We start from the raw sequence: 72089 nt of genomic DNA on the forward strand, positions 1-72089 counted from the left end.
GTTGTACGTGGCCCCCCATCCCGTGGCAGAGGCATCTGTGGAGACCACAGCGTGCCTGGACACTTGTTCGAGGGGTACTCCGGCCCGCAGGAACGAAGGGTCCGACCACCGGACAAGGGTGCGACGGCAGCTCGGTGTCACGGGACACGGAGCGTGCCGCACTGCCACGCCCATCTCGGGACCCGGCCGCGGAGCCAGTGTTGAAGCGGTCTCATATGAGGAGCCTCTGAAAATCTTTCAGTGGTACCGCTGTCCTGCGCTTGAGCGAACTCAGGCAGTTCAACACCGACTGGACGCGCGCCTCAGTGAGACGCGCAGTCCGTGCAACCGAGTCTAGCTCGAGACCGAGATAAGAGATCCTCTGCCCGGGGGCGAGTTTGCTCTTGTCCCAGTTGACCCGAAGACCCAACCGGCTGAGGTGAGCTAAAACCATGTCCCTGTGTCCGCACAACTGCTCTCGCGAGCTGGCCAGGATCAGCCAGTCGTCGAGATAGTTGAGAATACGAACGCCCTGTTCCTTGAGGGGAACAATGGCCGCCTCCGCAACCTTCGTAAAGACGCGGGGTGACAGGGCCAGCCCGAAGGGTAGGACTTTGTACTGATATGCCCGACCCTCGAACGCAAACCGGAGGAAGGGTCTGTGTCGGAGACACGGGGGAATCCAGGAACCGATGTTTGTCGGTCTCCCTCATGTCTGCCAAGGTCAGCCAGAGGTGGCGTTGCTGGACTACCAGAGTAGACATCGCCTGGCCAACAGAACGCGCTGTCACCTTCGTTGCCCGGAGGGCAAGGTCAGTGGCAGCGCGCAGCTCCCCAAGCAGCTGTTGGTCAGGACCTTCCTGGGGCATCTGCGACAGCGCTTTTGCCTGATAAACCTGCAAAAGGGCCATCGCGTGCAGGGCAGAGGCAGCCTGCCCACAGGCACTGTAAGCTTTCTCAGTCAGACCGGCTGAGAATTCACAGGCCTGGGACGGGAGACGCGGCTCACCGCGCCCGCCAGCGGCCGTTGGACACAACTGCATCGCAACAGACCGCTCGACTGGCGGGAGCTTCGCGTACCCCCTGGCTTCCCCGCCGTCCAGGGAGGTGAAGGCGGACGAGGGACCAGGCCCTGTACGAGCCCCATACGGAGCTTGCCAAGACCTGGTCACCTCATCGTGTACTTCCGGGAAGAAAGGCATTGGGGCGGGACGCTGGATTTGACCAGCGCGACCCCCCCCAAGTACCAATCGTCCAACCGAGATGGGCCGGGACAGGGTGGAGGGTTCCACTCAAGCCCGACGCACAAGGCGGCCCGGGAGAGCACAGCCGTGAGCTCGGGATCCGACTCGGGCCACGCTACCGTCCCGGGCGGCAGCGCGTCCGGATCTTCCTCCCCGAGGACTCAGGCTCACCTTCCGATGCAGCGGTCGACATCCGATCCGCCGCCGGCACACCAAAGGTAACGGCTGGACAGTCCGTAGAGGGCCCAGCGGAAACCAACGGTGGCACGATGGGTTGCGGTGCTGATGAGGCGGCATGGGCCCGAGGAGCGTTTCCGCTCGGCGGGGAAGCCCTGACCGTAAGCCTCAGGTCACCCTTCCTATACACCGCCGAACCGTCATCCCGGCCCGGGCCGGAAAAAACGGTCGAACGGGGCACAGGGGAGGGGGCCCCCGCTTCCTGAGACTTCAGGAAGTAGAGTCTCGACCTCAGCACCGCGATAGTCATGTTCCCGCAATGGGAACATGAACCATTCACAAAAGCTGCTTCAGCGTGCTGAATGCCCAAACACGAGATGCAACGATTGTGCCCATCAGCAGGGACCAGGGAACGACCGCACCCATTAACGCACAGACGAAATGACATACTGTCAGGGTTCGTCTGTAAAGCTCTTTTAGAAGGGGAAAACAGTCAACTCGCTCGTGCCGAAGCACACAGGGAGTGACGCGATGTGCCAGGTACACCACTCCCTGGACACACCGAGGAACCGGCCCAAATCGCAACACACACACTTTCACTCTAGGCGTGTGCTGTGAAAACAGCAGTTGAGAGCTATAGCTCGGATCCTCGGGAGCTCGCGACCTCGCTGTAGCACCGTTACACCGGCACACACGGCTTGCTGTGAATCCTCTTCGAGGCAGTTTAGTTCACACAAACAGTCTTCTTAAACAGGACACCACTGAATGGCTCCGAAGCGAAAGACAGAGTGCGATTGCATCTGCTTCCTATTTATATACACCTGTCGGGGGCGGTGCGCATTATGCAAATATCGCACGCCAATTCCATTGGCTTGTTTTAGTTTACACGAAGCTGATAGGGCTCTCTAAGCGATATCCCAATTCGTCGGTCACTACTGACGTACGTCAAACGTGACCGACTGAAAGGGAACCGAAATTTTGTTAAATCGTTTTTGGTGACAAATCTTGTAAAAAAACAAAAAACAAAAGCAGTGTTAATTGATTATAAAACCACACAATCTCATTGTTAGCACTTTTAAAACTTAACAAAATTAATTATATCTCCATTACGTTTTTTACACTTTTAAAAACCTTATTCGTCAATGATCCTAAAACAAAAACTGAAAAAAATAAATAAATTGAAGTTATATAGAAATACTTACAAAACCTAATATTGTGTATATAACACAACAACGGTCAAATGTTTTAGCCATCAACATTTACAAAGGCATGCTAACATATATCACTTATTGGGAGAATCAAACTAAAAATGTTTTTAAAAAACAGTCTTATAAGGGACAGGAGATGGCCTGGTGCGGCGTCTTAAGTGAACATTAATGGGTGATTATTCCCGCCTGAAAATCACAGCAACACAATTGAGCACAATGCAATCAACCCGTCTTTCTGATGACATTTGAGACAAGCCCAACCTTTTCCTCAGCAGTTTTTACCCTGAATGCGCAAATCATCTTGACTTGTTTGGACTGCCATTTCATAGAAGATATCAAATTAGCCCAGTGGAATTTGACTTGGAAATGAAAGGCAAAGGAATAAATAACAACAGGGGTGATATTTCTTACGAGGTTTTTCTGATTGCTCCAATTTGCATTACGGAAAGTGAAATGGGCGCTGGCTAACTCGTCAGCCTCCTATTCATGTTTGAAATGCGCTTTGCCTCATCTTCCCATTAGCAAGGGGTGGGGGGGCGGAGGAGAAGTCCTTCATTTTAACTTTGAAGATAATTAAACACATAATGGATATCACTGTCACCGAGAAACTCCATAGCTCGTTTATCGGAAGCAGTATTTTGTATGCTAGCCAAATTAAAAGGCTAGAAATGTGCTTGTTACTAATTCATTCGGCCATTTAAAGGATGGGGAGTGATGCGCTGGAGTGGGTGAGCCAATCTGTTAGACAAAAAGTGCTGCATTTCCTCCCTGATTTATGAGCTCTTTTCTCTTTTTCCTTTCTGAATGGGCAAAGCGACTCCCTCTGTGATTTGACTTGACGGAAAAAGTCAGAGATATATGTCTTATTCACGCTCGCTGTCTTTTTTCTTACATTGTATATCGTAGGAGAGCTTCGGCTTCATAAACGTCATCACTTACTATTTTGATAATGGCAAAAAACCCCATTGTGATGCTAATGCAAATGCTAGTGACATTGTAAATTATTAATTTATAATTGAATCTGTCTGCGTAATTCAAAGCATCTGCATTCCCACGTCCTCCTCCGTACTGCGTTTATGCTTCAATAATAAATGTTGTCCATTTTATTGCTTTTACCACAACGGCATTAGCCTGTACTTCATGCTATGCATTAGCATGCCCTGTTTTTATTTACATGTCAAGTTTCTTATCTGATTTGTTTAATGTGCTTTTGAACTTGACAGGATAGGCCTCCGACACAGTAATGATCTCCATCATGGACTAGTAAAACTTTACTATCCCCATAACATGCCTTTCAGCAGGAGTAAGATAGTGTTCAGCACAGTGGTCTTAATGGTAGCGTAAAAGCTTCACATTTGTCTGTTGATGTATGGGCTTGCCTCCAACTCTCTTTTACTCTAATTTAATGTGTGAAAACTAATGGAAAAACTGTTTTTTTTACCCCTCCCTTACCCATGGTGAAAAAAACAAAAAACATTTCAGACTTAAATTCACAATATGTGAAAAATGAACTGCAAGATTTAAATAGCCAACTGTTAAAAATATAGGTTCAATGACGTGACACGTCATTTTTTTTATTCAAAGGCCTTAATAATAATAAAAAAAACAAAGATGTGACATCCAAAGTATGTAAGGTAGTACAAATAGATCTCTTTCAGTGAATCAAAAGGTTTTAATTATATTTTGCTACATATAAAGATATTTTAAAGATTTTGAACTGTCAAAAGGTCATTCGGTTTAACCGTCCAAAGGCCAATACAGCCATTTCATTTGTCATTAAAATATCATAAAATGCAATAAATGTATATATTTTTTTTATTCTGGCATGATTTTATAACATCATTTATCATCATAGTGCAAAATGGTATTAAAATTACGTGTAAAAATCGTTGCTTTGTTATGAAAAAGAAAAATTAATTTAATTGATGTCATTCAGAGTAACCAATATAAAGGGACCATTTTGGATCAAGTCATGTGGTCAATATCATGTGACAAGATGTGACATCATTCAGGCACCTGCAAAGGACCACATGGTCATGAAGCAAAGTAATTAACTCTCTTTTAACTATTTGAAAAATTAATGTTTTCACATGCTCATATACGTGTGTCCCGAAACATCAGGTCATTTGGTACAACCATTATGATGGAAAATGTTGTAATATTTTAAAAACTTGTACTAAATATAAAATGTTTGATTGTCCTTTTGCTAGCAAGCTAGCAAGCTAACTTGTTAGCTACTGTAGCTAGTTATCAGCCTGTTAGCATTGTTTGAAAATATCGTCATTCGGTATAACCAAAAGTGTCATTCGGTAAAACGGTATATATATATATATATATATATATATATATATATATATATATATATATAGAGAGAGAGAGAGAGAGAGAGAGAGAGAGAGAGAGAGAGAGAGAGAGAGATTGCAATGAAATTCAAAATTTTTGAACTTTTCGGAATGTCAGTTTTCAAACTTTAAAAAATGTCCAATTGCTTTTTGGGGTCACAGTAACATACAGTACAGTAGAATAGAATAGAATAGAATAGAATAGAATAGAATAGAATAGAATAGAATAGAATAGAATAGAAATTCAAATGAAATAAAACAAAACAATATAGGTTATTGAGAAAGCTTCTTCCTTCAAGGAACTGATGAATCAAGTCTCTGGAGAGGTGGTGCCACACCATCAACTGCAAAATGGCCATTACATTGTCACATGCCAGTGCATTATGCAGTTAGAGCAATGATGTTCTTGTCATCACATATCGAAGAGAACAATGTATATCGTACAGCTAATGTCAGCTTCTCCACTTACCAATTACATGGAATGTGTTTGACTAATATAGATGAATAGTATCGCAATTTATTTTGTAGAAAGATCCCCAACGAAACTCTCTTACACACAGAGCTCCATTTTTAGAAAACTGTGTGCAGGTGTATCAATAACTGCTATTATGATGCTGCCTGTAATTATTCATAATTATTGTGAGAAATTGTTATGCAGGCATTTTTGCAGGATGGTTCTGTCGGACTCTCTCTCCCCGTTGTCCTCTTAATTGCACATTGTCATTTACCCTTGACTTCTTCCATAACGTCTGTGGTGGGGTGAAGACTGCCACATGCCTTATTAGATCTGTATGAAATCATCCACTCTGTGTGAAGAAAAAATGAGAATGCTGATCTTCTTTCAGTCATCTGAACTTGTACATTTAATTTATTCTGAGTACACTGGGTCATCAAGAAAACATTCAAATTGTGTGGGAAAAACCTACTACATGCAATACACGTGCGGAGCATTATCTGTCAAATTCGTCCACACTTTTATGAGATTTTAACTTACTGTGGATTCACTGAGACATTTAATAATGTTATCAGGAGATGACACGCAATAACATGTCTATGAAACCCCTGTAAATGGGCGGTTAAGAAATGGTCTTAGTCTATGTCCTTTATATGGAAGGGGCTTAACATTTCTAATGGTGAGAAGCTTAACATATCTAATTAATCAGTGTCTCAGCTCCTTGTCTCACAGAAACAGATCCTACATGGCCTTTTAGGCAAAAGGAGCAACATAATGGAAATGTAATCACATCAATCAACTCATTTTCTTTTCATTTTGGCCCTGTTTTAATGAGATTTAAACCTTTACATTTCAAAAAAGCTTATCCTTGATGCCCTTTCCTACATTTTAAACTCTTCACTCACTGTAAAATGTGAAAAAAGTGCAGTTACCCTAAAAACCAGTGAGTGAAGTCATTTGACAAGCACAGAAAAAAGGAAGAAAGGGTGGAACAAAGGGCTTGTCCCTTTAAAATGAAAGTAGTATAGAAATTCAATGGGTTTAATTTACATCACCGCTGTGAACCATGATATACTTGCTATTGATGGCTAGAAACTGGTATTTAGAGGCAGGAACAAAATTTAGACATATGATGTTTTACAAAAACATAAAAAAAAATCATACTGACCCCAAACTTTGTTGTGAGTGTGTCTGTAGAAGAAGTAAATGTAATCGAAAATGTATTTGTGTACACATACACACAAACACACACAAATACATTTTCTATTTCTTCCTATTACTGTACATTATACAAATCTTAGTTGCCCGCTGGCTGTTATTACATTTGTGACTTGTGTGTTTGTTTCGCTTGCATTGATTCGCTTCGAACGCTGGAGGCGTAAGCGACACAAGCCTGCTGATCCGTTCATCAGGGCACAGAATGCCGGCGTGGAGCATCCAAAAGGTAAATATTGTTTCAGTGGCACCGTTTTTAATGTGGAAGAAAAGTTCTTAATTATGTTCTGCACGGATGAACCTATCAACTTCCCACAAAGCTTACCTCCTCCTTTTCCTCCTGTCTGGTCATTTCTCTCTCCCTCTCTCTCTCTCTCTCTCTCTCCGGTCCCTCTCCTCTGCCCCTCCACGCCTGGAGGAGCAGGGAGATGCGAGCCTCAACGTGTCTGACTGATTACTGTAATTCATACACTTTAATTAGCTGCACAAACCATTAGCCACAATTAGACTATTACAGAATGCTTTGTGGCAGGAGCAAGCCTGAGGAGTACGTTTATCTGCTGGAGGGAGAAAATGGAGAGAGATACAGAGGCAGAGAAAGGAAGAGAGGGGGAGGACGAGCTTTCAGTTGAAATTCACACAAGCGTGAAAATATTAGCCCGAGCACTGATGCAGGGGTGCTGGCGAATTCAAAAGGGCTAATAATTTGAACGGCACCTTAAATGCAAACATTAAAGTGTTGGGACAGCCAATCAATTTGTTTGTTGTCTGTGAAGCGAGCTTTATTGTTAAAGATGGCTCTGTTTCAAAACCTAGTGAGCTTCCTTGCTATCTAGTAGGCAGACTATTTCTAAGACTACTTCCTAACTGAAGTAAAACAATTAAGTAACAGTTTAGAAAACACAGGAAACTATGTGTAGCACATGCATGCACTTTAATAAAAAGCCACTTCAGTGGAGTTTGCCATTAGCATGTTGCTAAGCTAATCCATGTTTAGATTTCATTCACCGCCAAAAAGTGTTGTTAAAGGGCATTTTTTTAAATGATAATGTTCTTTGAGGTCCACTTATAATATTAGTAAGACTTTTTACATAAAAAAACATCCTAATTTACAAGTAATATGCTATACTATCCTGTTTTTGACCCTCTCTTACTAATGTTATACACACATTCTGTGGTTGCATGAAAAAGGACGTGGAGGCTGGCCACTTGGTGGCGCTATAACATCAAAAAACATGAAAAATGGCTGTAACTACTTCACCGTTAGTTCGATTGACTTGAACATTGGCATGCGATGTTTTTGTCCGACGTGCCATGATTGCCTATGAGGACATTGACGTATCTCAAAAAACATGTCCGCAAATGGCCAATGAACTTTGAGCAGCTATCAGACAAGGTTAACGGAGGCCGATTGGAACGAAACTTGCTGGGCCTGTTTGACTAATTTCTCACAGGCCTCTAAATTTTAAAGGTGCCCTAGAATTAAAAATTGAATTTATCTTGGCATAGTTAAATAACAAGAGTTCAGTACATGGAAATTACATACAGTGAGTCTCAAACTCCATTGTTTCCTCCTTCTTATATAAATCTCATTTGTTTAAAAGATCTCCGAAGAACAGGCGAATCTCAACATAACACCGACTATTACGTAACAGTCGGGATCATTAATATGTACGCCCCCAATATTTGCATATGCCAGCCCATGCTCAAAGCATTAGACAAGGGCAGGACGTCTGGATGTGCACAGCTGAATCATCAGACTAGGTAAGCAAGAGCAAGAACAACAGCGAAAAATGGCAGATGGAGCGATAATAACTGACATGATCCATGATAACATGATATTTTGTTTATTACTGTATTCACGGAGACAAGAGCCCTCGTTATTTTCATTATTAAACACTTGCGGTCTGTATGATTCATAAACACAACTTCATTCTTTATAAATCTCTCCAACAGTGTAGCATTAGCCGTTAGCCACGGATCACAGCCTCAAATTCATTCAGAATCAAATGTAAACATCCAAATAAATACAATACTCACATAATCCGATGCATGCATGCAGTATGCATGACGAACACTTTGTAAAGATCCATTTTGAGGGTTATATTAGCAGTGTAAACTGTTTATGGACTGTTTAAGACAAGTGCGAGCTCCATGGGCGGGGAGCGTGAGCATTTAAAGGGGCTGCAACATGAATCGGCGCATTTCTAATTATGCCCCAAAATAGGCAGTTAAAAAAATGAATTAAAAAAAATATGGGGTATTTTGAGCTGAAACTTCACAGACACATTCAGGGGACACCTTAGACTTATATTACATCTTGTAAAAAAACGTTCGATGGCACCTTTAAAGAAATCGGCCACCGGGGGCGTGTTTTTCATGTGCACAAAGGATTGTGTATCGGTCAATTTTTCGCACATGCCCACAACATTCATAACACATTGTATAACTCCTCATTCTGAGCAACTTTGGTACCGCCTCTGTCCATCGAATCGTTCATTAAATATTGAAGATTATTTCAAAAATCAACTTTGGCGAACTATTCCTAGGTTTTTGGCTCAACCTCGATAACTCTTAAAAAAAGCTTTAAAAACTATATATTTCCTATGGTAAATTGTCTGTATTGGCTGTAAATGGTCTTTTCCATTAACTTTTTTTTTCAAAAAACAAACACAAAAATCTTACTGACCGATAATATATAATGAATTCCTTAAAATGCTGCCTATGTAGGCAACTCACTATAAGTTCTAGAACAGACCCAGTGTTTTTCAATATTATAATTGTGGCACCATCACCATTATGATCAAATACAAAACTAATGAAGTGTTTTAACTGAGAATATTTACACAAGAGTATTAGTTTTAACAATAGCTTGTACTGCCTGGCCCTTAACTCTATGGAAAAACAAAAATGAGAACTAAATTAATATACAATATTAAAAATTCCTCCCTTGGTTCGCTCAAGAACTTTTCCTCCACCGCTCTCTCTGTGCTGTGGTGTCAGTGGTGACATTCTTTTATCTATCATGTCCTATTTATGGCTCTGAGCTCATTTATGAGAGGTTGTTTACAGTAGAGATTGTGTTGGACCACAAAGGCTTTTACTCAGACAGATATGAGGGGGAAGGGTTGAAGCACTGGGCATTTCACCAGTGTCACTAATAAGCTTCGGCAAGCGGGAGAGAGGAACATTGAACAGGCGCAGCGCTGCATTCAGAAATCTGAACCTGAGGCACATGCCCCAGTGCTCTTATAAATTTTAAAAACCGATCGAGACCTTTAAAGGGCAGGGCTTGGCCCACTGCGGAGAGAAGCTTTTTCTCTGTTTCAGGCTTGTCAGAGCTAGTGAACTCAGTCATCAAAAGTACCACCATACGTCACCTCACTGTGAAACTATGAGTTTGCCCATGTCTCAGTGTTCTTTACAGGTAAAAGAGTTAGGTGACCTGACTTTGAGGAGAAAAGTCAAAGTAAGGTTATCGTCAATCTCAGAGTCTGTCAGATAAGTCTCTAACTGCTATTTGCTAATGGTCTGATTTTTAATGGATTGTCTTCTAGTAAGACATGTATCCCAAGTGAGTAACACAGGGACAAGTATTGATGGCAAGTTTGACTCACTTTCACAAACTGATTGGGAAAAAGTACCAGGACAGAAGTACACTACCATTCAGAAGTTTTATTTATCAGAAACATACTGATTTTATGGTATTCTTGATCAAATAAATGCAGCCTCAGTGAAAATAAAATAATTCTTTCAAAAATGTTTTAAAACACTTACCGAACCCAAACTTTTGAACGGTAGTTTAAGTACTTCCATATCACTTGTACACTGTACATCCAAGAAGATATAAAAAGGCTTAGAATGAGGGAAAGACTGTAATTTAAGTCACTATTCACTGAAAACCACCATTAATGCATCAAACCTGCCATCTATATTTCACACATCCTCATGCTATATTTTAAATTTGAATGCAGATTTCAGAATCTTTGAACATTCAAAACTGTCTAAACGTCATAAAAAGTTGTCAATCCAACATTAAAAGTTTGTCTTGGCACATGGCACACTCAAATTCATTGGATTCAAAGGGAATTCTGAATGCCACAAAACCTAGTACACCACTCTCATGTTATTCACAAATAACATGTATTTTAGAGAATAATGAAAAATATTTGAAATGGAAACTGACAGAATTTGACAGAACATTGTACATAACTCTGATCCAGCTCAAACTTACTATGTTTAAACTTTCATAACACAGTGTGAGTGATGCCTACATACAAGAACAGTTTGAGTTGAAACAGAAGTCTCAAGGAGGGCAGATTTAAATATTTCAGCAAGGTCTGAGTGATGGTTTTCGTTGGTTATTACAGGCAGCAAAATCAGTTGGTTGATAGTGTCAGTTACCATTAGCGTCAAAACAGGCTATAGATTAGCTCCAGTCTGTTGTTCAACAGGAACCTTTAGTGAAATCACCGTCAGGCAGAACCGCAGGGCTGTGTGTGCAACGATACCGCAAGTTTGCTTGGCGGTTTTGGCTATATGCTGACCCAGCGAGAGCTCTGAGAGATGCATCACATGCACAGGTCCATGTCAGCCAACCTTTTACCCTCAGCACATCTACAAGGAGTGGAAGGAGGGGCCCGATTCGCCAACGCTCCATCAAACAAGCACTTCATTCCCTCCACCCTGAAGGACAGAGGTTTAATAACACAGCTAAAGGGCTGAAGCCTACTATACAGCACAGCGGATTATATGAACGTAAAGATGCTGACGGACCAAAGAGCTGACACAGAGCCTGAGAAGATAAGTAACGTTATCTGTAAGTAAAGATAAGTAAAGGATGCCATGGAAAAGAAAAGAAGGGAATTCTGAAAAATGCTTCTTGAGCAGTTTTCTAATCTGGGAGAAAAAGAAGAAAAACATTATAGCACCAGTTCTGGTTGTAGTAAGTCAACATATCCTGAAGTGCTCCTAAAAAGGGCTTGACGCTAATAATCATTTGCACTCAGATGTGAATGGGTCTATCCACTATAAAGATGGTTATTTGCACTCTGACTCCCTCCCCTGTTCGACCTTGAGTGACGGCAGACGCCGCGAGTGGGTGTATGCTATAATGTAAAGTCATTTCTTTCTGACTGGCTGGTTGTTAGAGATCTTCAATGTTCAAAGCAGAGGCATCTGCAGCGGTGCTTTCTGGAACAACTTCAGTGGTTGAACGTGACTCCATCTTGCCCTGTTCTCACATGGCTACATTGCAATTGTCTGGTTCACTAGAGCCTGTCGCTGTGTGGGAAAGGTCTGCTTTTTGATGGACAGACACTCTCGTGCATCTGGCTGATCTCCCCCGCTGAAGCCGGCAGATCCAGCCCTCAGTTTATCTAAACTTATGAGACCATCCGCAGCTCCAAGGCTAAGCCTGGGCCTAAAGCTCTAATCGGAGCCTTCTGGCTTGCTTCTGTCAGCGCCAAGGAAAGAAATGGACTACATTTGTCTGAATTAATTTAGATGCAGTGCAATTTTCAGAGTTTTTGGAGTTGGAGAGGGAATGCAAGGAAAGAGGAAGCCATAAAATACATATGCATACAATGCAATTTTCTGACATTAAATATTATATATATATATATAATATATAATATTGCGTCGTGCTGTATTGCATGACGCAAAGCAATACAAAATATTAAAGCCAAAAATATTTATCAATGCAACTTTCATGGAGTAAAGTTTCACTAAAAGCGTTCCTTCCACCGGAAAAAATAGTCCCTGACTGTGAACACAAACAAAAGATACATTATTACGCCATTAGATAGTGGCAAAGACTGTCTTTATGAGTGTGTCAGTTAGTAGCGAAGACTTTTACATTGAAAAAACTGAATTGTTGTGAACACGGAACCAGACGCAACTGACAAATGCTTTGACTAGTGCTGTCAGTCATGGGAAAACCCCTTAACTGTTAAAAGGACAAGATAATACATCGGACATTGAAACAGATTTTTTATTATGAACATAGGACTGACCTGAAGGAAAATGTTAAATCTGAATGCAGGTAATAAACTCGCTTACTCGATCTCTTTCTCACAACACTCTTCTAAATAATACAGTAAGCTTCAATGAAAAATATCAATTGAGAACATACAGTTTACATTGCTAAGAGTGGTTGCTAAGGGTGTTGTGTAGAACAGAACCGTTGGGTGAAGCGGTCATAGCCGTATATATATATATATATATATATATATATATATATATATATATATATATATATATATATATATGTAAGTTTATCAGTTAAAGGTGCAGTAAGCGATTTCTGAGAATCATTGTTGAACACTGCAAGAGCAGATGTCTCTTTATCATAATAGAAGCGAAGAAAAATAAAGTGAAGATGATGAGCGAATGACAAAGAAGAACAAAAAATGAACAGTACAGGAGTATACACAAGCAAGAGTTGGTTGTTAGTCGCCAGCAGTACACACTCAAAACCAATGTTAGTCACATATAGAGCAGAAACAATGCAACCTCGGCATCCATTTTCAGGCCTTCCCGCTTAGGTCTCTCCAGCACTGGAAAGTATTTCTGATATTAAGGGTGTGTTCACACTTGTAATTCGGTTCGTTTGGTCCGTTTGGTCCAGACCAAAAAAGAAAAACGTAGTCCTGGTCCGATTAGCATTCAGATGTTAAAATTAGCCAATTTTATCACCAAATCAAAAGATACCGAACCTAAAGGCGACCTGATTGGTCAGATTTTATGACATATTGCCAATTTTGAGACAGAACTTACCGAACATCCAAAACAAAGCTGTGTGCTGGGATAAATGCGCTCGTTGTGTGTGCGTAGCCTGCATATGTTGGTATTTTGGCCAGCTGGGAGCTCGTGAAGAGCTTATAAAGGAGTAAAGGAGTCAAAACAGTGGCGGGAATCCCTCTGTCACACACAAATGATCTGCTGCGTGGCGACACGTCTGGTGTCTGATGCCTGTGATGGGCAAACTCGTGACTATGACGTCTTTGGTCCATGTTACGTTCATATATCATTCGAACCGCACCAGAGTTCGTTTGGAAGCATCTTTTCAGTGGTCTCGGTCCGCACCAGGGTTCGGATGCCAGCGTTCACACATGTTCAAATGAACCGCACTAACAGAGCAATCGCACCAGGGTTTGTTTTAATTGTACCAAACATGTGAACACACCCTAAAGATCTTTCCTGATAATTCCTCTGACCTTTTCTCTTTTGTAATATCTCTAAGCCATCTCTCTTTCTACAGTTTTTCTTAAAATCTCCCTTTTGCTCACTCTCTCTCCTCCCCTATCATCAGTGTATACGCCCCCTACTGCTGATTGGCTACAAGTTTGTTGTGGTGCTCAGTAAGATCCACTTTCAACAGCGTTTTTCAGAAACCACTTACTGCACCTTTAACAGCAACATCTAAATAAGAAAAAAACATAGTTAAATGTGTTTAATGGAACAATTTGTTGAGCAGTGCAGCATGTCTTTTCCCTGTATGGACTCCGGTGGAGTATTTTTCAAGGGAGGGGGAAAGAATAAAAAATATCACATGGTCATGTGACTTACAACAAAGCAGTATATTATTGTTTATACTTTAAAGACTGCTCTGTTATTTCCAGTAATGCATTATGGCTACACTGTTCAAGTTTTCTTCCACTGCTGCCACAATTTTCATAAAAGTTTTAAAAACCAACATTATTCTGTTGCAGAATCCTTTCTGAAATGAAGCTGTTCACACCAGTTTGAGGTGAAAAACAACACGGCCTGCTCAACATTTGTTTGCGAGTCATAATTCACCATGTTTACTTTATTCATCCACCCACCATCCCAGGAGTGTTGAGAACAAAGTCGGGAATTTCATGAATTATATTTTAGCTCTGGGCACTCTCTCAAAATGCTCAGAGCAAATACGGGTTACCTTAATGGAACAGCAGTGTGCCACCTGCATGGTTTGAAATTCAGCTCCAAACCTCGAGCAGAGGCCTGGGAAGAGCCGCAGCTTCCTGCTTCCTGAGAGCGGCCCACAGGTGGCCTCAGGCAAGGACAGGCCACACATCCTCTCCGACCCCCTCTGGAGGTGACCTTGTGACATTACCTGCTGTATAAAAAAGCTTTATGGGATGCCAAGACAGTGTGTATCAAGGCTTCAAAAAGCCACCCTGGGGGAGAATCGTTTTGAGAAAAGCCCAGGTTTAGAGGGCTCTTTGAAACACAGAGATGGTGGAAAGGGTCTGCATTTTGCCTCACAGCTAACAAGCAGATTTAATGCTGCTGTCACCTTAAAGAAAGTCAGCATTAAAAAAGCAACCTCTCCGTGGGACTTCAGACTTAAGAGCGGAAAAGGGGGTGGAAAAAAACATGCTTTAGGTTTGAAAAAACAAAAACACAACAAAAAGCTGATGTCCTCGCAGCATGGTTATCACTTCCTTTATGAGCACAGAAGAAAACATGAACTCAGGAGCATCTTTTTTTTTTTTACCAGACTGCAGCTCGGCGGTCATTGAGAAGGGCAGATGCTACTAAGGGGAGGATAATTGGTCATGAGCTGTCTGAAATGTGTAATTAGACAAGATGAGATACTCCCAGTTTTTTCATCCCTCTCTCTCTCTTTTATCACCCCTCCTTTTCCAGTTGGCAGTCTGAGCGCCTTAGTGTCAGCTTTGATCTCTGTTAAGGTTCTCTGAGCCCTTTCAGATAGGATCAATTTGCTGTTACACACATCACTCTTGGCTCTCTCCCTTGGCTACTCGCTTGTTTGTGACAGGCGTACGTGCATACAAATAATTGCGGATCTCAGCTTCGCTGGATAAAAATAAGATGCACAGATGTGAAATGCATCCTCCCTTCAAAAGAATACAGAGTGAAGAGCTTACAAGAGAGAACTTTCACTGCATATACCGGAGATTTAGTCACACCGGTGGAATTCGGATTCCCGGTGCTCCACAAATTCATTTAGTTAACATTAAGCACATATTAAATAGTCTATACGATGTATGTTTTCTTACCCTTTCTATAAAAGAAGATAATAATGAAAAAATGTTTACGAAAACTCAAATTATGATATTGTCTAGCTGAAAGACCAGTTCAGTTCAGCATGAACTTCCATTCTGGTCTACTGTGTCTCATGACAAACAAAATGCAATTACAAAAATAACATTCTGGTGGATGCAAATCATTTACTGATGAGAAGCAGAGCTATATGGGAGTAAAGCTGGTCAACCAATTCAAGTACCATTGTCAAACCTGCTTGGCCAAAGAAGGCTTGTTGGTTAAAAGAACAGAAAAAGAAAAGTGCATTTGAAGTTGAAGTTGAAGTTGAATTCAAAATTAAAAGAACATTAACTTCAGGTAAGAATGAAACATCAGCTGTTTTGTGAAATCTGTGGGTGGACATTACAGTAGTTATTCAATACAGGCGTTGTGGAATAATAAAAAAAAAAAAAAAAGACTGGCAGAGGACCTGTAAATAAAGACTGGAAGAATTACTGACAGGAATAACTGAGAGCCAGCAACCTTTGGAAAACATACCAGATGATGACCATGATTTCCTAGAGGAAGACTAGAGCTACTCCAGGACTAAATTGAGGTTTAAAGTAAGCCTACCATATAGACTAAGTTTTATAAGACTATAACATCTTAGAGAACAACATTTTCAGCTTTACTCAAATTATGGTGATGCAAGAATGAGTCCAACCCACTGAAAGTCTCTGGAGCAAAGCTAAATTACAAATGTATCTACAAATGTCTAATTTAACAAGAATTCAATCACAGGTGAGTTTAATTATTCATTACACAGGTGTCCAGCAGACAGTTGACTATAAAAGGGTGTTAAAACCCCTTCCCATTTCATGCTGTCAGCAATGGCACCACATGGAAGAGAAATGTCACAAGACCTGAGAAAGAAAATAATTTCTTTACGCCAGAAAGGTAAAGGCTACAAGAAGATCAGCAAAGCTTTACTTATCAGTCAGAATACTGTAGCAAAATACAGAAATTTTAAAAAGATGGAACTGCAACCATCTCACAGAGACGTCAGGTCGTCCACAGAAGTTAACACCTCGACAGGAACGTCTTCTGATGAGAAGGGTTGAAGAAAATCGGCATGCAAGTTCACTGCAGTTAACTAAAGAAGTAGAAAGCCAAACTGGAGTGACTATTTCCCATGACACAATACGGTGTACACTGCAGAGGAATGGCACGCATGGGTGCCGTCCACGAAAGAAGCCTCTCCTAAAGCCCAGGCACAAACAAGCCCGTCTAGAGTTTGCCAGGGCCCATGCTGACAAAGATGAAGACTACTGGGACTCTATACTCTGGAGTGATGAGACCAAGATAAATGTTTTTGGAACTGATGGCTTCAAAACTGTATGGCGTCGCAAAGGTGAGGAATACAAACAAAAATGCATGCTGCCTACAGTGAAACATGGTGGTGGCAGTGTCCTTATGTGGGGCTGCATGAGTGCTGCTGGTATCAGGAGCTGCATTTCATTGATGGCATCATGAATTCACAGATGTACAGCTCTATACTGAAAGAGAAGATGCAACCATTATTCCGTGCCCTTGGTTGTCATGCACTTTTCCAACATGACAATGATCCTAAACACATTTCTGAACAAGAACAGGGTGAAAGTGATTCAATGGCCAAGTATGTCTCCTGATCTGAACCCAATCGAACACCTATGGGGAATTCTGAAGAGACAAGTTGAGCATCACTCTCCATTCAGCATCCAGTCTCTAAAAGAGGTCATTCTTGAAGAATGGAAAAAGATAGATGTTGCAAAATATCGCCAACTTGTTCATTCCATGCCTAGAAGACTTGGTGCTGTCATTAAAAATAATGGAGGCCATACAAAGTAAATGTAGTAATTTTTGTTGTAGGGTGTACTCATTTTTGCATCACCCTAATTTGAGCAAAACTGAGAAATGTGTAATCTAAGTTATATTATTAACCTTACTTTCATGTTATAAGTTAAACAGATGTTATATTAAATTGAGTCTTGTCAACATTTTGGAAATTATTTTTGTGCTCATTGAGATATTGTTTAAAATGTTACTTTTCAAAGGGGGTGTACTCATTTACGCTGAGCACTGTATATAGGTAGATATATACATAGTCCTGTCATGAAACTCTAGATGGCACAGGCTGATGGTTCTAATGCAAGCTGATGATAATTACAGCGTTAACTTCTTGGCACAAGCTAATTGGTCCATGTTGCATCTGCAGCCAATGAGCTTGTTGTTCAACACATTTAAATGGCTGATTACATTCACTATAGCAGTTTGCAGCACACTTCAGAGTTCCTCTAAATCCCTCCACCTTCCTGATCTGTTATGGAGTTATTGATATATGCTATTGTGCAGCAGCAATATGTCTTATCGGCCTATCGGTTTACGCATTGGCAGTAGCAAGTCCAACAGCAATAATCTACAACAACAGCAATAATCTACAGCAGCTTCAATTCAGCAACAGAGTAACAGTATATATATATATATATATATATATATATATATATATATCATGGTAATAATCTTAATCTCTGCTTAATCTCTGTCCACGAAACTGGACACTTGGGTCTAAACAACATTGAACAAAATTTCGGGAACCTTAGAATCTGAGTAATGCAGATCTACATGAACAAGTTGCCAGTGCCCATTAGAGGCTGGCCTGCAGCCAGTTAAGACTTTCCTTGGTATCAAGAGACACAGAGAAAATGATCTAAAGGTCTAGTCAGATTCCAACCAGGTACTGGGATGTGTTCGGGAAGCTGTACAGACCGGATTAAAGCCAAGGGCTCTCTGGAGGGATGCTGCCGGGTATAATGACAAGTCTTTAAAGCATGACTTTTGTGTTTTCCAGAGTGCTTGTAAATGCTCTATATGGCTTTTGTTGCAAATATGTGATATTAAAATGCTCTTTAAAGTCTAATGTTGATGGAATTCCAGCTTCTTCACTGTTTAACAAGCTTGTACTCACCTCATGAATGTCTGAGAGAGAATGGTAACCAATAATGCAGTCTACACATGGTGCCAAATCATGTTAAATGTTATGTAGCTTTGAAGAGTGTGGCCCTCCAGCACGGGTTCACATCAGCAAACACACATTTTCCGACCGCCCAAAGTGGTCTGCTCTCTCTCCGTTATGGACACACTGCTCCTGTCATATCTCCTCTCTCTTTCGCTCTCTCTTCCCCTGCGGCCTCTATCTCTACCTCTTCCCTTCCTCCATCTGTTTTCATGCTCAACACAGTCCGACCGTGAGCTGGAACAAGTCTATCTGCAAAACCAGACTTGGATGTGGGTCTTATGGCAGGAGAAGCTCTTTCCCTGGTCCAGATAATTCCTCGTTTTTCCCAGGCCCTGCAACAGAATAATACCCTTTTGTCACACTAGATGACAATCCAAGCTTTGACTCATCAGCCTTTATTTATGACACTCATATTTCCGCCATTGTGATGCCGCTGCAACAATGAACCATCTGAGAAGACTCAGGAGGCGGCGACGGAGAGAATTCTGCATTATGCAGAATGGAGCGTATTTGCAACTATTGCTTGATAGGTTCAATGCCGATATTAAAATGTATTCTCATTACCCAAAACACCAGAAGAAAGGAGAGGTGAGAGGTCGGATGATTACAAGTCTTTGTGGTGCCAGGCAAGTGAACTCAACAAGAAGCTAGCTGTCAATCAAGATTGTTTGCCATGCATTCTGGTCAGTTCATCATCTGCAGCCTTGACCTTATGCAAATCTGCAAGATGAAATCTATTTATGATGATGTGGAACAACTTATTGAAATGCAGAAAGCAAATGCAGTCTGCCTAAAGAATGGCATCGTTCAGCCTCACACATATATTGAACATGGACATGAAAGACATAAGAGATCGCTCAGAATTCCCTACAGACAAATGTAAAAAATAAAAATATGATGTGTATACAATTATGCTGGCACATATGTAAAATTATTCAATATAATAATAATTATTATTTTTAATTATCAGGAAACATTATTTAAAAAAAAAAATGTAATACAAAATGTAATAACTCTGCCTCAGAAACTTTTATTTTCTGCTGGTGTATCCAACACTGCATGCCAGGGAAAATTAATATTACAAAACTATTATAGCCATCCAATAGTGAACCGACAAGATGGATGATGAATTATTTTGAATTTGTGCATTTTTTTGTTTGTTTCTTTTTTTGACACTTGTTTTAAAGGCAGAACTCATACAGAATATTGTTAATAACTTCCAGCCTTACAGTGAATCTCACAGCTAGCAGGATGGGTTATGGGTTGATGCAAGAGTATTACTACTTAATTTTGGCCACATGCTGACAGTGCAGACCTGTAAAGATGTTTACAGAGTTTATAGTGTATGAACTACAGACCAATTCAATCAAAGCATTTCACAATAAAATCCTTCGACCAAGTTATTTGGTCAATGGAGAGCTAGAAAAATGAAAGAAAAAAAGGCCTTCTGCTATAACAGTGTCCTCATAACTTGCCATGACAAAGTAGTACAAAACAATACAGCAGCATTTTTAGCCATGTACGTACAACAGAAAGTTTAGAGTCCTCTTCGGCTTTATGTTTAAAATAATTTAAGGTTATTTACAGTTTCAAATCTATGGACAGAATTTGTGGCATGCTTTCGATTTCCAAAGAAATTTATTTTGACCTGCCCTTGCCGACATTCGTAAAAAAGAATGGTTCAGTAATTTACAGTGCAATGACAATGGAAACCTAGAAGACAAGCAAGCAGAGCTACAAATGAATGCTTGAAATATGTAACTATTGTACCATTTAGTAGTGTAAACAAAATACTTAACCAGGAAGAGCCAAAACTATCTGTAAAGCACTGTTTACATGGACTTCTTCAGACCTCCAGAAACTCTTCCCCAGGAGAAGCCTTCAAGATTGGCTCAAAAAGGTTTTGTTTGAATGGAAGTCATTGGAGGAGATAATTTAATATGCTGAATAAAACGCTTTTGTATAGAAATCACTTAATAACTGACAATGGCAATACATATTTATGTAGGAGTGAGCTATATGTAGAGTTGTTTAAAAAAAAAAAAGAAGTTAGGATTCACTTATGTCTTGTTGTCTTTTAAGTCAAGATACCATTGACATGTTAAGGCCATATACAGTATAATTGGTTTAGAAGGTACAACACTTCAGGTTACCGGAGGTTTACCTCTCACCCTTCTACAAACCCGATTCCAAAAAAGTTGGGACACTGTACAAATTGTGAATAAAAAAGGAATGCAATAATTTACAAATCTCATAAACGTATATTTTATTCACAATAGAATATAGATAACATATCAAATGTTGAAAGTGAGACATTTTGAAATCTCATGCCAAATATTGGCTCATTTTGGATTTCATGAGAGCTACACATTCCAAAAAAGTTGGGACAGGTAGCAATAAGAGGCCGGAAAAGTTAAATGCACATATGAGGAACAGCTGGAGGACCAATTTGCAACTTATTAGGTCAATTGGCAACATGATTGGGTATAAAAAGAGCCTCTCAGAGTGGCAGTGTCTCTCAGAAGTCAAGATGGGCAGAGGATCACCAATTCCCCGAATGCTGCGGCGAAAAATAGTGGAGCAATATCAGAAAGGAGTTTCTCAGAAAAAAATTGCAAAGAGTTTGAAGTTATCATCATCTACAGTGCATAATTTCATCCAAAGATTCAGAGAATCTGGAACAATCTCTGTGCGTAAGGGTCAAGGCCTGAAAACCATACTGGATGCTTGTGATCTTCGGGCCCTTAGACAGCACTGCATCACATACAGGAATGCTATTGTAATGGAAATCACAACATGGGCTCAGGAATACTTCCAGAAAACATTGTCGGTGAACACAATCCACCGTGCCATTCGCCATTGCCGGCTAAACCTCTATAGGTCAAAAAAGAAGCCATATCTAAACATGATCCAGAAGCGTAGGCGTTTTTTCTGGGCCAAGGCTCATTTAAAATGGACTGTGGCAAAGTGGAAAACTGTTCTGTGGTCAGACAAATCAAAATTTTAAGTTCTTTTTGGACAAGGACAACCCAAGTTGTTATCAGCGCTCAGTTCAGAAGCCTGCATCTCTGATGGTATGGGGTTGCATGAGTGCGTGTGGCATGGGCAGCTTACACATCTGGAAAGGCACCATCAATGCTGAAAGGTATATCCAAGTTCTAGAACAACATATGCTCCCATCCAGACGTCATCTCTTTCAGGGAAGACCTTGCATTTTCCAACATGACAATGCCAGACCACATACTGCATCAATTACAACATCATGGCTGCGTAGAAGAAGGATCCGGGTACTGAAATGGCCAGCCTGCAGTCCAGATCTTTCACCCATAGAAAACATTTGGCGCATCATAAAGAGGAAGATGCGACAAAGAAGACCTAAGACAGTTGAGCAACTAGAAGCCTGTATTAGACAAGAATGGGACAACATTCCTATTCCTAAACTTGAGCAACTTGTCTCCTCAGTCCCCAGACGTTTGCAGACTGTTATAAAAAGAAGAGGGGATGCCACACAGTGGTAAACATGGCCTTGTCCCAACTTTTTTGAGATGTGTTGATGCCATGAAATTTAAAATCAACTTATTTTCTCAGTTTAAACATTTGATATGTCATCTATGTTGTATTCTGAATAAAATATTGAAATTTGAAACTTCCACATCATTGCATTCTGTTTTTATTCACAATTTGTCCCAACTTTTTTGGAATCGGGTTTGTATAAGAAAATCTACCTCTGACTTTGCTTTAGAACCAATAATTAATTTATTGACATTAATAGACATAATTACATAAAGAACATTAGCCAAAGTATTTGTGATTGTGATCAGTCTTTGATATCAATAACAAAACATATGGGAACAGTTTTCTCCTCCCTATTTAAAACTAGAAAACCTTTTTATTTTGCTGTACTTACTATGCATGGTTGCATTTTATTGCATACATTTAGTGTTGTTGTTTTTTCCTAGCCAATGTTGGATCACCATTTAAGAACTTTACAGCTTACATTACTTACATAAATTATTTACTAAAGAACTGGTGTCACTTTACAATAAGGTTCGTTAATTAACATTAGTTAACATGAACTGCACTTCTACAGCATTTATTAATCTTTGTTAATGTTAATTTCAACATTTACTAATACATTGTTAAAATCTAGTTAATGCACTGTGAACTAACATGGACAAACAATGAACAACTGTATTTTCATTAACGTTATCGAAGATTAGTAAATACAATAACAAATGTATTGATCATGGTTAGTTCATGTTAGTTAATACATTAACTAATGTTTAACTAATGAACCTTATTGTAATTGTTACCAAAGAATTCATATATGTAACAAAATAACTTCAAAAAGCTTCAATTAAAGAATACACACTTTACTGCATTGAAATGTTAAATAAATGCAATAAAAGGAAGTAAATAAATTCTAAATTAAACCACGTTTGATATTCTCAACTGATTATTGAGACTGAATGTCTTTACAACTGTTTATTTTAGCAATTCCTAGCAAGGTGAAGAATGGCTGAAACTCTACTTTGGCCAGCAGTCAGTGAAGCTATTGGGTCTGTTCTACTTGACCTACCATCCGTGATGTAACATAAAGTGACTGATTGCCCCCTGATGCTGTGCCAACTGAGTCAGACATTTCAGATTTTCTGCTTTTACCATTAAGTCAGTGGGGGAAAGCGAAGCTCAGAGGAGAGACAAAGCCACTGATGAACTGATTGACATTTCCTAATGTGATATTTGAGTCTGGCCGCACACACATGGGCTTTCAGAGGGATATACAACAGTCTCCACACTGACCGTCCATCTCGATTGCTGCAGGTTAAGAGAGAGAGATTCACCTCGGGTCAGATGGGAAAGCATGTGCGTCATGAACAACACTCACAGACTGGAAAGAAAGAAAATGACTTTCAACAGCGGTACCTCGTTCGTCTACTCTCATGTCTTGTCCATTCAGCATTCCGCCCCATCTTTCCACTCACAGCATCATAGATTGGCACCCTTAACCTCTTCAGTCTGATTCACCTGAAAACACAAGATGCAAACAAGCTGAGAATATTGGTCCATACGCTGTATGCCTTTCCCCTTACACATGGTAAACACTTCTGTGTATCCACGGAAATTAACATAGCTTCGAAAGGGCACAGCAATCCAATTCTTTAAGCCAGGAATACCTTTTGACATAGGACGAACTGGGCATGCATACAAAATCATTGAAAGCGCAGCAATGAGCAGGAAACAAGGCGTATCGGCCAAACATTATTTACAAGGTTTCACTTCCAATCATGTTTTGGCCTTTTAAAGCACATTGTGAATCAATTCTTGCCTTCAACTCAAAGAGCCTATATTAAATGATTCATGTAAGATCAAATAGAGATTTCAGGAAAAAAAAAAAAAAAAAAAAAAAAAACTTCACTCAAACAGGAGAAAATGTGTTAGGATTTCAAACCACAGTGTTTGATAGAATCTGTATACAGTTAGCATTAGCAGTTAGCTAACAATATAACTACACTAGTTGTGACTCCAATAAAATACAATACAAAAAAGCAAAATTACGGAGCCACTTTGGTCGGAGCAAGATGACATTATGCCTTTTCTACAAAAAAGATTTTTAAAGGGTTAGTTCACACAAAAACAAAATTTCTGTCATTAATTCTGTCATTCCAAACCCGTAAGACATTTGTTCATCTTCAGAACACAAATTAATTAAAGGTGCTCTAGATTATGTTTTTAAAAGATGTAATATAAGTCTAAGGTGTTCCCTGAATGTGTCTGTGAAGTTTCAGCTCAAAATACCCCATAGATTTTTTTTAATTAATTTTTTTAACTGCCTATTTTGGGGCATCATTATAAACGCGCCGATTTATGCTGTGGCCCCTTTAAATCCCGTGCTCTCCGCCCACAGAGCTCGCGCTTGCCTTAAACAGTGCCTTCACAAAGTTTACACAGCTAATATAACCCTCAAAATGGATCTTTACAAAGTGTTCGTCATGCATGCGGCATGCATGCGTCGGATTATGTGAGTATTGTATACTGTTATATTGTTTACATTGATTCTGAATGAGTTTGAGGCTATGCTGCGTGGCTAAAGCTAACATTACACACTGTTGGAGAGATTTATAAAGAATGAAGTTGTGTTTATGCATTATACAGACTGCAAGTGTTTAAAAATGACAATAGCGACGGCTCTTGTCTCCGTGAATACAGTAAGAAACGATGGTAACTTTAACCACATTTAACAGTACATTAGCAACATGCTAACAAAACATTTAGAAAGACAATTTACAAATATCACTAAAAATATCATGATATCATGGATCATGTCAGTTATTATTGCTCCATCTGCCATTTTTCCCTGTTGTTCTTGCTTGCTTACCTAGTTTGTTAATTCAGCTGTGCACAGATCCAGACGTTCTGCCCTTGTCTAATGCCTTTCATAATGATAATGTTGGGAACGTGGGCTGGCATATGCAAATATTGGGGGCGTACATATTAATGATCCCGACTGTTACGTAACAGTCGGTGTTATGTTGAGATTCGCCTGTTTTCCGGAGGACTTTTAAACAAATGAGATTTATATAAGAAGGAGGAAACAATGGAGTTTGAGACTCACTGTATGTCATTTCCATGTACTGAACTCTTGTTATTTAACCAAGCCAAGATAAATTCAATTTTTCATTCGAGGGCACCTTTAATATTTTTGATAAAAGCCGAGAGGTATCTGAACCTGAAATGCTTTCTCACTGACATGCTCTCAACTTCCCACTCGTAATTACGACTTTGTAGTGGCGTCCATGTGTGCTCAATTTGTAAATACAATCTTTCTGACATGACTTGAAAGCATCATATGTACTGGTAAGTCTGATAGCTCCTCCTACTCCTCCTCTACATAATTAAAGTTGCGGACATTACTTGCTTGAGTTGTTTAAATATGTGTATCATCCAGGTATTTGACGTGTACTTCTTATTGTTGGAATTTCCAGTAAACACACTACTCGCACTATTTATACTACAAAGTACGCGAACTGGGATGCAGCCGAGTGATCTGTTAGCATGGCATTTACAGCTCAGGTAAATGTCTCGATATTATTTTCAGAACTGAGTGCCCATGAAGCAAAGATCTAGGTTGTGTACTTCTAGGGTTGAATGTGCTAGCATAGCAACAGCCATGCTAACATAACTTTCTCCAATTATATTAGAACCTGCTGGTTTACCTTCTAACAAAATATTTCAGTACCACAACACAATGATGCAACTACTCCATCACAGTGGGCCGTTAGACAAAGAGCTTTTCTTGAACAAACGCAGCAATCTGTAAATTGTCAACATGCTTGAGGGCAAATTCTCTATTGCTCACACTTCAAAATCATTCGATCAACAAGGTCAAGCTGAAATCTTTACCTAAAATGTGCTGGCTTAATCAGTCAGCAGGAGAATCGGAAAAACAACACCACCAACAACAACAACAAAAAAGCAGGGCACCAGATTGGAAATTTAAGGAGACAAATAGCATCTGAATGATGCCATGCATTATTGTGTCATCTCCATAGTCATCTAATGGCTGTATCACATTAATAAAGTGGAGAACGTTATACTGTAACAGATGGTGAGACTACATCAGCGGCTCAGGAGCTATTTATTAAATGTGTTATTAATTATTTTCAACATGATGAGCTTCACGGCTCCTTCTGGCCTGGGTGAAGGCAGGAGTGTGCCGCTTGCTTTAATTCCACTTACATGGCTGCCTACCTTTGCTAGAATTGAAATTGCATGGAAGGAAGCCATAACCAAACTACATCCTATTTTTAAAGATAACTAACAATTAAACTCGCCTTATTTAATAAAACAAAAGCAGGCTATGAATGTGTCTGTGATTTATGGCTGTGCTTGACAAATGCGACACCTCACTTCGCAGTAAAGCTAACAGTCTGTGATGGAACTCTTGCTTTCCAGCTGAGCCTTTCGCTATGGGTCTCAAGGCCATCACCCTTCATCCCATCCCAATGGGACGCAGGTGCGAGCCGGTAGAGGAGGACCACTGCGCACACCCACCTTTCCCCCAAGCCTCCTCTTCCACCTCTCCTCTTCAATCCCTGCAGCCCTCTCTGGGCCTGGGATGCCAGCTGGAGGTGACAGTTTCCTCACCTGCCACAGGCGGCCCACCACCTGCCAACACTCACCCCGTTCCCCCACACAGGTGGCGGGGGACTGCGGAGTCACGACTCCATGCCTCCCAGCCTGTCTCCCCTCCTCCCGCCCTCCTCCCGTAACCCCCACCCGCCTGGGTTCACGCTCCAGCACCCGCACTGCAGAACTCTATCTCCCGCAAACACCTTGCACACTATCTGCAGTCTCATTTGGTGATTTATAGAGACCAGGCCTCTTTGCCTTTCAGCCTAGGTGTGGCACATGTTGGCCTCCAGACAAATGAACACGGTATTCATTTTTTTACTCATTCAAAATGAGAAGGAAAAATGCGCTCACTGATTTAACATGTCAGAGGAACCTCCATTATCCGCTGCACTCGTGAAGGTAGCTCCACATCCGAAAAACAAATGAGGATGAAATGGTTCCAGAGCAATGGATTGCAGTGGTGTTCTGAAATGAGAAGGCAAAGTCCTTGTTGTTGTTTTTAATCCATGTTCCAGTTACACTTAAAATTGACACATTTTCCAGGTTAAAGGGTTACTTCACCCAAAAATGAACATTCTGTCATTAATTACTCACTCTCATGTCATTCCACACCTGCAAGACCTTCGTTCATCTTCATAACACAAATTAAGATATTTTTTATCAAATCCGATGAGGCCTGCATTAACAGCAAGATAATTAACACTTTCAGATGCCCAGAAAGGTACTAAAAACATATTTAAATCAGTTCATGTGAGTACAGTGGATCAACCTTAATGCTATGAAGCGACGAGAATACTCATCTAATAAAAAAATTCAACATTATCTAGTGATGGGAGATTTCAAAACACTGCTTCATGAAGCTTCGAAGCTTTATGTATCTTTTGTTTCGAATCAGTGGTTCAGAGCCTGAAAGTCATGTGATTTAGTTAGTCATAAGTGTTTTGAAATTTCAATGGTTCACGTGACTTTGGCAGTTTGATACACGATCCAAACCACTGATTCAAAACAAAAGATTCGTAAAGCTTCGAAGCTTCATGAAGCGGTGTTTTGAAATCTCCCATTACTGGATATTGTTGAATAAAGTCATTATTTTGATTGTTTTGGTGCACAAAAAGTATTCTCGTCGCATCATAACATTAAGGTTGAACCCCTGTAGTCACATGAACTGTTTTAAATATGTCTTTAGTAGCTTTCTGGGCATCTGAAAGTGTTAAAGGTGCTGAAGAACATGTTTTCAAAAGATGTAATATAAGTCTTAAGTGTCCCCTGAATGTGTCTGTGAAGTTTCAGCTCAAAATACCCCATAGTTTTTTTTAATTAATTTTTTTAACTGCCTATCATTATAAATGCGCCGATTCAGGGTACGCGGCCCCTTTAAATCTCGTGCTCCACGCCCCAAGAGCTTGCGCTTGCCTTAAACACCATAAACAAAGTTCACACAGCTAATATAACCCTCAAAATGGATCTTTACAAAGTGTTCATCATGCAGCATGTCTAATCGCGTAAGTATAGTATTTATTTGGATGTTTACATTTGATTCTGAATGAGTTTGATAGTGCTCCGTGGCTAAAGCTAACATTACACACTATTGGAGAGATTTATAAAGAATGAAGATGTGTTTATGAATTATACAGACTGCAAGTGTTTAAAAAATGAAAATTTATATAAGAAGGAGGAAACAATGGAGTTTGAGACTCACTGTATGTCATTTCCATGTACTGAACTCTTGTTATTCAACTATGCCGAGGTAAATTCAATTTTTGAATCTAGGGCACCTTTAATTATCTTGCTGTTAATGGAGGACACATTGAGCCATCGGATTTTATCAAAAATATCTTAATTTGTGTTCTGAAGATGAACAAAGGTCTTACGGGTGTGGAACGATATTAGGGTGAGTAATTAATGACAGAATTTTTGTTTTTGTGTGAACTAACCCTTTAAATAAGCATCAGTGTAATGCTTATTTAACCTGGAAAATCAAACAACAACAACGTCAACACAATTTTTCTGTTTTGCATTACAAAATAATTAATGTTTTATTCATTGAAACGAAGTATATTTCTCATCAAGTTAGTGCCTTTTAAGCATTTTTACACTTATTTACATTTATTGCAAAATAATAACAGTAACATATACAAATTCATTCATCAAAATCATTTCCGGGTTGATTTTGATATGACAAATAGGTGTTATCTATGTGGATGAGTTGCTTACTTACTTTTTTATATTAGCACCATTATTTGTCCATTTAGACTGATTTGCAGACACAAAATGCGCACAAAAACAAGAGGTGGGATTTTTTTTTTGAGGAGGCACTGCCTCTCTTGCCTCTTCATAGTTCCACAGCCTATGTTCAGATCTGTTTGAATGGCGCAACAATGCATAATGTTACTGTCATGGGCTTATTTATGTGCAAAAAAGAAAGTTTTCCAATTTGTAACCACAGTAAAATAGGTGTAGGACTAAATGTGAACGTTTACAACACCCTGTAAATAATAAATCCGGTACAAATTGTGCTGGCAGCCCACTTTGAAGTAATTATCCTCCCCTATGTAGACATAAATAAATAAAAAATAGGTCTACTAGGATGAATGGCCAAATGAATAAATATATAGCCGCACAATGTCCTTATAAATGGCGTGCTGGCATCATCCTGTCACCCACGCCGGGATTTATTAATGGATTTATTGAGGAGGGAACGCCAGGTTTCATATTTTTATTGTGTTTGATGGAAACATCTGAAACGAGTTGACAACAAAAAGCGGTAAGCAAAGCTGGATGGCTAAGTGCGTATCAGTGAAGATGTCACATTTTCCAGAACTCTTCTTTACGGTTGCAACCTAAAAGGCTTTCATCATAGAGCTTTGAAATGTGTATTCAATAACCCACCTTGATAGAATACAGTATTTAAAATGAATGCTTTGATTTCCCATTAATCCACTGAGACCACAACTACTGTACTATTTAAATTCATTTCCAATCAGCCACCTGTGTAGATGCTGAAGGAGCTGTCAGTTTGTTCTAACATATCAAGGCTAGTCACATGGCTCTTTGTAGTGAATCGTGTTGTAATATTTTTAAGCAGGTCTTGTTTTGTGGCTCTTTTTCTCCATGGTGAGCTAGGGTCTGAACTGTGTTTGAACCCCCCCCTGTGGGAAGGCCATGGCCCAATGGATCGTTAGCTGTCTGACCCACCCAGAAAGAACAGAATGAAGGAAAATAGAGACAGAGAGCTCTATATCATGTGTAAGCACTTCCATAATCCTCTGTAGTTTTTTTTTGTTTTTAGTTATGAAAGATTTCTATTTCAAATAATTGTTCTTTTGATCTTTCTATTAATCAAAATTCTGGAAAAAAATATCATAATTTCCGCAACAATAGCAGCACCACTGTTTTAAACATTGATATAATAAAAATAATAATATGAAATGTTTCACCAAATCAGCATATTTGAATGATTTCTGAAGGATCATGTGACAATGAAGCCTGGAGTAAGATGCTGAAAATTCAGCTTTGACATCCCAGGAATAAATTACATTTTAAATCATCTTAAAATAGAAAATTATTTTAAATTGAAATTGAAAATAGTTCACAACATTACAATTTTACTGTATTTATTTTAATCAATCAAATAAATGCAACCCTGAGCATTAGAGACATTTAAAACATTTAAGAAATCCTGCCAAAACCAAACTTTTGAAGGATAGTTTACATCACCAAGATGTCTTTTCGATGTGTACGCATTATGAATATTTAATTTTTTGAGTGTTTGCTAATCAGACACTTTTTAAAAGCATATTTGACAGCTTAACTAACAGGTTGGCTACATCTGATGTGCACAACTTAAAATATGAACTTTTCCAAATTGGTCTTGCTGTGCCATTGAAGAATGGTGAAATGTGGAATACAAAACAGTGATATTAACCAGTTTTTTTGTGACAATTATGATTTCAATATGTTATTTAAGATGTTTCCCTTCTGAAAATAATCTAGCCTAAGGTGGTTTGCTGGTCTCAAAGATTTGTTCACAATATTTTCTTCAGCCCCCGAATGCCAAAATCCTTAAAAAAAGCCCCACTTTACCCACTTTAGGCTTGTTTTAGCAAACGTTTCAGTAACGTTATCAGATGTTTATGGCACTTTTATAGAAAGTGAGGCTCTCCAGATCAACTCATCCACAAATATAATAGCAATAACTATGTGCTGGGCTGTGATCTTAACAGATACAGGTTACTTTAGCATTCACTTCTCTTTCCCTCCCATACACATCATTTCTAGTGTTCGTTTCTTCACGCCATACAGTTTTTCAGTAGCTCTTTCAAGTAAACACTGGTCTTGAAATATTCATGAATTACTAACAGATGTCTCTTGGCCTGGTTTACTGAGCATACTATGCTAAATAAGTAAATACAATTAGATGTTTTACTCTGAGAGTTTCAATTCAAAGCCGTAGATCTAATTTGGTAGGCTAGTTTTGCTTGGAGCACACCTCTTAGGGCTATCAGAAAACTTTTCTCTGTTTTTTCCTCCTCCATACAGAACTAATGTTAGCCTCCAGCCTGCTAATGTGCTGCTAGGGAGCAGTGAAGCGCTTCCAAGCTCTCGACTATTCATGCCGTGCAACCATGCTTATCAAAACCTGGCCTCCCAAATCAGCCAAGTTTTCTGTTATTCCGAATGCCTCAGGGCCTTCAGTCATCCGCTTTGTGCATAAAATTCAGCATCTGTTTATGGATACATCACGCGCCTCTTGAATTTAACACCAATGGATTCTGTTTTTTCTAATTATTTTTCTCTTATAGGCAAATTTGCAATATTACACAGCCACTACCTCACCTAAAACCCTGCAATCCTGGTCATTTGTGTTTCTATTGATGGAAGTTTAGTGAATTTAGTGCCTGGTATAACTAGCAGCATGGAAGCTGTTTTGGTGGAACTCAAACGCCGGGCTCCAGGCCAAACTTTCCTCAAACATGACAGCTCATCCCCGGTGAGGACAGACCTGCTGCTGCCATTCCACTTCTATTACCAGGAGAGTCACACTGCACACACGGATGAAGACATGAAAACCATTTTATGGCAGACCGGGGCCAAACATGTGTGCTGTGGCCCACTGGTTGCCATGTTGCTTTTAAGCCCGCAAGTAAGCAAAGCATGCATGCACGCCAAGTCAGCAGTAATAGATGCTTGCGGTCTCAAAGGAACACATCCTTGCAGCCACCAAAAAAAATAGACTGCCAGAAACAGTGGGGTTCTAAATTAAATGCATTTATTTTGCATTCTTTTAGAATTCAATACAAATATTTCCATTACCAAGTATATATTTAAAAAAAAATAAAAAAAAAGTGAAATGAGAAAATACCATTCAAAAAGCCTGGGGTCAGTAAGATTTTTTTAATTTTATTTAAAGAAATTAGTACTTTTGTTCAGAAAGGACACATCATGTGACAGTGAATGGAGAAATATCTGCTGAAAATTCAGCTTTGTACCATTCAGTTGTACTTGTATTGCTCTGAACCGGCACAGGAGGCGCACGCGCTAACAAGGACCACAGCCTCTAGTGTTCCTCTTGAGGGCAGAGGATTGAGGTTTACTCACACAGCTCTTACTAGCTGGTCTCCATTATACTCACCCCCCTAAATCTCATTCCCATCCTTGTGGAAGGGATTCAAACCAGCGTTGAGCGTGATGCTCGTGTGCCCACTGTTGACGCTTTTTGGGAATGTGGACAGGGGTCAGCATGGGCACCCTGACTGGTCTGCAGCTATGCAGCCCTATACGCAACATATTTTGACACCTTTCTATCAGAACCAGCATTAACTTCTTGAGCAATGTGAAAGCCAAAAAAAAAAAAGTGTGAGAAATAGTGAAATGAGAAAATACCGTTCAAAAGCCTGGGGTCAGTAAGATTTTTTTTATTTAAAGAAATTAATACTTTTATTCAGAAAGTAACTGAGCAAAAGTGACAGTAAATATGTGATCATGTGGGAAATATCTGTTGAAAATTCAGCTTTGCCAACACAAGGTTAAATTGCATTTAACATTTTTACTGCTCTGAGTGGGATTTGGACTGGCGTTTCTGGCATGGGAGGCGGGTGCGCTAACAAGGACGCTAAAGACCACAGCCTCTCGCATCATTCACTAGTGCGCCTCTAGAGGCCAGGGGAGTTAGCTTTACTCACAGAGCTTTTACTTGCTGGCCTCCATTACACTCACCTACATCTGGGTTACAAGACCAATGTAAGCCTTCCAGTTCTACTTGCACTGCTCCAAACCGGCATTTGCGGCATGGGAGGTGCGCACGCTAACAAGGACCGCAGCCTCTAGCGTTCCTCTTGAGGGCAGTTGATTGAGGTTTACTCACACAGCTCTTTCTAGCTGGTCTCCGTTACACGCACCCACCTAAACCGCACTCCCATCCTTGTGGAAGGGATTTGAACCAGCGTTTCCAGAATGGGAGGCGTGCATGCTTAGGTTACAAATGTGCATACTTTTCATTGGTAACAGAAGTGTGTATTATATATACAAATTAATACTGTTAATTTCCAGTGATTTTTTTGAATATCAGAAATATGAAGCTGCTTGCCATCTTGATGTAGAACTTTTCTATTGACCTCTGTGCTCCAAGCAAAAAGAAAAAGGGCAGCTGAATTGGGGGAGGGGGAGCGGGGCGGGGATGGCTCTGAGAGAAGAGAGACAAGTGAGAGACAAGGTCTGACTGAAAATTAAGCTTCGGAGAGAAAGTATGACACAGATGGTGGAGGGTGAGAGAGAGAGACGAGAGGACAAAGAGAGGGCCAATGAAGGCCAGGAAAGAGAATGCAGCAAGCATAGAAAGGCAGAAAATGAAAGGAAGATGGACCGAGAGGACTGAGGGAAGGACAGCGAATGCTAACGGCAAAGGAAAAAGTCAGATGAAAAGGGCGAGAGGGGGTGTGAGAAAAGAGAGAGAGGCAGAGCAAGAAGAACTGGAGGGTCTTGTGGGGTAGAGCTCCCTCCCTGGAACACAGTCCTTCCCTGTCAACCCCCCACACTCACTCTTCTGCTTCACAGGTAATTAAATGGATTTCCTGTCTTGTACTCAGCGAGAGAACATGACCCAGCACTCTGCGAGAGCATGTCGAAAGGCACTCCAGGGCTGCTCTTTGCGCCATCTGCATCTTTGTGTCCGAGCAAGGCCCTAAGCAAACAAGAGCTGTGCTGGGACTCGGAGGGCAGGGACGCATGCCTCAACACACAATAGAGCCAAACAGGGAAGGGGCCACTGAGCTCTGGCCTGTGTGGACACTACCTGCCCTACATCTGCAGGAGGGAGGGAAGGAGGTCTGGTCTCAGGTTATGATGGTGAGATGGGGTTCTTCTTGGGTAGTTCTTAAGCAAACAGGTGATCATCTGTGCCAAGTATCTGTTAACCACAAAAGGCAACCATTTTGAACATCTAACTGCTTCAGGATTAGAAGATCTCAGGGTTAAATATGGGTAATTGCAAATAGAAACATCTAAAGTCAATTTGAAATGTTGCTCTCTACCCATTTCGCATTGTAGGCAGCATGAAGCAATAGTGTGAACAATGTAGTCCAAATCAGAAACAAATGACTCTTTTGAATCGAAAAATGTACAGTGCAACCAGTGCAAACCCATTCTCAAACAATTGACTCATAAGAACTGATCCTTTAAATGAATAATTCAAAAGACTCATGAACTTAGGAGTTACTGTTTGAATCAGTCCAACTGATCCCGATTGAACCTCACTGAATCCATCAGAGCAGTTACTGATCATCATCAATTAATTACTTTCAATGATAGAGTTTTCCATAAAGTACATTAAAAATTTTGTTTTAGAATAACAGTTTGAACAATTTAATTCTTACTTACATTTTTTATGTCAAAAATATTATTAAACACCACTGAATCAACCTAAATACATAAATTTATGCCAACAAAAATAATTTTTATTGGTTAAATCGGGTAGAAATAGCTCAAGTTAACAGGGACATTGGTTTTATAAGCAGACCAGAATCAACTCACAAGAGTGTGCACACAAGTTTTATTTAACTAAATCACAAACACATAACTAAACTAACAAACACAAACATAGCATTCACGCAGTGAGAGAGTGAAAAATGAATTTGAACCGTATCATAACAGGGGAATGAAACAATGGAAAGGGTAAATTAACAATTGCTGGACAAACCATCAGTTTCAATAATATAAAGCACCTTTGTTAAAAGGGGTTCACAATCTTAATACTAAATTGCCATTTAGTGTTCAAACGATACTTGCAAATGCCTTAGCTGTCCGGATCTGCAGGCTCAGGAGGAATCCTTGATGGTTCGGTCCGCTGGCATGGAAGTTGTAATCAATATCTTCTGCGTTGATGAAGAAGATGAAGACAAACTTTCCGCTGTTAATTTGACTCTTTTGTGGTCACTGCAGTCGGGCATGGCTTGAAGTGAAATGGAGGCCTATCAGCCCGGCTCGGGCCGGGTGGCCCTCACGTTGTATCAACAGGAACATAGAGAAGAACTAGAAGTCTAGAAGAACTGACTACAGATCTGCTCAGATCTATTTAACTTCTCCAGACAGTCGACACCTTCAAATCTTGGCTTGACCAATGAGAAAGGTTCAATTCTTTGGCGGGGGATTTCCTTTGTTTGAAAGGGAAGTTTGTTTTAACTTGCATGGGTGAGTTCACTTGAAAGTTTGTGTCCATTTATACTCTGATAAATATAACAAACATACAATGCATTCTATGGTATTTTGATGTCCACCAACATGTGAGTCATTAAACAAGGAGTAATTTGATAATAAACATCACGTAGATGAAATACATTATGCCATAGTTCCAACATACATAACACTATACAACATACGAAAGCACAATATATAAACAGTAATAATACACAAGTAGTACTGGGGAAATGCATGTTCATTCATTTAGACAAGGCTGTCAATTAATTAATGGCAAAGAATCCAGTTTTATAGACAATGTATGGTTCTAGTGGCCTGTCTCCTAAGTGTCTTTGAAATGTGTGGAAAGAGCAAATGGTGCAGATGGGGTGATAGCGCTCACTCGGGGAGCCAGACCTTACGGGGCCTGCATGGGTGATTGCCTTTTACAATTGTGTTTGTATCGCCCGATACTACAAATTAAATGAAGAGCTTTTGAATTGGAATCAATTAGGTATTCAAAAGTAAACAGGATCAATTCTGATTTCTTATGACTTTAAACAAACATGCCACCATGATGTCCATACGGTTTCTGCAGAAATATCCATTCATAAACTTCACAAACTTCAAGTAATTCTCCTCTTGTCCCCCACTTTGCATTCTGAGCATTTGCCCAGAACATAACAGACCCGTCAAGCGACTGTGAGAAACAACCACAATTACAATGCCAGAGGTGGTGCTTGCAATTTCACAGCTCTAACAAGCTTACCATCAAGTAGCAATCTCAATCACTGCTCAGGTTCCTGTATTCATTAAGGGCCAGTTCCAAATGAGAGCCACTATATTGAAGGAAATGCCGAGCAGCGGCTGATTGGGCCATGCTGAGGGAGGGGCCATGTTGCCAGATTGTGGGTAAATAGACATGAGAGGCTGCTGCCACACACACTTGGAATTTCTATGGGGGAACAAAACGTATGCAAATGAGGACCTTGACCCGAATCAAATCCCCGACCTGTTCGTTAATTGCAAATTACAGACTGCGGCACCCCAATCAGTGGCCTTTTAACGTAAGATTCTCGACTCATTCTTCGCACACTTTGGAAAATAAAAGAGAGGAACGTTCTGCCATCAAGCATGGGATTTGTTATTCACGATGGTAGTGATTAGAAAGGGTTTGGTTCTGGCTGGTAGTCTGAAATGTTGAAGCAGGGGTGGCAGAGGCTTTTGATACTGGCGGCACCCACAGACTGAAGCTCAATGGAGCAATACAAAAGGCGTGAAGCGTCTAGTCAGGGATTATGGCAGGGGGAAGTTTATGGAGTAGGATTTTGGTATCATCATCAATCCCAAGGATCAAGGTTTGGCTGATTAGCATGGCCCTTGCTAACTACACCATCTGACCCAAAAAGCATCTTCTCCCATTGGCGGCCATTATTGAAATTAGCAGTGAAACATTTTGCTACACTCTAAAAAATGCTAGGTTATTTCAAAACAGTATCGAATCAGTGGTTCAGAGCGCCAAAATCCCATGATTTCAGCAAACAAGGCTTCGTTACGTCATAAGTGTTTTGAAACTTCAATAATTCACGTGACTCTGGCAGTTTGATACGCGCTCTGAACCACTGATTCGAAACAAATGATTTGTTAAGCTTCAAAGCTTCATGAAGCAGTGTTTTGAAATCGCCCATCACTAGATACTGTTGAATAAAGTCACTATTTTGTTATTTTTGGTGCAAAAAAAAGTATTCTTGTCGCCTTAAAGGTGCCCTAGAACATGTTTTAACAAGATGTAATATAAGTCTAAGGTGTCCCCTGAATGTGTCTGAAGTTTCAGCTCAAAATACCCCATAGATTTTTTTTCATTCATTTTTTTAACTGCTATTTTCAGCAATAATTACATATGCACCGATTTAGCGTGCGGCGCCTTTAATTCTGGCGCTCCCCCGCCCACGAGCTTGCGACTGCCTTAAACAGCATTTAAACAAAGTTCACACAGCTAATATAACCCTCAAAATGGATCTTTACAAAGTGTTTGTTATTCATGCTGCATGCATGCATCGATTCCAGTGAGTATAGTATTTATTTGGATGTTTACATTTGATTCTGAATGAATTTGAGGCTGTGCTTTGTGGCTAAAGTTGACATTACACACTCTTGGAGAGATTTATAAAGAATGAAGTTGTGTTTATGAATTATACAGACTGCAAGTGTTTAAAAAATGAAAATAATGATGGCTCGTCTCCATGAATACAGTAATAAACGATGGTAGCTTTAACCACATTTAACAGTACATTAGCAACATGCTAACGAAACATTTAGAAAGACAATTTACAAATATCACTAAAAATATCATGATATCATGGATCATGACAGTTATTATTGCTCCATCTGCCATTTTTCACTATTGCCTTGCTTACTTACATAGTCTGATGATTCAGCTGTGCACAGATCCAGACGTTAATACTGGCTTGTGTAATGCCTTAACATGGGCTGGCATATGCAAATATTGGGGGTGTACATATTAATGATCCCGACTGTTACGTAACAGTCGGTGTTATGTTGAGATTCGCCTGTTCTTCGGAGGTCTTTTAAACAAACGAGATTTACACAAGAAGGAGGACACAGTGGTGTTTGAGACTCACTGTATGTCATTTCCATGTACTGAACTCTTGTTATTGAACTATGCCAAGGTAAATTCAATTTTCCATTCGATGGCACCTTTAATGTAAAATGTAAAAATGGGGAAATGAGCATGCACTATTAAATATCCAATAGTGACTGATACTAATAAAGCAATAAACTCCATTGGCCAGTAACCACTATTGTACAATATCTTGCTCATCCTAACAGCTCAGGAAGGGTTTGGGACTGTGTGTTCTTGTGGTGCCATCAGCCAATCAGCATTGGCACAAAATTATTTTCCTGCGGTTACAGAGTGATTAGTCACATTTACATGAGCAAAGATGGCATACTTCAAATCTCATACTTCCAGGGCGTCCTTATCCAGATGAAAGGGAATGCTATTGGATTGCTTTCTCACAGACACATCCCTGTCGCTCTTCCTCCAGGAACCTGATGTCATATTAAAGCATTAAAACGAGGAGAACACCACAATCTACTAGGTCATAAATATTACATGACAGGCTGGGAAGCATCAGTTTGTTAAATGCAAATCGCCCTGACATCGCTTGTATATCCATCACTGCTTTATCAAGCGCCTGTAGGCCTTAACAAAGCAAATGAGCTCACATTTTGATATTTTTTTTCCTTTCATACCACAGCCGTTTCTGCTTTTATGCATGTTCTAAACATTGTCTTTTTCACACCTCCCCCTTTCTCTCTCTTTCTCTCTCTGCCTTTTTTCAAGTCTAACGGGATGTTTCTTAAATGATTTTCTTTTGAGGTTTTACATTAGAGAATGCTCCCCGTGGCACTGTTTTCCACAGATACTAAGAAAGCTTTCTTAAAATGGTGCACGAGTGTACACGGTCTCCAAGTTGTGCACCCAGCTACTGTAGCACCCATGCACGAATTCTCAGTCGCACACACCCACATCTTCCCACTCACACACAAACACACTCTTGAGACGGCAGAGCTGTGAATGAAGCGATATTGTAACCTTAACCTATACAGCACTTCCCCTCTGTGAGTTCAGCCAATGAATTATCCTCTCAAGTAAATCCTGTTTAGAGGATAATCCTTTTCCCATCATCTGGACAGACACTTTCCGTAATGAAATGCCCTGAGGGTGTCCCTGTCAGTCGCCTCTTTGCCCCACTCTGTCACATCCCCCATCAGAGGAAGGTGGAGATCTCTACACACTTTCACACACACACTTCTATTTCCAATACACATTCACACTCTCTTACATCAGTCATATTATGGACACTATTACCCCACAGCCATTACTATTGTATATGAGCACTGTCCACTCACCTCCTCTGGTTTACATCCTTGATACGCAAGGAAATTTAAAGGGGAAATACATTCCAAAATTAAAATTTTGTTAAAATTTCATCATTTATTCACAATCATGGGACTGAGGCTTTCAAGAAGGACATAAAAGTATACCAAAAACACCCCAAAAAGGCCACAAAAAACCCTAACACTCAAAATAATTAATTTGTTTGAGTAGGCCAAACTTAAATTAAACAAATTAGTTCAGTCAAATGAACTTTTTTGAGTATTTAGCACTTTCTTTTTCTTTCAAGTTCACAGAACTGATATATTTTAAGGAAACTGAACCGTTTCATTGTTTTGAGTTTTATGAACTTATTTCTTTTAATTTAGACAAACTTAAGTTTAACTGAAACTGGACTGGGATTTCTATTTCCCAGCACGCTTTGCCTATGGCACTCAAAAGGGAGTGTAAATGCTAAAATTAAGTGTTATATAATGTTTTTTTGTGCTAGATTAACGTTAAGTAGGAGATTTAGTAGTGATTAATGTTTTGTTATGCTAATTTAGAAGAATTTCTGCTAATGTGAGTTTTTGGAGAGTTACCATCATGGTGACAAGTGGTGTATGCGGCTTGGTTTGAAGAGCATTAATGTTAAATGTTTTATATTGCTGCACATTCAGCAAGTGTTAGCAAATTAGCAAGTTAGCATTTTCTGAATTAGCTTGTTATAGCTAGCTAAGTTTACACTAATAAAAATGTTCACATTACATTTTAAGGTATGAATTAGTGTACTCAAACATTTCAAGTTAAGAAAAATGAAATGTACGAGTACAAAATAAAAGTTCTGTTTAATTAAACTTTTAATTTCTTAACTTAAAAACTGAGGCAACTGATTGCCTCAAATTTTTTAAGTTTTGCCAACTTATTTGTTTACAGTGTACCATAAAAGCAATATGACGCATGTAGTCAAGTCACTATTTATATTGTGATTAATACAATATAGAACGGAAAACAACAGGGTCAATGATGAAACTTCATCAAATATGAAACAAATTCAAATTATGCTGTAAAGCAGCTCTCAAAAAGGCAATAGTGTCTTTATTCAGCTCTTTAAGTCAATTATGTTGGTTCAGTTCAAAAGTTCAAAAAATGTTTAAAGTTCATCAATATGACACAAGTTCAGTTCAGCTAAGCAGCCCTACAGAAGACAATAACAGTGCCAAAGTTGCACAAATTGGTCAATTATGAAACTAATTTGATTCAGCTATAAAGCAACTGAAAACGGTTGCATCATCTGGTTCAATTCAGTTCAAGTTTTGTTCTAATCCGATAGTGTCAATGTAGTCAAATCAATAATATTACTGAAAATTAGGTGTCTCTTAAAGGTGCCCTAGATTCAAAAATTGAATTTACCTCAGCATAGTTGAATAACAAGAGTTCAGTACATGGAAATGACATACAGTGAGTCTCAAACTCCATTGTTTCCTCCTTCTTATATAAATCTCATTTGTTTAAACAACCTCCGAGGATCAGGCGAATCTCAACATAACACTGACTGTTACGTAACAGTCGGGATCATTAATATGTACGCCCCCAATATTTGCATATGCCAGCCCATGTTCAATGCATTACACAAGGGCAGCCAGTATTATCGTCTGGATCTGTGCACAGCTGAATCATCAGACTAGGTAAGCAAGTAAGGACAACAGCAAAAAAATGGCAGATGGAGCAATAATAACTGACATGATCATTGATATCATGATATTTTTAGTGATGTTTGTAAATTGTCTTTCTAAATGTTTCGTTAGCATGTTGTTAATGTACTGTTAAATGTGGTTAAAGTTACCATCGTTTCTTACTGTATTCACGGAGACAAGAGCCATCACTATTTTCATTTTTAAACACTTGCAGTCTGTATAATTCATAAACACAACTTCATTCTTTATAAATCTCTCCAACAGTGTGTAATGTTAGCTTTAGCCACGGAGCACTATCAAACTCATTCAGAATCAAATGTAAACATCCAAATAAATACCATACTTACACGATTAGACATGTTGCATGACGAACACTTTGTAAAGATCCATTTTGAGGGTTATATTAGCTGTGTGAACCTTGTTTATGGTGTTTAAGGCAAGAGCGAGCTCTTGGGGCATGGAGCACGAGATTTAAAGGGGCCGCGTACCCTGAATCGGCGCATTTATAATGATAGGCAGTTAAAAAAATTAATAAAAAAAAAAAGGGGTATTTTGAGCTGAAACTTCACAGACACATTCAGGGGACACTTAAGACTTATATTACATTTTTTGAAAACATGTTCTTTGGCACCTTTAAACCCCAAATAAGGCAACAGTGGAAAGGAACCAAAATGCCAGTTCTTCTCTGGCCATAAGTCATCTTCTGAATAGTTTTGTGTGCTCAATTCCTAATGAATAAAATATCATCTAAGGTTTTTGTTGTTGCTGCTGCTGCTGCTGCTGCTGCTGTTGTTAAATATTTCACTCTGAAATGTCACATTATGAAAGTAAAATGGGTTGTGAATGTCAGTTTTAGGTTAAAATACAAGAAGATGGCAAAGGTGAAATGCATAAGATGAGGCACTGCAGTTTATATTTTTATATTCTACATCATAGATGCACAGCTATATGGTTTAGTTTCCACTATCAGCTCTAATGCCAGTCTGACAGACTCAAAAATCAGGATATCAGTGTATCCTGGAAATGTGATCTGGAAAAGAGGGAGTAAATATTTCTCCAAATGTCTTGCCACAATGAAACAAGCTGTACTCTGACAATGGCAGGGTGACATTATGAGACTTGCTGCGGGCAAAAGTGCCGACTGGAGGCCTATCTGTGTCTGTGTGTGGACTGGGGTGGCCACAGGGTGTCGGATCTGAGATATGATGGTGTGATAAAAAGCCCAGGGTGAAGGCTGCTGCCACTTCAATCTGCCATAACATCATCTGGCCAGTCGCTTTCCTGCTGCACTGAAAGCCTGTAAAGGCTTTACACAGGCTCTGATTTTCACTCTCACTCCCACTGAGAGATTCACCACATGCCCTTTTTGTTCTCACATTATATATCAGTATAACTATGTGTATATCTATATCTATGCCTACATATCTATCTCTATAGATACAACTTTTTTTTTTTTATATCTAGATCTGTCTATATACATCTATCTATATTTGTTTCTATACAGAGGCCCTCAAAATATTATGTCACATTTAAAAATGTGCTTTATTTATATCTTAGGAATTTCTTATATTATAGCAAAATAAACCTTTTTGGGATTAACAAATGCAAGTGTGCAGCTTACAGTACTTACAGTACAGCTTACAGCATTATATATTTCATATATATATGAAATATGTAATATGTAATATTAATAATATAAATTATGATTTTATAATAGAAATAATAAAAATGCACTTTATTTCTTTAAATGAAATGCTACTTGTTTTTGATATACTGTAAAGACACATAGAACCTCTTTTCTTTTTTTTTTTTGCTATTTGCCCCTTTGACACTGCTGTCTGCTTGCTTGGCATAACACAATTCAGCTCAGACATCATAAGGCAGCATCCACAATTTTAATCTGCTTCACAAAGTCAAGGTAAATATCAAGGCAGGGGATTTGCGTCCATGAGACAGTAACCTGTCAGGTAGCTTTGGTGTCCCCTAACCCTGCTCTTCTGCTCAAACCAAACTCATCTCCCTCGGTGCCCCTAATTTCACTGGGTCAGGGGGCCAATAGTGATGGGTGCCATCAGGCCGTGAGATGAGACTACAGTGACATTCAGGACGTGAGGAAGAAGCATGTTATAGTCAGAGCGAACAAAAAAGTGAGAGCGAATAAAAAAAAGTGTTTGAGAAACAGAAACCTTGAGAAAGTAGAAAATTAGAGAACGGGACAGAAACAGACAGATAGAGTGGCTGTCAGGCCCTCAGGCTGTTCCATGCTTTCCCATAGTCTTCTCTTGGATTAGATGACTTTCATTCGTTGTGGTCCCCAGTGCCCTGAGCTTGGCAGCTGGCGCTGCCTCACCTGTCATCTCTGCTAGTCACCGCTCAGATCTCTCCTGATCAGCTATAATGTCAGTCCAATAACCACGAAAAGCTCGCTTTTGCTGTATGCTAATATCATAGGCTAAAATGAGTACTATAGAGTCGGGCCATGATTCACATTTCAGCAGAGACAGTATAAGGAGGAGATGGACCACTTGTAGATAAGATATAATTAATAAGAGAAACTGTAACACCCTTTTTTCTACTGTAGAACTGGACTAGCCTGGAATTTTTTTTTAATAATATTATATACATTATATATTACATATTATTAATCCAGAATGATAACAAATATATATATATATATATATATATATATATATATATATATATATATATATATATATATATATATATATATATATATAAAGATCCTTTAAGTCCTGTAAGTTGCGAGGTGGAGCCTCCATGGATCGGACTTGTTTGTTCAGCACATCCCACAGATGCTCGATTGGATGAGATCTGGGGAATTTGGAGGTCAAGTCAACACCTCAAACTCGTTGTTCTGCTCCTCAAACCATTCCTGAACCATTTTTGCTTTGTGGCAGGGTACATTATCCTGCTGAAAGAGGCCACAGCCACCAGGGAATACCGTTTAAGGGTGTACATGGTCTGCAACAATGCTTAGGTAGGTGGTACGTGTCAAAGTAACATCCACATGGATGAAAGACACAAGGTTTCCCAGCAGAACATTGCCCAAAGCATCACACTGCCTCCGCTAGCTTGCCTTCTTCCCATAGTGCATCCTGGTGCCATGTGTTCCCCAGGTAAGGGACGCAAACGCACCCGGCCATCCACGTGATGTAAAAGAAAATGTGATTCATCAGACCAAGCCATCTTCTTCCATTGCTCCGTGGCCCAGTTCTGATGCTCGTGTGCTGGCTATTGGCGCTTTCGGTGGTGGACAGGGGTCAACGTGGGCACCCTGACTGGTCTGCGGATATGCAGCCCCATATGCAACAAACTGTGATGCACCGTCGAGGCTCAAAATTGTGACCATTTTAGTTGCATATGCTCCCTAAATTTAGGGTGACCATATGTGCCATTTTCCCAGGAAACGTCCTGTCCAGGATTTCTAAGTTGCATAAAATGTCCCAGTTTTGGTTTTGTTTTCATATTTGCAGAAGGTAATGACTGAAAAATAATTTGACCAATAGCGTGCATTATACATAATCAACCAATCGTGGCTTGCGAGAAGGCTGGATCTGCAGAGAACGGTCAAAGCATTGCAAATACGACAACATTTTAATGCATTGCATGAAGACTGTCAATAAGAACAGTGGCTTGCACAGACCTCCAGGTAGAAATTGCGTTCCTAAATCGCGTTCCGGGGGCACATCGATATGATCACTTTCTCAATTAAAGAGGCAAGGGCTCAAGCCATTGTAGGCAATTTAGAAATCCTGGACAGGACACGTCCTGGGAAAATGGCACATATGGTCACCCTACCTAAATTTAATGCGTGCAACCTCAAAATATATTTGGGAGCATGCGTGCAAGTGCAAATAATCGTTGAGGTGCCTGTTTTCATTCCTCTACAAAACATTCGCTAATTACTATGTGCCTGCTGTCAGCTGGATACAGTTACTGGTCCACCGTTCTATCACACAACCAATTAAACTTCATCTTTATGTTCTTAAGTTTAAAGCAGTCTGTAGGCTGGTTAATATAGCCGTCAATCTCCCTTTCACTGGAGCTAACTAGCGCAAAATGTAAAACAGTTACAGCAGGGCTCGACATTAACACTTGAATGCTTAAAAAAACTAGGGAGTCACCAAAACGCGAGAATGACTCTGATTTTATTACATTTAGTGTACGTGGCGATCGAAATAATATATAATATGTACTGATGGTAACAAGGTTGCGCAGCCTCTCGAGGAGAAATGGAAACAAATGAGCGCAGCACACACAAACTCAGTGAATATACTGCCGTAAAAATTCAAAATGTGGAGTTTTTATATTTATAACATATGATACAGCTAAGCAACATCACACGACCAAGAAGATCGCTGTCTTCCACCATCACGATTGAAAATGTGACATTGATTTCATTCAACAGTTGAATAAACAAGTAGTTAAAATTAAATCACTTATATTTTAGATGCAATATTGACTTTTTTGTTTCGTTTCAGCAGCGAAAATAGTTCCAAACAGAGATCACAGCAGAACCTTCGCGCATCTCGCAGCAACACTCGGCCTTGTTTTCATTACTGAATGATTCAGCTTTTTGAATTAATCATTTGAATCAAAGATTCAATGAATGAATCAGATATTAGCATACAGAACAAATCGTTTGAATGAATGACTCAATGACTCACTCAATAAGACGGTCACCTGCCGCCACCTACTGGCGGTTTAGTATCATGTTTGAAAGTATCATTCTTTCCAATATTTCTTATTTGTATATTCATTTTTTTAAACAAACTCATAACATCATTTAATGCAGTTTTAATTTTTCAGTGTAAATTATTTTATTTAATTGGTAACAGCCCCACAGTGTCTTCTTATTCTAGAATTTATTGATCAAATTTAGGAATTTAAAATGAAAGATGAAGCATACATTTAATAAGATTAAAAAAAGCCCTTTAAAAAGGTTTTAAAAAAAATGCCCTTGGGCTAATTAACACAAATATGCAGATTTAAATATGTCAAAGCTGATAGAAAACTGATGAGAATATTGCTTCAGAATAAATTATATTTACAACACAAAAATCCATTTATTTTTTCTTTCCCGGCAAAAAAATATATATGTGATATATGTGATATATTTTAGTTGTGGTGCTCCTAAATTTTTGCTGGTGCACCTAACTTTTTGACACATGGGCCAGCCTCCACTCCCCATATTGCCGCCCATGACTCTGTCGCCAGTTCATCACTGTTCCTTCCTTGGACCACTTTTGATACTATAGATACTGACCACTGCACGGAACACCCCACAAGAGCTGCAGTTTTACAGATGCTCTGACCCAGTCGTCTAACCATCACAATTGGGCCCTTGTCAAACTCGCTCAAATCATTACGCTTGCCCATTTTTCCTGCTTCTAACACATCAACTTTGAGGACAAAATGTTCACTTGCTGCCTAATATATCCCACCCACTAACAGGTCCTGTGATGAGGAGATAATCAGTGTTATTCACTTCACCTGTCAGTGCTCATAATGTTATGCCTGATTAATGTATGTACTGTATTATATAATTTGCTGATTAAAAATAAAACATTCATTCTTGATTATAAAACTATTGTGGTTTATGATTCGAAAATAAATGTAAAGACTGATAAAACTAATGATTAAATAATGACACATGACATATTGTAGGTTCTTACAAACTTTACAAAGGCAGTTGAATGCAAGCAAAATCCAAAATAAAATGAGTTTCTTGGAGCAGTATTACATGATAAAATCAAGCTCTTTGCTTTGCCTTTGGTAAAAAAACAAAAAATAATATTGTTTGCTCCATTAGTGCCAATCTTTGAACTGATTTGACAAATGGAAGTCATATTCATCATGTATTTTATAAACAGTATACAAAGTAATCAGATGGGATTGCTGGAAGATTTTCCCCAGAGTGAGATTGTGCCCCCTAGTGGAAGAACACCGACTACTGCACTTGCCCTGTTTGTATGGAAATCTAACAAAATATGGAACAGTTCTAACAATGTGTAACCGTGTCTTCTGCCCTGTATACAGCTCACACACAGAGCAGTGCCTAAGACCCTCGCTCCATCAGTACGGCGGGTTTTTTCCCAAAGCATGATGAGCTCAAAGTGTGCTGCAATGCTGATGGCCGTTAAATGCATGCCATTGAACTTGGGTTGTCCTCGGGCCAAGCCCTGGGCTGCGTTGATGACATTCTGCTGGGTAATTGCGAACACGACCATCACAAGGATATGTCTGCAGCGGAGATGATTATAGCAGCTACGCTGATGATGTCCTGAGTACTCCCCTCAACCAGTGGGAAGTAGGTCGCTATGGCAATCTCTGAACATTTGGTCTCTATGGCAATGTTAGAACTCTAGGGAGTCGGGCTAGAGCCTGGAAAAGTGCCTTTGTTAGACACGTTCACTTGGGGAACAACATTAGAGGTGTTTGATCACTGCGAGTTTATAATGTATTCCAGTTGATTATGTTTCCAAGTCCCCTCAGTACTTAACCTGTGAATGTATCTGCTCTTAATTAGCATGTGGCATTCCTGATGACAGCGGGCCTCTGTTTGTGCTTTGATACGACAGACGGGATGACACCAAAGTCAAGACCCCCCCTTCCCTTGCTGTAGAATGCTAATCCTTGAGATTTGCTATATTTTCTTTTAATTGGCATCATTAGCAAAATAGTCGACCTGACATACAGATGGAAATCATGAACGGTAATGCCAAAATCATGGTTAAAAAAAAAATAAAAAAGGAGAACACACAGACCTTCAATTAGCTAAACAGCCATTTAAGACTAAAGAGAATCAAAGCTGGTCAGCTTCCGCCCTGATCCCCAGCCTCACATTACACCACGGTTATTAACCCTTATGGCCACTTGCAGACAGACAATATCAGTTGGTTAAAGGTCTAATGGCTTTGTTTAATAATACAGCACACTGTGGACTGAAAATTAAAGAACCTAAAATTTCGCCTTTAGAGGATGCTATGGCGATATCGGAGTTATGATTTGGATCTAAGTTCACACTGTTACTTCTTATATTCCATATATTCTTGTTTTCCAGAAAAATATCTTTACATTTGAGAAAATTAAATTACATTTAGCTAGATAAAATACTTTTTTCAGAATATACAGTATAAATTCATGAGTTTTGTATCAAAATACTTTAGTGTTTTGTATTTTTGTAGATTTATACTGTAAAATACTTTGTAAGAAGTCTACATGATGACATCATAAAAATGCGGCCTCTGATCAGTAGTTTGCCCAGACTTGTTGAGTTCAGAACAGATGTTTTAGTGTTTGTTTTATTAGCCTAGGCTAAATAGTTTACCAGTTTACATAATGTTCTTGAAAACTATTATACCTAGCAGCAGCCCCCTATGTCTATGGTTAACAATCAAATGATTAATTAGTTAGAAACTAGTTGCTATTAATACAGGTGCCATCAGTTGTCTTCTTATGATTGACTTGTTTGTCATTGAGTCAGTGTTGCTGATGCAAAGTAGGCCCTTTGTTACCAAACACCAAGTAACTAAATTAGGATACAAGTCATTCACAAACTGTTAAACACTAAACTGTTGGTTACTTTAAAACTAACCTTCATCTGGGAGATCACATGGATATGTGAATATTTGATCTGTTAAAGCCACATTATGTAAATTTTCGCCACTAGAGGTCGATTATTTAGTTGCTTATCCTTGATTTTGTGGAATCATGGGAGGTGTTGTTTTCACGGCTACAGACAGTGGAAAAGAATCGGGACGGGACTCGGGCAGAAATCATGGTCATGGATGAGATTATTAACGTTACAGTAGTATGAAGTAGAGAAGGGTGATGTTGGAGCTGAATGAGATGAAATGCGACATGTCGCTTTCGTCTCTCATTAGAGATATGTCTTGAGAGCAGCGGAACCTTTATTATGCCACAGTCGCCGTTTCCACTTTTTTCGGTCTAGCTTATGTGGGGTAATGCGGCGCTGTTTATCATATTAGATACATTTTTGTGTTGAAAGTTGTTATAGTGCTTCTCTGCATTTGCTTGGCGGCTACTATGAGACACTTGTTGCGCACTGCAGTATGCTAGATCGATATTAGGCATGGTAAAACATGGAACGCGCGATAAATCAAGAAGACACAATTTAAACAAGAAGATATATAACATGATTAGTTTTCAGTCGATGAATGAATCCAAACAGTTCCTTATCTGTTAATATATTTTATTAGTCATATGAGGAATATAATGCGTCTTTGGTGTTTCCATGGTTTCTACAAAATAAAACCGGAAATTGAGGGTATGTAGTCATTGATAGGCAACACATGAACACAGCCCGTGTCCTGGTTGAAGTTGCTTATTTCTCTGGATTTAAACATTCTTGGAAACATTTGGGATAATGTAAGTACACAAGTCAACAAAATATATTACAATGTTCTAGTGGTTTTTGGATATTTTAATCCAAAAATCCTACTGTACATATTGTGCCTTTAACTGGTTGCATATGTTAGATTTATTGATTGAAAAAGCTGATGCTATCAAACATTGTGTACTTAATCAACTGAGTCAGTATAATGGTGAAGGGATCAATAAAATAGGCCAACTGATGGAAGGTTTGCGAAGAAATGTCATGCTCTCTTGTAAAAGTATTTTGTAGTATTTTTAAAAAACAAAAATACAGTAGTTTATTTTGATACATGGTGTGGGTGCTGTATTTTGTAGTTTATTTTGATACACTTAAAATTAAGGTATTTGGTATTTTATTTTAAAATACATTTTGATGTATTTTTGCCCATCCCTGACCATAGTAACCATTCACAACACCTAAACAACTGCATAGAAATACCCTATAATCACCCAGAACACATTAGCAATGCCACTGGGATTATCAGGCCAACTTCAACATCATGGCTAGCACTACTCGCATTTGCCAATACAAAAATCTGGTATTATCAGAATTAGTCCTCAAAATAAAACTCAAAATAACTGCAAAATTAGGCCACAGCAAAACCAACAGACATTTACCAACAGCACTGTCATCACAGTTACCCACAGAGTTGGATGATCTAGGGAAACAGCTGATGTTCTCCTCTGCAGCATAATACAATGATGATAGCTGTAGTGATTTATACAGGGCTAATAACCTCCATCTCAGAGGAGCATACGCTGAGATCTGTCTGATATATGAGACTCCGGTGCTAAGGAGAACGTAGGAAGGCAGCATCAAGCCATTGCATGCAATTAGGGTCAACCGCCAGCTTCCTCTTTCAAAATCAAACCCGTTTAACCCCTTAAATAACAGCGTCTATCAACTGCGATGGAGTTACACATGATGCCTCGACAATCTGCACTGTGCTCTTTTCTATCCTTTATCATCTTAGAGTGGTTAGTTACTGATTGACTATGACATGTGGGTCATACGCTGTCAGAGTCTATGCATATTGATGCCATGGACTGTTACGGTTGAGGTCCCAACAGAAAAAAGGAGGGAAAGCGAAAGAGGAAGACGAGCCCAGGGACAGAGTGACTGGCCCGCAAGGTGGGACGACAAGAAGCACAATGTCTCTGGATCCTTTTCTGACGATCATTAATGCTAAGCGCCTGTCAGGCCCTTCTGGCAAGGTTAGGGGAAGGCGGGTGCTATAAAATCTATGCCCCCGCACTTTCACAAGTAACGTTTAGGAAGCTGCCGAGTCAATAACCTGGGGATTTAGAAAAAAGAAGTTGAGAAGCCAGCATTTTAAAAGGTCAATGGAGTAGTATTTAATGATTTCCTTATTAGTGTTATTTTTGTGGGCTTCCCATTTGGTATGCTGACTATGTTACACGTACAGTAACGTATGACTCTGACAGCCAATGTCAAGCATAATGATTAGCTATGCTGCTTTATATAAGCTGAAATACTGCAGGCTGTTCTAATGCAGAGAATGTAAGAAGAACATTATTTTATAATTTTTTGTGTACTTTAGTGTATTTATGGGTTACACTTTATTTCGATGGTCAACTTTAGACATTCTAATAACTCACAATCTCACACTAGAGTATTAGTAGAGTGTATTAGAATATAGAAAAAGTTGACATGTAGTTGCAAAGTTACTTACAGTCAGTAGAAGGTCTGTTGGGGGAGCATCAAAATAAAGTGTTAGCAGATATTAAGCAGACTACTACTACTCTAATGAGAGGTAGTCAACATTAGGGCTTTTCACATTTGAAATCGTTAACCCTGGGTCATAAACCTCTGGTGAACAGAATCCTGGGTTATCTTTATTCACATTTCACACTGCTCATGCTATACCCGGGGTTGGCAGTTAATCCTGGGTTATCTGGGTTAAAGCGGTGCTAATCACGCATCTAAATTACAAGTGTGAAATGCTCCTTTACCTGGGGTTAAAAGCGGTGTTTAGAACGACAATATCCTGGGGTTAAGCGCAGTGTGAAAAGCCCTTGTGAAACGTTCCTATAGTGAAAAAAAAATAAAAAATTTAAATACATCTATTTCATACTAAGAGTAGAACAAATCCATTAACATTAAAACAAAAGCTAATTCAAAATATTGATAAATACTTTAATAGTATATAAAAAATACTAAAATAACACTGTTGCTTGTGTTTAGGTGACCTCAGCATAGCTTCTTGTATGAAAGAAAAATCACAAACAAGCTCTCTTTAACATCTTGACTTTTTCTACAGTGCAATTAAATGGAGCTTACTATAAATCTCCCCTTTCAGATGTTTCTCCTACAAAAAGACCTCAGTAATCTCATGTATGTCTCCTTCAGAGTTTCAAAAGTGATCTCAACAATGTCTCACATATTCAGATCTGCCAAAGTCTGCAATTAAATGTCACAGATTTCAAAATAAAGTCAAATGTTTCTTATCTAGTTCTTCCGAATCAAATGATCTAAGCTGCATAAATAATACAGCTCTGTGCAGAAACATCAGCAACACCTAAATGAGACCTATAACTAAGAACTTCAAGTCTACTGAGCATGGGAAAATATATATTTAAAAAAAAATCCTCAGCTTGAAATGAAGCAAAATAGATATATACAGAGCCAGTAACATATTCTCCTGAAAGCTCGTGCTGTTCGTAATTATGTAACCTCCCAGTTGATTCCGATCCACATCAATGATTTAACTAATTCATTTTATCTGTTAATATTTATGCATTAATAGATAATGATTCATTAATGAAATGTCAGAACTGAAAGCTTGAACATTTTGACAGCACCTCTTTGAAAATTCAGACAGTATGAGGATAGGTTTCGGAGGAACAAGCTACATAAAAATTTTGTAATTAAAAAATGTTCTATCCGTCACCACTGTCTTGGTGCTCTGACAACTTTGTATCTTTTCTTTCTGTTATTGCATTCCTTTACCTTGCAATGGCTATGGCGTCCTTAAAAATGACTGCAGATGTGAGGCATGCATATAGCATTTATCTTCATGATTTCTGTGATGTATGGACACTGAGATAGCTCACACTGTCATACGGGATCTGCATCTTGGGACATTTGGATTGTCATTCTGTTGCTCAAGATGCAGACCATGTGTGCTGGATAATGTATGCTTTCTGTCTTTTGAGGAAATATGGCTCTTGCTCAAAGTTCAGCATTCAAGATGTACACCAGAGGTGTTCATATTTCTTAGTTTGACCCTTGATCCATGCTCAGTAACGGCTGCCAAAAACATTTCTTTTTCTCTGACAGTGAGGACGGGTAAAACAAATCTGCACCGTTTTGTGAAAAGTTAGAGAAGCTCTGCTGGTTGGCTCTTTTGAATACTTTTAAAATACTTTAGGATATTTTGAACAAATATAGCAATTCTCTAAGGGAAATAATTGGATTGCTTCGGAGCGCAGGTATATAGAAATTAAGCGTTTGCATGGGACCCTTCCTTCCATGCTCATTAACAAGCTGACCTGACCCTCCAAAGTCAGGGGGATAGAAAAAAACCACCAAATCATTAAATACCAAGATGGCTGGCATTAGCAAAATCATCTATGTATGTGTGTGTGTTGCAGGTATTTTTATTTTTTATTTTTTCAGCTGAGTTTGCAGATATAAAGTCCTTCAGGCTACCTCGGGGTACAGCAGAAAAGTATGTGGATGCTTCAGCCACACTTAAAAATGAATGAATGTCATATAGCATAAAACAAAATGTCAGATTATTTTTAAAGAAATACAGCACAAGCACATTTGCAGAGTTTGTTAAATAAAATAAAATAAAATAAAATAAACATAAATGATATGTTTATGATTTAAAAATATTTTTATTTTTCTTTCTTTTTTTTTTGAAAAATGGCTAAAAAAGGGGAAGTATAAATATTGGATGAACGGAAACTTAAAATCTAGTACTGAGAAAAGCCTGTGAAGCATTGATTTGCTGATGCCACGGTTTAATATTTTGTAAAAAACGTCTAAATCGTTCTTTAATCACTGCTCAGTTTGAGTGATTACGCCTTATTAAATGTGACGCATATACATACACACTACAGTATTTCCTTTTGAGCGACGCTTCGCTTCCGTCGTACAAACGTTCGCGCTCGAGACTAGACGGGTGAGAGCTACAGTCATGCCATAGAGAGAGAGGGTGGCGGCACGTATGGGAACAAACGTGTGCGTAGGGGGGTCTGACAGTGAGGAAGAGTGTAGTCATTTATAGTGTGGCGGCCACGTTCGCCTCCTCCACTGCCGAGCAGAGCCAAACAGCACCGAGCCTGCTGTAGCCTTGAGGGAGAGCACAGACAAGGACAGAACTGCTGCTGTCGCTGATGCATTAGTGGAGGAGATACATCTTGTTGCGCAGCATGGTAAATGACAAAATGATATCTCATCAGAGAGACAACCCGTGTGTGACTGTGTGTGTGTGCGCGAGAAACAAGGAAAAAAGAACAGAAAGTCAGTTTGTTGATGAGAAGCCAGTCTCATTATACTTTCATCATGTTTCACGGAATCACAGCTGGATGTTTTTGTCAGGCTGAAAGATATGGCAATTTTTTTTCCTATATATTTTGGTCATAGCCAAAGTTTGATTCATCAAAAGTATGATAGCAAAGACTGGGGGGTGTTGTAACACATTTTGTTTCAAAGTCTGCAAAAAGTTCTCCAAAAGGTCTTAAATCCTCTAAACTAAAATATTACTTATCCCTAAAATGTGTAAATCAATGTCATTTCATACTGGTATTTTGGCTCATAATTTCACTACTGAAGTGTAAGAGGCACTTGAAAGTCAACATGAAATAATACTTTAGGGAAGCCTACAGTACATTGTCCCACCCTCAAAAACTGTAGTTGTAGCTGAGGCCTGAAAGAGTTTGGTTTGTGTTGTTGACATGTCGATAAGATGCCATATTCAGAGCTACCAATCCACTTTGCATGCTGGAATTGGTACGTAGATATAGATATCACTGTATCTCACAGCAACGTATTTTACGAGGTGGCTAATTCGTATTAGTGAATTTGTACGTTTTTTGCTAAATGGTACATATGTTACAAATTGCCAAATTCCTATGAATTTGTACAAACGACCTACCCCTAACCCCGCCCATAAACTTACCCATCAATGGGGTTTAGACAAATCGTATGTAGGGCTGGGCGATATATCGCATGCGATTGTCACGCGCATTTCGTCAGTAAAGCCGGTTCCCTGATTACCGCGAAATCCCTATCACCTGCTTTCAAATGGAGCGCCATTTAATAGACAGAACCGTAGATCACTGACAAGCTACGCAATATCACGTTCATTATCACAGATGAATCGCCTTCGATAATGAACGCGATATTGTGTAGCTTGTCAGAGAACTACAGTTCTGTCTATTAAATGGCGCTCCATTTGAAAGCAGGTGATGGCGATTTAGCGGTAATCAGCAAAAGTTTTTTTTGCTAAATTGTACATGTTTTACAAGTTTCCAAATTCGTATGAATACGAACGTACGAACGACCTACCCCTAACCCCGCCCATAAACCTACCCATCACTGGGGTTTAGACAAATCGTATGAAAGAGGTCGTACAAATTTGCCACCTCGTAAAATATTTACAAATTGGTTGTGAGATAGCATTGGAAATTCAGATATAGTAACAGGCATGTCATTTCCGACACACGCTGTATGCTTTAGACCAATCACAACAGACTGGGCCATCTGACCAATCAGAGCAGAGTAGGCTCTTGGAAAGGAGGGATTTAGAGAGACTGAATCTTCGAACAAACCATTTTCAGGCTCTTTGATAATATACAGTGCACATTACCTAATTTATGAGAAAATTAGTGTGTTTTGACCTTGTAAACCTGTTGTAGGAGAACCCCAAAACAAAATTAGGAACTTTTAAAATAGCATAATAGGGGAACTTCAAGAGTCAACATAAAAATTCATACACACACACACACACACACAAATCTTTGTAAAATTCCATCAAAATGTAACGACTAGCTTGACATCATCAAACCATACATCCACTTGTCACATAGAGTCCACCTTTCCCAATCCAGTCTATTCCCGATGAATAAAGTGCCACCCCACATTGTTAATTGCTTAAAATGCTGCTTTACTCTTAAATATATACATCGCAGAAAATTGAGAATTCACAATAGAGTAGCTTCTAAAATAAAAACATGTTGACCTAAAAGGCCTAAGAGCTCATACATACTCTAGACTCACAGGAACAGCACAGATTGTGAGGTCTCAGCTTGAAGGAATGACATTCTGAACTTTGACAGAATGAGATTATGATGGCCATCAACCAAACACTCAAGGGCAGCAAGAAACTTTAGAGAACGCTGATATGAAAAGTGTGAAGAGGCTTGAGAAGTGAATGTAATTTTCCAACTACTTGGCTTGGTAGACAAGAACCTACTTCAGCTGTGTATACCTGACAGAAGTAGCTCATTCAAAAGCTTTAATTCAGTTTGGAGAGGTTTGCAGGTCAAAGGACTAAATGCTTTGTTTTTTTCGCACTTGCCAAGAGGACAGCTGATTTCAAATGTTGAGCAGAAAATAAGCCCAAACTTGGGGTCACGTTTCAATATTTGGACAAAATTATTAATATCATGGTCGCAAATAAATGAATTGAATGCAACGATTTAAGAAAGAATGGTTTTAGTTAAAGTTCAATGTACACAATTGTTTTCTGCTTGGTCCAAATAAAATTTTTATTTACTGTGGCCATACTGAACTCTTTTCAAAATGAACTAGTTGACTCCAAACCACAGTACTGTACGTTTGCACCACAAGACCACAAATATACAGGAGCACTCATATTTTTGTCCCTGAGCCATTTTGAAGTGCAGTTTCCAGCTCGGAAAACAATTTCCCACCAACCAGTGAACCAAACTCTGACATCAAAAACCACTTGTGTCAACACTAGTGAGAAAACGCTACTAGACTTTTGCAAATAAACACAGATCTGAATTTGGTTTAAAATGTGATACATTCAACAGTACTTTATATCTGAATTAACTTAAATGCAAGTGAAATTCAGGTCACAGAATCACAGTCAAGAGGTGAAGTCAGGGCACACAGGCAGAGACCCAGCCACTGGCACTGAGGAACAACGGCCGGCAGTCTACTGCCAACAAAGTCCAAATAAAGCTTTTAATACGTTCACTATTGATCCTGTGCTGAAATAAACTCAGTGTATTGGCAGGGCTGGAATCCTTCTTTGAAGGAACTCCATAATGCAGCTAGTCAATGATAAGCTGTCTGCAATCAATCCCAAATAACAGTTAATTACAGCTCACATCCACTTTGAGGAAAGACTGGTGGAAATAAGAGAGAGAGAAAGACTCAAGGCAAATAAAAAGCTGAAAAGGTGCTGAACAGAGAAATTGAAGAAAAAACAGTTTGAAAAGTTGATGAAAAATGCCTTACAAGGCTATCCCTCCATTAACCCTGGAGTACTAAACATCTGAATGCTTTAAAAATGAAAGCACATATATCAAGCAACCAAGGGCGTTGAGTTTAGTGTATTGTGTAATATTCTATGCTTTATCGGCAATCTGTAATGAGGAATACATATGGAATATAACATGTGAAACATTTTAATTCAAAACTAAAATGACTGCTACTATCGCTCTTATAAAAGCCATGACCTTCTACTGTAGCGTTCACATTTAAAAGACTTTTCTATAAACAGTATTACATTTCCTTTCGTTTTATGTGACAGGTATATACTATACTTAATAAATCTTGTCAAACTCGAAAAAAATACAGCAAATAATGAATGTTCAATAAGAGAAGAACTTACCACCTTTTCAAAATGGCTCCTCTGAAGACTCAACGATGCCACTTCCTCTTCATCATATCATTTAAAGGGGCAGGTCAAAAAAGTGATGTGATGAGGTTTTACATATAATTAGTTCTGGAACTGATATATTTATAAAACTCTTACAACGGTACCATAATATGGCTAGCAACTGTAGATACTGTAAAAAAAGACATACAAACTTTGGGACACTTTATATATGTTAGAAATTGGACTCAAGGAAATGTACTGAGATAAAATATTCATAAAGTCTTTAGGTAACAAAAGAGGTATTACTCAGAAATGGCTGAGCATCAACTTAATAGCGTGTCAGATGTTTGAATGTTATCATCTGCCCATGATATATACACTTTCAGCTTGAGGGCGCAGAGCAAACTGTCCGTTTCATAGCACAAGCATTTCAGACTCCTCCGCTGATGGCAGCCTAATAGCGTTTATGTTACCAGAAAGTGCAAAGCTCTTCTTTTTCTGGTTACATATCATTAATTTAAAGAGTTTATACAGCTGCATATTTACTGAGGCAAGTAGGGGTAAGTGCCCCACTTAAGGTTCTGCCATATCCCGCTGTGTGGATGTTGAGTGAGTGTGAATGTGACCTGAAGTGCTCTCGTACGGCTCCACACCGACTTCCCACCTGCAATGACAGCCAAACATTAGACATTCAGAACTGAGATGTGGTCATTTGTACAATATTTTTGTTTATGTCTTTTGACGAAAATGTCCTCTACGATTAATCAGTATAATGTCATGTCACATTCACTTATTTTATCCATTTTAGTCATTTCTGTCAACAAACGAAAGTGCTCTCAAACTTAGGTTAAACTGTAACAGACTTTAACCAAATTTTTAAACATTTAGAAAAATGTATAAACATTTATTAATTCACATTCACAATGCTACACATTCTACGGAAGAGGATTAGGGCCAAGCAATAATAAAAAAATAAAACCATCTCGAGATTAAAGTTGTTACATTTCAAGAAAAAAGTCGAGATAAAATGTTAAGAATAAACTCGTTAAATTCCGAGAAAAAAGACGTTAAATTACGAGAACAAATTCGTTAAATTATGAGAAAAATTTTATTAAATTCCGAGAAAAAAGTTGAGATAAAATGTTAAGAATAAAGTCATTAAATTAACGAATTTATTCTCGTAATTTAACGAATTTGTTCTTGTAATTTAACGACTTTTCTCAACATTTTATCTCGACTTTTTTCTCGAAATTCAACGATTTTTTTTTCTCGTAATTTAACGAGTTTATTCTCAACATTTTATCTCGACTTTTTTCTCAAAATTTAATGATTTTTTTCTCGTAATTTAATGAGTTTTTTTCTCATAATTTAATGACTATTCTCAACATTTTATCTCGACTTTTTTCTCAAAATTTAATGAGTTTTTTCTCGTAATTTAACGAGTTTATTCTCAACATTTTATCTCGACTTTTTTCTCAAAATTTAATGAGTTTTTTCTCGTAATTTAACGAGTTTATTCTCAACATTTTATCTCGACTTTTTTCTCGAAATTCAACGAGTTTTTTTTCTCGTAATTTAACGAGTTTATTCTCAACATTTTATCTCGACTTTTTTCTCGAAATTTAACGAGTTTTTTCTCGTAATTTAACGAGTTTATTCTCAACATTTTATCTCGACTTTTTTCTCGAAATTCAACGATTTTTTTTCTCGTAATTTTAACGAGTTTATTCTCAACATTTTATCTCAACTTTTTTCTCGAAATTTAACGAGTTTTTTTCTTGTAATTTTACGAGTTTATTCTCAACATTTTATGTTGACTTTTTTCTCAGAATTTAACGAGTTTTTTCTCGTAATTTAACGAGTTTATTCTCAACATTTTATCTCGACTTTTTTCTCAAAATTTAACGAGTTTTTTCTTGTAATTTAACAAGTTTATTCTCAACATTTTATCTCGACTTTTTTTTTTTTAATTTAACAACTTTAATCTCGAGATGGTTTTATTTTTTTATTATTGCTTGGCCCTAATCCTCTTCCGTAACATTCTGACTAGCATGCACTGTAACTTAGTTTGAGTTCACCTGTGAATTAATTTCTGTGTTTTTGCAAATGTAAGTGGGAATATCACAGTGACACTTTGAATTCTTTGTGGCTGAGGTCAAATCAGAGTTAAGGCCCGTTCCCATCAAGAACGATATCTGTAAGGACAACTGTATTAGCACCCACATCAGCGGACGATATTTTTCTGTTAAGCGCACACTGCAGTTAAAAGCAGGATTCAGTATTTTTATTGTTAATCAGATGGAAAACCCAATTCTTTTATCTTTTATTTTTTGGAGTCGGACATGACAGAAAAGCAGACTTTCAACTCTTTCTGTAGGTTTGATTTGGTCATTTTGAACTGGTTCTTTGGTTCAGTAACTTGTCTGGACATGTTCATTTAGTGAGGTGCGTAAAGTGCTGCGATTTCTGATGTGCGTCTCATACCATTAGCCTGGAGTTCTACTAGAAAGTTTCGGGAGGTAAGATAACGAAACAATGATATTTATTACCAATCAGCAAGCAAAATATAACAAGATAAGGTTCTTTGGCGTAGGCCCTGTCCGTAGCTCACATCCTGAGGGCTGCAGACTTTGCGTTTCCTGCCTGAAGCTGAAGGCAGGGGCGTAGCCGACCCCCAGGAAGAATGGACAGGGACCTGTTGGTGGTGGGGAGGATGGAGGTGAAGGTTGGCGTCAGCATCTGCGAACTCAGACATGTGTAAGTACCGATCTTTTATACTCCAAGTGTTAGATAATCATTGGTTAGATCTGAACTAATAGGTGACGTAACATTTGAGTCTTCCCGGCAGAACTTGCACTAGAGCTTCATTTCAATTCAGTTTGATTCTACAAACCAGCCCGACCAATTACCAGCTTAAAGGTGCCCAAGAATGCTTTTTCACAAGATGTAATATAAATCTAAGGTGTCTCCTGAATGTGTCTGTGAAGTTTCAGCTCAAAATACCCCATAGATTTTTTTAAATTAATTTTTTTAACTGCCTATTTTGGGGCATCATTAACAATGCACTGATTTACACTCGACGCCGCCCCTTTAAATGCTCACGCTCCCTGCCAAACGAGCTCTCGACTATATTACAGCGCATTTACAAAGTTCACACAGCTAATATAACCCTCAAATGGATCTTTACAAGATGTTTGTCATGCATGCTGTATGCATGCTTCGAATTATGTGAGTAAAGTATTTATTTGGATGTTAATGTTTTATTCTGAGTGAATTTGAGGCTATATGATCTGTGGCTAACGGCTAATGCTACATTGTTGGAGAGATTTATAAAGAATGAAGTTGGTTATGCATTATACAGACTGCAAGTGTTTAAAAATGAAAATAGCGACGGCTCTTGTCTCCGTGAATACAGTAAGAAACGATGGTAACTTTAACCACATTTAACAGTACATTAGCAACGTGCTAACGAAACATTTAGAAAGACAATTTACAAATATCAGTAAAAATATAATGATATCATGGATTATGTCAGTTATTATTGCTCCATCTGCCATTTTTCGCTGTTGTTCTTGCTTGCTTACCTAGTCTGATGATTCATCTGTGCAGATCCAGACGTTACTGGCTTGTGTAATCCCTTAAACATGGGCTGGCATTATGCAAATATTGGGGCGTACACCCCGACTGTTACGTAACAGTCGGTGTTATGTTGAGATTCGCCTGTTCTTCGGAGGTCGTTTAAACAAATTAGATTTATATAAGAAGGAGGAAACAATGGAGTTTGAGACTCACTGTATGTCTTTTCCATGTACTGAACTCTTGTTATTTAACTATGCCAATATAAATTCAATTTTTGAATCTAGGGCACCTTTAAAAGAACGATTGATTCAAGAATCGAACATCACTATTTGCCAGTCAAATTTTTTATGACTATGCTCATTTGCAACAAGGCCATAACCATGTCTTGAACATTGGGGGGGACCAATTTTTCATAACGCATAAAGAAACAGAACAGTGAAGGAAATTCTAAGTCTAATAATTACAGTTGGGAAATAATCATTTTGAACTATGTTGCAAATAATATTAGCATTAATTTGCATTAAAATATGCAGACATATTTTTTTTTGTATACCTAATATGTCGAAAACGTAAAACGTTTCTTAACTCTCAGTTAGGAATTACATGAATCACGTGAATGCACATTTTCAATTCAAAACGGCCTTATTTGAGAATAAATTTCGTAAAACAGTTCATATGTATTAAATGTTTCGCTATTTACATCTTACCCCACTCTCTTTCAAAGTTAAACTTCAGTAAACCCTGCCTACTTTGATTGGCCATCTCAGTCATTTTGACATTTTGACATTGAGGCAGACCAGACTAAAAATGAAACTTTTTTGTCATCCTAACAACAAACAGAGCGCTGCATAATGGAGTGCAGCAGAGCAGTGCAAGATTTTCAAATACTGGGGGGGACAATTTGGCCATTTCTAATTATTGGAGGGGGGGGACTTGTCCCCCTCATTGTCGATGGTGGTTACGGCCCTGATTTGCCATATAATATTTAAAATAGCCTATGCTTGAAATTTCATTTTGGAGTACATTTACATTTACATTTACATTTATGCATTTGGCAGACGCTTTTACCCAAAGCGACTTTCATTGCATTATACTATACATTTGTATCTGAGTATGTGCAATCCCTGGGATCAAACCCATGACCTTGGCATTGCTAGTGCCATGCTCTAACCACTGAGCTACAGGAAAGCATTAATACAGGAGTAACATTAATACAAAAAGTAGTGTTGAATATTATGTGTTTGAGCTGATTAACTTGTTGTACGGACTTAATCAATTCTTTCTTTGTCCAATTAAGGCAAGATGAAAAGGTGAATAAAAGTAAAAATTAAGATTTTTTAAATAGGCCAAGACGAATTTTGTCAGTAATTTAGTTGGGGGGAAAAAAAGACCACTTGAAGCCATCTGTCACTGATATACTTCAGTTCATATTCACTTCGAACTAACGAACGAAGTAAGACTAATGTATCGAACCCAGTTTCCCTTCTTTCTTTATTTGCACGTCTCTTTTTCTCTCTCCTGTGATGGCACACTAATAGATTTAGCAAAGATTGCACGGCATTTATTACCACATGTAATTGAACGTGATGATTATCGTTGTTGTGTAATGTGATTTTAATGTGGCGTGATGGTTATGTATAAGCCCTAATGACTTGCCTCCAAGGGTTACATCTCACACGAAAAAAAAGCGAAAAAAGAAAAAGAATTTGATTTAGATTTCCCCCCATTTTCACTTGACATATAAATAAAGGGGTTTAATTAAAGCTTTCCTTCGGCAGCTTGCTTTCGCAAATAATCGTCCGTTTTATGAGTTTCCTTTTGGAGATGAGGGAAGTGATTGATAGAAGTGTCGTCGTTTCGTATGCATGTGTGTTTGCGACTGTCTTCTGGCACGGCGCAGAGAGAGCACCGTGGTTATTTGTAAAATATGAGTTATAGCCGAGCAGGTCTGCGCTGAGCCTCTGGTTCAGACGCTTGAATTGCTGTATTTAAATCAGAATGAATCTATATTTTCTGATGCTCAGAGAGGCCATGCCGTACAAGGCCAGAATACTCGTTTTCTCCTCATCACCTTTTGAAAGCACACACTCCTGAATATATTGGTCGACAAATGCCTGGCTTAACATAAACTTGTCCATTAAGGCCACATTTCATGAGCAAACTTCTTCAAAATGGGGCCAAATTGGCTTCAGAGGGACTATAACCTGTTATTATTGTTCAGTGTTATCGACCTTTTTATTTTAGTATGCAGCAGGCCGCAAAGAAGAGGCCAGTCTTTCTAAATGGCCCAGTGAATGGCAGTCCGCTGTAGAAGCCCATTATATCGCGGCTGAAGACGGCGACATACACACAAACATGTTACAGCAGAGAGACTAGACAAACAAGTACTCTGAACATAAAAAATGCATGCAAACTTTGCCAGGAAGGGTTGCACAGCCAATGCATATATATATATATTCTCTGTCTATTTTTTTAATCTCACTTCTTCTCTCTCTCAACACAAACACACACAAAGTAAAGGGAAAGCCAGAGCTTTGCTTGACATTATTAGTTTTGCATTTGGGCTCAGTGCCCGGAGTAACACTATGGATTTTCGTCTTACTTTCCTATAATTGGATGAGTTAAATTTCTCCATTCATTACACAAGCACATGACCTTGTGACCTCTGCTGCTCTCACGTTTTATTAGCACTTTCATCCCCTGTTAATATGGACCTCTTGTCCCCAAAGACCCTGTTCTATACAACACTTATTCCTATTCTTTCTCATTTCCATTTCCAGTTTCTCTTTTCCTCGATTTTATCTATGTAAAACAATAATTACAGATCTATTTTTTTTTACAGATGTCATTTATAAGCCATCATGCAAAGAAAATTATAAAACATATATATTGTTATTATAATTTTTTAAAAAAATTTTTATTTTATTATATTTTCATTTCCATATTTTCTTGCACACACTTATATAATTAAATGAATCACATATACTATTGCTAATAATTAGAGAAAGTGCATATACGTATTAGCAGGACTCAGATGTGTGCTTTACCTACCACACCCACACACAGAAATAACCTAAACCAAGCATACACACACACATACACTGGGGATATGCACAAAGACATCTTCTACAAAGACTTCCCCACACAAGGAGTGCATGCATATTTTATGAAAAGTCAACAGATTGCCGTGTTTCGAGCCTGATGTCTCTTATTGCTTCTCCGTCCCCCAGCTGTGTCCCAGCAGCCCGTGTTAGATCACTATGTTCACAGACGAGTCGGACACAAAGCCGCACAGAGGGAGTCATCCAGATTGCAGCATTAGAGCGCCTGCAGAGACGAATGAATCAAGTCTCCTTATTATAAGACTGGCCACAATGGGCATTTTCCATAGAGGATTCACTGTAATCCTAGAGAGGGTCATGGGTTCAGTGCTATGAAAGCTTGCAAGTGTTTGAACAAAAGTGTTTTCTGTAGCATAAAATGTAAAATCAGTAAGTAGTAGGCTACTCAAGTCTTGATTTTGCCAAGTAAGACATGTTCCTGGATCACATATTTTGTTGATCCTGGAACAACATTCCTGTCTGAAAATGTAGTCTTTTATCCCTAGGGAAATGACAGGTGAATAACACTGATGTAGAATCACCTAACCCTGGTTTTAAACCTAAACTTGACAAACTGTAATCTTGTCCATCAAATCTGATTGGTTGATTGGAATGTTGTTCCAGGATCAACAAAGATGCTGATTTGGGAACATGTTGTATTTGGTGAAATCACGTCTTCAGTGTCACATGATCCTTCACAAATCATATGGTGCTCATGAAACATCTTATTATTATCAATGTTGAAAACATTTTGCTACTTAATATTTTTGTGGAAACCACAATACTTTTTTTCAGGATTCATTGAAGAATAGAAAGTTCAAAAGAATTGTAACAATGTAAATGACTTTACTGCTACTTTTGGTAAATTTAAAGGGTTCACCCAAAAATGAAAATTCTGTCATTAATTACTCACACTCATGTTGTTCCACGCCCGTCCTTCGTTCATCTTCAGAACACAAATTAAGTTATTTTTGATGAAATCCGATAGCTCAGTGAGGAAGATAATTAACACTTTCAGATGCCCAGAAAGCTAATAAAGATGTATTTAAAACAGTTCAAGTGACTACAGGGGTTCAACCTTAATGTTATGATGTAACGAGAATACTTTCTGTGCACCAAAAAAAAAACAAAATAACTTCTTTATTCACCAATATCTAGTGATGGGCGATTTCAAAACACTGCTTAATGAAGCTTCGTAGCTTTACGAATCCTTTGTTTCGAATCAGTGGTTTGGAGCATGTATCAAACTGCCAAAGTCACGTGATTTCAGTAAACGAGGCTTTGTTACGTCATGTTTGTTTTAAAATTTCAATGGTTCACCACTGGGGGGCGTGACTTTGGCAGTTTGATACACACTCCGAACCACTAATTCGAAACAAAAGATTAATAAAGCTTCGAAGTTTCATGACGCAGTGTTTAGAAATCTCCCATCACTACATATTGTTAAATAAAGTCACTACTTTGTTTTTTGTTTTGTTTTGTTTTGTTTTGTTTTGTTTTTCTGGCGCACAAAAATTTTCATATAAGTTTGAACCACTGTTGTCACATGAACTGTTTTAAATATGTCTTTAGTAGTTTTCTGGGCATCTGAAAGTGTTTTTTCTCCACTCACTTATAAACAGTAACTCACACTCACTCATGAACAAAATTTGTTTTGTTCCCGAATTAATCTGTTTGTGAATTAATCTGTTTTTGAATGAATGAATGAATGAATGAATGAATGAATGAATGAATCAATCAATCAATCAATCAATCAATCAATCAATCAATCAATCAATCAATCAATCAATCACTCATAAATACAGCCTCTTGTTGCCACTGCCATAACAATGCAACCTGCAGAAAGAAACCCTTAATTAGTAATGCACAGACTGACAGTTTTTTTTTTATATACCAAGTGATTAAACTACAGGACACATCTGTTAAGATTTAGTTTATGATGTGATAAACCTTTATTGAGGCTTAAGAACTACATTTAAAGTTACTTTATTGAGGCTTTAGAACTCATTTACAGATTAAGTCTGCATGTAATCTCAAACAATGTGAATGTCGATGTTGTTGGTGTTTATTAATAACCAAGTCACAGGCTGCAGGATTAGTGTAGAACTCTGGCAAAATAATTTTTCAAAATATACAAGACATCCTATTTTGCAGCTGATCAGTTACTATTTTGCAACAGTGGTATTTTAAAACAGCCAAACGCACCAGACGGCTTAATAGCGTTCATTTAGAAAGACTGATGAATGCCAGCAAGGAGGGAGATTTTGAGACTCTTGTTCTAAATTAACCATGAACAGTTTTGAAATGAGAATAAATAGAGGAAATAAGAATCCCAAAAATAACATCAGGCCATATTTCACAACCAGTCATCTCAAGCTAATTCCTCTATAATTAAACAGGAAACAATGCATGTTGTGTCACGTTATCGTCGTCACCATGATATATGTGTTGAAGTGACCTTAATGATGCTATGATTTCCCTTTTGAAATGCCATATTACAGATCTTGATCTTGTTGAAGAAAAGTTCCCTATACCTTAAAAAGGATTAAATGTTAACTAGTTAAAGGGATAGTTCACCCAAAAATGAAAATTCTGTCATCATTTACTCACCCTCATGTCGTTCCAAACCCGTAAGATATTTGTTTATCTTCGGAACGCATCTTTTTGATGAAATATGACAGCTTTCTGTCCCTCCAAAGACAGCTACTCAACTGACACATTGACGCTTCATGAAGTTGTCAAAAGTTCGACGCAGACATCAGTTGAGGTAAACGGAAGCTCAAGTATGTTCGCCTGACGTGCGAGAACAAATGAGGTTCATTCTAGTGTGTTACGCAGCATGTTTGAGCTTCTGGAACAGGTTTGTTCTCGCGCTTCATACAGGTTCTGTTGAGCTTCTGTTTATGTTTGTTGATCAGTGATTATATGTTAAAGTCCCCCTGAAATCTAAATTGAAGTTTTTTAGCTTTTAGTACGAATGTGTTAGCCTTACGGTTATGAATAAGCTGATGTGTTCCAAAACAATGACAAAATTTGCATTTTAGAGATATAAGCATTCAAAACTTACAGTCTCTCACTTCCGCTAAAATGGATTATGGATGTTCATGACATCACATCACACTTCAGTTTCTCGTCAAAGCTTCGGTCCAATCCTATGCTCTTACAGATGCTGAATCTGTGGCTGAAATCGGTCATTTGCTCACACATTTACTACTTTCTACAAGCTGAATGGCATATAGGGAATGATTCAGACAGTGTAAATATGCTTTCCCTTTGACGCGAATGAAGTCCGTTTTCACGTTAGTGTCACGTGAACTGCCACAACACGAGCACAGTCTGCTCTGGTCGAGAGACACGAGAGCACAGAATGGATCATATGCGCGAGTCGGCACAGACTACAAAAGGTATCGGACCCATTTGAATTCTGCACAGAATGCTGTATATTAAAGTGATATAAAGGACATTAGGAGGAGAAACGGTTAGAGATTAGAAGGAAACTGAGGTTTTACAGAGTCTAACAGCTCTGGCCAAGCTGTAACAAACGAAACGCTATTGGCTATTTTTAAAAAGGGGCGGGGCTGTTCGATATATCGCCCTGTCTTCCTGTTTCAGTTGAAATTACGTCAGCACATTGAATAATGCTGCGCATTCCAACACTCTTCAGTGGGCCTAAATTAAATTAAAGCCTAAATTAAATCTGTTCTTCATATAAAGTCTTTTAAGAAAATTTGGACTGAACTCCTCAATTCATATGGATTAGTTTTACCATCTCTTTATGAACTTTTTGAAGCATTAAAGTGGTAGTTAGCTGTGAATGGAGGGACAGAAAGCTCTCAGATTTCATCAAAAAGATCTTCATTTGTGTTCTGAGGATGAACGAAAGTCTTATATAAAGTCGACATAAGTGTGAGTAATTAATGACAGAATTTTCATTTTTGGGTGAGCTAACCCTTTAAGTGTAAACCTTTAACTCAGATGTTTTGCCTGAGATCTGAAAGACCAATGCCATTTTAGCATCTCATAAAACTTTGCATTTAAGTACTGATAACCATAGAAAATTCACAAAGGAAAACTAACTTAATGGGCAAATTAGAATGTCCATTTTAAATGACTACTATTTTTACACATAAATCAAACATGAAGACAAGTAAATGGAGGTTCAAATCTCAAATATTCGCTGCTCAAGTGATTTATATTTAGCATGCAATTAATCTTTTCAGTCAATGTGTAATCAACAAGAACAAAGCTCTTTGCTAGTTATTACTCATTCCTTCCTGTCATAGAATGACAAGCAAACAAACAACCACAACGAATATCTCTGCAGATGTAATGATCCCCATCTAAATTTCAGTCAAAAACAGCCATCCTACACATCACCATCCAGCCACAAACAAAGCCACTTCTGTCACGATGATATCAGCGGAGTGGGCTTGGAGTAAATTGATCATTATCTTGGCACACCCAGAGAGCCTGTCTTTTGCTCAAGTGTACCATTTTACCCATTTCTACAGCTATTTTCCCTCTCCCTCTCCGATGGAATCTTTCTTTCTGTCGCCATATTTACATACGGGTTCCGAAAGGGCCACTTGACAGGATAATTCTACCTCTAGAGTTGCGTCAGCTTCTGTCAGGATGTGGGGAGCGGATTACTGTGATTTCCTTAAGCAGGATGCACTTTGCTTTACCGCAGACGGCACAGCTGTTTTTTGGCATGCTGATGGAAAACAAAAGCTCGAAGCCACGAGTAGTGGTCCTCCGTGCTTCCCATAATAGGAAGGCTGAATCTCCTTCGACTCAGCCCGTTCGCCTCGTATTGGCAACCCGCACCCCTCTTCTCTAATCCACCCCCTCACCCTCGTCAGCCCAAATGCATCATTACAGTCAATAAATCAAGACGCCTCCACCGCACAAACTACAGGATGCCATGTGAGAAAAAAAGCACCAGCTGTTTCTCTGCCCTTTGTTGTCGTATATCCAGTCGGCAGAGGCAGGGCTGACTAGTCGCTACAGTGCTGTTTTTCTTCGATTTCTAGTTCCTTGCTTTCTCTTCATCTGGATTGTGTACAGGGAACATTCCACAATGTAGCAATGAAGTTACAAATCCTTTAGGAGATAGTTTATGCCCTACAATAACTGCATATAAAGGGTAAAGTTGATGGTTTAATCTGCCATCATTGTAGCAATAAACCACTTTAATTAAGGATCTTTTTTGTTGTTGTTGTTGTTGTTTCAACAAAAGAGTCTTTAGAACTTCCACAATAATATAAGCCAGCTTGAAAAATTCCAAACAGTGAAATTAATTAAATTAAATGAGTTTGTTTCACTCAAATAATAATGAAATTTCATTGTACTTAATAGAAAAAAGTTGCATGAACTCAAAATTCCATTGTAGTAAGCTGAACTTAATATGATTGAGTTGAGCTGCAGCAGATTTCTAATTCCCAGCATGCTTTGCGTCAGACCATATAAATAACTGTTGAAATTAAGTGTTATTTTGTGTGTTTTTGCACAAGATTAACATATGGAGATATAAGTTCATGTTTAATGTTGTGTTATATTGGGATTCAGGGGGGTTCTGTTATGTTAGTTTTGTAGGGTTACCACTGTGGTGAAGAGTAGAGCCTGTGGTTAGGTTGAGGATGAGCTGCAAAACATTTAAGACCACATATGTTGTTTGATTACATATGCAAGTATATAATGACAGTCTCTCTGATAGTTATAATAGCATGTGTTATTTGCTATGTAACATTTAACCAAGATCTGAATGTGATGTTTATGTAAATTAACTGTATGTAATTAATATTATGATGAGTTAGGAAAGGGATGCTGGTGACGAGATTGTTAGTGAGAGACACCTGTGCACCACACTGGCCTTGATCCGCTTCCATGGCTCTCAGCCCCGCCCCACTTGTCACAAAAATTTTAAGTTCTACCAACTTTAAAAAAAATGAATTAGTTTCCTCAAATGTTTTGAGGATTCTGAACTTATTGGGTTTTACAATGCACTTGTTGGTGTGTTGAGTATCAATAGTGTAACACTTAGTTTATAATCAGAATGTCAGGCATTAATTTAGTTATTTAAATGTAAGATGACATATAAAATAAATGAATAAAGACATACCTCAGTGTTCCTCCTCGGCTAAATTCAATTCGACCATCAATTTTCACACTTTAGTGTGAGAAAAAAGTGTCAACACACTGTAAATTAAAGATTTATTGTGCACTTTAGTTAGATTCATTGAATAAAATGTGAGTTTTCACAAGTGTGCCAAACTCATTGAGCTTGCGCTACACTGACAGACAGCTTCTGTGATTACAAAGGGAGTGCGGTGCTCACTTTCTGTGTAATTCATTCACAAAAAAAGTTGTTGTTTTTCATGAGATTTTGTGAGTACTCCATACTTCACCTTGACAAAATGTATTTTTAAACCAAGTGGTTTTATAATGTTTAAAATTTATTCAAAGCGAAATTGAGTGAAAAACTAATAAATGCTACTCTGCTGCCATTTGCTGGTTATAGTAGTAATTAATATCTTTTTTATTTTTAAATAAAAGTGTTTTCTATCAAATGTTGGATTTCCTACATCTTGAAACGTTCTGTTTTACAAATGGGAACAATCTCAGAAGGATGAACAAATAATGTTTTGTGGTCATCACATTAAAAATAACATTTGAAGTGCTGGAAAATGCGTGTGCATGTCTAATTACAAACACAGCGTTTCTTATTAAAATGTTCCCATTAGCTTCGTCTTTATTGCAGTCACTAAAACTGGTTTATTGACACATTAGGCAAGTGTGATAACTGCATTAAAAATAAATATATAAAAATAAATACATGAATACAACATTAAAAGTCAACCATACATGGTTTTGTGTTGATGTAGAACGAGTAGGCTACAGAGTGACAGCTTCACCGGAAATGCCCAAGCTGGTCTTAATGAAAACCAGCAAGTAACCGTGCATATGGTCAAATGATTGTTCACAATTCATTCTGAATAAGCTATACTAGGGACACACCAATATTAAAATTCTATGCAATAACCAAATTAAAATATAATATAATTTTGTCTAAATAAGTTTAAAAACACACTGAAAATTATACATTTAACACATTTCTAAGTGAATTTAGGCATCACAACATTATAATGTACAATATGAAAAAATGAAGCTCTAGCGCAAGTTCTGCCGGGAAGACTCAAATGTTACGTCACTTATTAGCTCAGATCTAACCAATCATTATCTAAAACTTGGAGTATAAAAGATTGGTACTTACACTTGTCTGAGTTCGCAGATGCTGACGCAAACTTTCACCTCCATCCTCCCCACCACCACCAGGATGGTCCCCGTCCATACTCCCGGGGGGGTCAGCTACGCCCCTGCCTTCAGCTTCAGGCAGGAAACGCAAAGTCTGCAACCCTCAGGACGTGAGCTACGGACGGGGCCTACGCCAAAGAACTTTAACCTTTATATTTTGCTTGCTGTTTGGTAATAAATATCAGTGTTACGTTATCTTGCCTCCCGAGTCTTTCTGGTAGAATTGTTATTCATTTTAAGATTTGCTAAAAAATTACATTTAACAGTGTTATTACATTTTTACTGATTTTAAAAATTAACTTTGAGAATTAGATGACAAAGTGTAAAAATAGAGACAATTAGCAAGAAAAATTTAATATACGATATTGCTAATATCAATCAATAAATTAAAAATTTCTAATATCTATAACATTGTGATGTGATACACATTTAGGTAGGAAGAAACTAAATGTGACAAAATCAACAACGACAATGTCAGGAAAAATGGCAAATAATCAAACAATGGAAATATATTAGCTGCGTCCAAAATCAAATACTTCCATATATATATATATATATATATATATATATATATATATATATGCAATAAAACAGTACACCAAAAGAGTAGTATGTACAAATACATATAGTATTTGAAAAACAACAGGCGAAGTACTCGGATGACCTACTACTTTCGCTGAAATTCTGGAGTGTGCATTCGATGGACACTTTACTATCCAATGAGGCCACTGACGCTGGTAGGTCACATGACAGTAAGAACATATGTCCGAATTTCATTCATACTACCTGTATACTATATAGAA

At 38.6% G+C, this 72089-nt stretch overlaps 2 long non-coding RNA genes across 2 annotated transcripts; both read right to left on the reverse strand.

Moving 5' to 3' along the window:
• Positions 1–23004: 23004 nt before the first annotated feature.
• LOC125252102 lies at positions 23005–27250 on the reverse strand. Its single transcript, XR_007181153.1, has 3 exons — positions 27135–27250; positions 23574–23675; positions 23005–23465 (listed from the first exon to the last, which is right to left on the reverse strand). It is a non-coding gene; the product is annotated as an uncharacterized LOC125252102 (long non-coding RNA).
• A 30164-nt stretch (positions 27251–57414) lies between these two features.
• Positions 57415–60298, reverse strand: LOC125253218. Its single transcript, XR_007181380.1, has 2 exons — positions 59842–60298; positions 57415–57956 (listed from the first exon to the last, which is right to left on the reverse strand). It is a non-coding gene; the product is annotated as an uncharacterized LOC125253218 (long non-coding RNA).
• Positions 60299–72089: the final 11791 nt, after the last annotated feature.

The sequence above is a fragment of the Megalobrama amblycephala genome, linkage group LG18 (genome assembly GCF_018812025.1).
Source record: "Megalobrama amblycephala isolate DHTTF-2021 linkage group LG18, ASM1881202v1, whole genome shotgun sequence".
Lineage (NCBI taxonomy): Eukaryota > Metazoa > Chordata > Actinopteri > Cypriniformes > Xenocyprididae > Megalobrama > Megalobrama amblycephala.